The 72089-nt window shown below is 37.7% G+C and overlaps 1 long non-coding RNA gene across 2 annotated transcripts; it reads right to left on the reverse strand.

Annotated features, from left to right (window-relative positions):
• Positions 1–14440: 14440 nt before the first annotated feature.
• On the reverse strand, positions 14441–29616 carry LOC141279678 (uncharacterized). 2 transcript variants are annotated; one of them, XR_012334286.1, is made up of 3 exons: positions 29197–29616; positions 28197–28410; positions 14441–16175 (listed from the first exon to the last, which is right to left on the reverse strand). It is a non-coding gene; the product is annotated as an uncharacterized lncRNA (long non-coding RNA). The 2 variants fall into 2 exon arrangements; XR_012334285.1 differs by having other exon boundaries at positions 28197–28387; positions 29197–29613.
• Between the last annotated feature and the right edge of the window lie 42473 nt (positions 29617–72089).

Raw genomic sequence — 72089 nt, forward strand, 5'->3', positions numbered from 1 at the left:
CTGTCTCAGTTTCTTCCTGTTCTGCATAAAGCCGGGCAAACAGGCATCCCCAGGAAAGGTACTGACTCATTGCAGCAGGGGCCATCCTAAGGTCTCCAGATCTACCTAGCCTGCCAGCCCTGACCACTGGGCCAGTCCAAGCCTGTGGCCATGTGGGGAACGGTCCTCAGCACCTCGAGGCCCAGCAAGACCACTAGGGCAAGGACCATGACCAGGTGAAGAGGTTGAGGCCATGCCCTCACTTTCGTTGTGAGGGGGTGGTCCTTGCTGCCAGGTGGCTTGTGCCTGAGGTGTTGATGTCTTAACACCCCTATGACACCTCCCCAGCGGGCTGCTCAGCTCGCTAGAATCAGAATTTTTTTAAAGCGTGAAATAGAGTAGAAAATATCTGAGCGCAGCGCATGCGGCAAAATTCAACAGTTTTGTATAGTTGTGTATATTCAGGGTGTACAATGTAACACTGTGGTCATGGTCAAAAAATTTGAAAGATTCTATTCTCATTTGTTACCTACCTTCATTTTGGATCCCCTCGTGTTCATTCAAGAGCCAGAGCAATATAGGGAATCTCTAAGCACTGCATACAAAGTCAGACAAAGCTGGGTTTGAAACCAGGTCCTAGCATTTAATGGTGCTGTGATGGTGGGAGAGTTGCTTCAACATTGACCCCTCAATCTTCTCATCTTTAAAGTGGGAATGATAACATCATGAATTCAGGGGCTGCGGGGCAGCCTCATGCAGGCCTCTTTAAATCATTTACCTCTAATCTTTGCAAGAATCCCAAGTTACTTATTATTATCTTCATTTTGTTAAAGAAACTGAACCTCAGAAAAGTTAAGTAACTCCCTCAAGGTCATGTTGCTACTATGTTCCTGAACAAGGAGTTCATTTTTCAAGGTTCCCCCTGCTCTTTCCACTGAGCATAAATTTCTACCCACGTGATGTCTGACGTTTGTCATCTCATGGCAACTTATATCGACTTCTCACACATTCACATAATTCAATCAATTGAGTATTTATTAAGCACTAATTAAGTGCATGGGAAATGGAAGAGTAAAATGTGGTCTGTTCTCCTGGGGTGTGCATTTAACCTGGAAAGAAAACACCAAGAGACACAAAGCAGCAGGATGCTTATTAGTGGCGTGAGTACCTAAAGCAGGTTAGCTATTTAAAAATTGTAACAGGTGTTATCCTACAATAAATTTAAATGACAGTTAAGGAAAGAAATAAATTTATATTTCACACAATGCCTAAAGGATTTAGTCTATGGATCTAATTTATAAATGAGGAATCTACATGGATATGAATGAGTATAAGTTGCTTATTTTAAAATTTAGCAGTAGATGTCCATTTCAGAGACTATGATTATTGAATTAACATAATCTTTTGCATTTTAAAAATAAATCCCATATATTTGTGTTTTACCTAATTATCAACACTCTGTTCAAACAAATTTGTCTGCTTTCCAGTTAGGAACTGATAGGGAAGAATAGCTTTTAAAAAATCATTCTTTAAAGCTCTCTCGGGAAGCTGCCTACTTAGTCACTCATCAGAACAAGCCGTGCCCTTCCACGTTTTGTTTACTCTTTCTGCTTTCCCTGTTTATTGTTTTAAATTGATTTTCCATTCCTCTAGTGAGTACCATGGTCCAAGCAAAGCTGGGAAATTCAGTTTATATACACACTACCGACTTATCAGTTTTTCTATCAGGAGTTACTGAATATGAATAAGATGTACGGCAGGGTGGAAAAGGATTCAGTAGGAGAACTGAAGAGCGGAGCACGTGGGCTTGGAGGAGGTATTCCTAAAGGGTGCTGTTTTTCTGCCACAGCCTGTCCCTGCAGCGTGAGAGGGTGGGAAGAGCCATCAATATTCCCTCACACCTCTGCAGTGATTGACATGAAAGAAAAAGTCACACAGGACTTCTCTTTAAAGTATTGAAAAAAAAAAAAACCTAACATGAGCTTTATCATTACCTTGGTTTAACTGATACTTAAAAACTATCCTCTGTTGTTATCATGTCCAGAAACTAAGCTCTGTTGTATCTTAGTTACAACCTATGAGAAAACTCTAAGAAGAAATCCAGGAAGAATTGAGTTTTCAATTTTCTGTCTTTCAATTTCTTTGCCTGCAAAAAAAAGTTAGTATTAGAGGCTCCAGAACAAAATCAGTACTACTCGTTTCCTGTTTAGGTAAGCCAAATGACATTCATATTTATTCAGAAACCAAAAGTTCCTTTCGCTTTTATTATTTTCCACACTAGAGTTTCTAAGGATCCTAGAATATTTCTCAAATAAATGGGAATTTGCCATGTAGGTACATATAAACTCAGAGGTACCTGACAAATGAGGTTCTCTGGTTTATGAGCTGAAGGGTTAAATATTTTTTAATTCTTTGAAAAATTATCAGATCCAAGGTAAAGTATACAGAAAGCATCTTTAAAAACATTGTCACGGGGCTTCCCTGGTGGCGCAGTGGTTGAGAGTCCGCCTGATGATGCAGGGGACACGGGTTCGTGCCCGGGTCCGGGAAGATACCACATGCCACGGAGCGGCTGGGCCCGTGAGCCATGGCCGCTGAGCCTGCGCGTCCAGAGCGTGTGCTCCACAACGGGAGAGGCCACAGCAGTGAGAGGCCTGCGTACCGCAAAACAAAAACAAACAAACAAAAAACAATTGTCACGGTATGAAAACTAGACAACACATTTGACAAGAAAAAGACAACTTGTGCTGTAACACAGACAAAACTCCCAGCTGCCACAATATCCCCAGCCAGCCCAAGATAACAGGATTCCATTCTTGTAGTGTGTAGGGGTTAATACGTACAAAAGAAAACAATGGGGACTTCCCTGCTGGTGCAATGGTTAAGAATCCACCTGCCAATGCAGGGGACACGGATTCGAGCCCTGTTCCAGGAAGATCCCATCTGCCGTGGAGTAACTCAGCCCGTGCACCACAACTACTGAGCACGTGTGCCAAAACCACTGAAGCCCGCACGCCTAGAGCCCATGCTTTGCTACAAGAGAAGCCACCGCAATGAGAAGCCCACGCACCACAAAGAAGAGAAGCCCCTGCTCTCTGCAACTAGAGAAAGCCCCTGCATAGCAACAAAGACCCAATGAAGAAAGAAAGAAAGGAAGGAAGAAAGAAAGAAAGATGGCTTACGGTTAGTGGAGGCACAGTGGCAACATTTACACATCATATCATACTTCACAGGAAGATAGTATGGATGAGGTTTAATCCACTGTGATTTCTATTATGAGGTATATGGTACCAAGCTGTGTGGGACTGTGAAATAAAAACAGTTCTCCCCTAGGGTATGATAGTTAAACATGCAAAATACTAAGCCAGCAACTAAGAAATGGGAAATCATCACCCATCCCTCCTCTGAAATAATTAAAAAGATCTAGGCTATGTAGAACCACAGAAAATGATTAAAATAGAAAGGCACACACATTAAAAAAGAAAAAGATATTCATGAACTTTACAAAAATTACAATCATATTAAGCATATGTTACCTTGAAGGAAGTGAAAACATTGGCTTGTCAGGTGTGCCAAAGTGAGGTGACATGACACCAGAGAAGACACAATCACAGAGGAAAGCGCTTTGTGTCATTCACTTGAAAAATATACACTGAGTGCCTCCTATGTGTATATCATGGTGCTGTATGTGAAACTTTTTTAAAAAGTTAAAAGATGTGATTTTGTGACATTCTTGGGTTCGCAATTTTATATGCACCATTAAATAGTTCTGAGGTTGGCATATAATATTTTAAAACTATTTTTAATTTTAATCCTTTTTAGATATATAAAGAAAACTAGGGGCTTCCCTGGTGGCGCAGTGGTTGAGAGTCCGCCTGCCGATGCAGGGGACGCGGGTTCATGCCCCGGTCCGGGAAGATCCCACGTGCCGCGGAGTGGCTGGGCCCGTGAGCCATGGCTGCTGAGCCTGCGCGTCAGGAGCCTGTGCTCCGCAACGGAAGAGGCCACAACAGTGAGAGGCCCGCGTACCGCAAAAAAAAAAAAAAAAAAACTAAATGGTAACGTGGAGCAATTGCTGAACTAATGTAAATGAGTGTGTGTATGCACATACGGGCGTGTGTGTTGAGGGGGGCAGCCTCCAGTCTAACCAAGCATGTTAGAGGAATTCAGCAGATCCTGTCTCGTCTTCTTGTTCAGCACTTCAGAACAGACGCTCTTCAGCTTCGTTTTCCAGATTATTTGGCCACCAGTTTTGGTGAGAGGAGAGTCTTTTACCAAATGTCTCATTTATATTCCCTTAAATATAGGCTTGCTGGTGAACTTCACAGATCACTTGCTTTTTGTTCATAACTTCAAAGGAAAATGGTTTTGGTTATTAGCAAAGTTTTAGTCTGAGGCACAGTGAACAATTATACTTAAAAAGTTGAGCATCACTTTCACTGCTAATACTTACAATTCATGTGGTTTCATGTAGATAAATACAAGGTTTTTTATGTGTAACAAGTTTGATTACATACAAAATATGATTGAATGTTTTACATCTAGTTTTCCAAATAATTATGCTGAATGAAAGAAGTCAGACAAAAAAGAGTATATATCATATGATTACATTTGTATACAATTCTAGACAATGTCAAGTAATCTCTAGTGACAGAAAGTGGATCAGTGGTAGCCTGGGAGAGAGGGCAGGGAAGGAGCAGAGGCAGGGATTATCAAGGGACACAAAGAAAGTTTTGGGGTGCTGGAAATATTTGTTACCTTGATTGTGATGATGGTTTCACAGATGTATACATAGGTTAAAATTTATCAGAATTGTATACTTTAAATCTATGCAGCTTATTTTATGTCAATTATACCTGAATAAAGCTTTTTTAAAAAATCCATTCTTGACAAGTTATTCCTCTGTATGTGAACTGTGATAATATAACTACCATATATTACACAAATCTAAGGATTAAGGTGAAAATTCAAAATAAGAAAGAGAACCCAGGCACATGATTGGCAGGAGGACAGGTCTTTCTTGCTGTATCTGGGGGTCACGTCTCTAATGACTTATCACTTTAAGCTTTTCCAACAGCCCTGAAGTTTGCTTTCATCACCACAGAACAAATAACTATCCAAGCCCCCACATAATACTATTTCCTATGGTCTCTCAAGAAGCTAACATCAGATAATATCTCATAGGATTGTAACTGCATGAAACATGGAGCAGATTTATAGCTTTTATTGATAAAGGAAAGGAGAATGAAAAACAATGATTCAAGGATAGGAAAGACAGTTTGGTACCTTTATTTTACCATTAATATCTGAAGAAGAAAAAAAAATTTTTTGAAAGATATGAATTTGGTATTCAAAGCACCCCTGCCATCCATTGCATATTTCAAAACTATAAATTTAATCATGTCATTCCTGCTTAATATCCTATTATGGCTTCCTATTAGCTACTGCCTTGAGGAAAAATCCTTAGCATGTTTTACCAGGAGCTCAGGATCTGACCCTTATCTGCCTTTTCAGCTTCGGCTCATCTCTCTGTCTCTCTCAAACTACAGCCATTCTGAATGCCTTAATTCGTCAAAGCTTTTCATGTTGTCAGGCAGTTTGGGTGCTCCAGGAAGCAGACTCAGGCAGGGTTTAGTGTTCAGGATGTTTATTAGGGAGTGTTCTTGAGGTCAACACCCATGGAAGGGAGGGGGCAGGAGCAGGATTGGGAAGAAGGCAAAATCAGGCTGTGATGCAAGCCTGACAGCCTCAGCCAACCGCGCGGGTAGCTATGAAACAGAAATGGCCCATCAGAGTAGGCCTGCGCGTACAGGGAGGACGTGACCTTGGGCAAGGGGGCTCTCTGCAGTTGAGGCAGTACCTGAAGTGGTTACCAGCACTGCTAGAGCCTGGGGAATCAAGTCTTTCCTTAAAGGGGGATCTGGGCGAGGCATTTGTATGTCCACGTCACCCTACTATTCATGAAGCTCTTCTCCTCCAGTTCACCTAGGTAATTTCTGCTCATCCCTCAGATCTCAGTGTAATTCTTACTTCTTCAGAGAGGGATTCCCAAATTCCCAAACACGGTTGGCTTCTGTCAAACTTCCCGTATTTCTTTAGTACCATCCTTTTCATAATCCTTGCCATACTTAATTGTGATCAGTCACTTATTTCTTTTTATATATTTATTTATTTATTTATTTTTGGCTGGGTTGGGTCTTCGTTGCTGCGTATGGGCTTTCTCTAGTTGTGGAGAGTTGGGGCTACCCTTAGTTGTGGCACGTGGACTCAGCAGTTGTGGCTCGCAAGCTCTAGAGCTCAGGCTCAGTAGTGGTGCACTGGCTTAGTTGCTCTGCAGCATGTGGGATCTTCCTGGACCAGGGCTTGAACCCCTGTCCCATGCATTGGCAGGCGGATTCTTAACCACTGTGCCACCAGGGAAGTCCCAACTCACTTATTTTTGTTTTCTTCTTTACAGTGGTAACTCCATGAGGGCAGAGATAACTTCTATAGTATTCACCTCTGATCCTCAATGCTTACCACAGTTTTGGCACATAGTAGGTACTCATTAAATATTGACTGAATAAATGAATGAGTCCAAGGTTTAAAGACACCTTCAAGGTGCAAAGGTCCTCACCAGCACATCTGTTTTGACGTATACTAAGACTTGCTGCCTCATGATGTCAAGGCAGACTTCATTTAGGCTGTATAGTCAGACCGCCCAGTCCTTCAGTCCTAGCTTGACCACACCCTAGCTGTGTGATAAGTTAAGTAAACTCTCTAAGCCTCAATTTATTTATCACTAATAATAATAACAGCAGCAATAATAGTATATTCCCCAAATGGCTGTTGGGAGGGTTCCATGAAATAGTCTACGTAGAGGGTTTATCAAAGCTCCTAGAATACAGTATGTCATCAGTAAAAGTTCATTATAATTATGATTATTATTATTTGGCTTTTAGCTGTAAGTTCTTAACATACCTTAAAAAAGAGAAAAATATTAGGAAAAGTTTTTTTTGTACTTGCCATTAAACATGCACCAAAATAGTAATCCTAGAAAAATTAGAAATTTGTTGGATTTTCCTACATTTATCTTACAGTTTAGAATTGGTTTTTATTTTGTTTTTTATATATAGAAGATGGAGAACAGCATCATCTTCTCATTACTTAGGATCTTCCAAGGTTTTAAGTAAGTCCTGTTCCTGTCTTCTCGCACAACCTAGGAATTTATGACTCAGCGTAGTTTACAAGAAGTGAGCGGGGGTGGGGAAGGGGGACAGAGGTGAGAAACATGCTTTTGCCTTGTCTGAAATTCCTTTTCCTACCTTAGGAGATTTCTACTTGAGTATGAGTTGACTCATCAGCTCCAGAAACACCTCCTGCACAAAGCCTTGCCTGACTTCTTCCATGCTGCCCCTGCATTTTTACCCTAAAACCATTTACGCATCTGGACATTTGTTTTAATCCCCCTGCATTGCTCCTCCTCATTAGACTAAGCTTCTAGAAGGCAGATCTTCTTCATCTTTTGTATCTGGCATGTTCAGATGCTCAATAAATGTTTGTTGAATTTGTTTTAATTAGAAGAAAAACATCAGATCTCTTCAGAAAGATACAAATGATGAATGGGTTTAGGTAATCTGTGATATGCTCACAAACACAGAATTTAATAAGCTAGAAATCAAATACTTTCTTTTTCATTTAAATATAATCAGCAGCCATCTTTATAGACTGTTTTCTTTTATACCAGGAACCTTATCTGAGCCTTCAGAGGTTAAATTTTTCCTTTGAGAAAACAGTAATTGTCCCACCCTGCTTTCTTTATGGGCCATCATGGCAATAGACTGCCAGTCACTTAGTTCCTCCATCCTTCCACTGGCATGCATTTTCAAATTCTTTCATCTTCTTAAAGAAATACATACATTTACCACCCCACTTCTATGCCTTTATGACTCTTAATTCTGGGGCCTCCACTTCCTCTGTCTCCTTTTACTGTGTGTTCTTGGTCCCGTATTCTTCCTAATTGAAACACTTCACCCAGATACTATGAATCGTCTGATCTCTCTCTTCTTCTAACTCCTTCATTACATGCTTTAAAAACTCTCCAACAGGAATAGAAGTTTTGATGAGTACTAAAATAAGATCCAAATGTGAATTCTTTATTTAATTCTGACTGTAAATATTAAGAGAACATAATATATTAAGATGGGTCAATAACAGTAAAAATGATGACAAATGTAGAGAAAGTGATGTACTTTTCTGGGTGCCAGGTGAAAGAACACAAGAAACTGAAACCACTGGCAACCTCAAAAGTGTTAATAGTAAGAGTTGTGCTCAGGATACATATGCAACAGTGAAATAAACAACACCCTACAGAAAGTTTTAAAAGGTACAACTGACTGAAAATCCTATTTATTAGTCAGTCTAGAAGGAAGAAAATTAATAGTGAAAAGAACAAACTGATTTTCTGGAAATGTCTCATTTCTTTATGTGTCACTGTACTTTTTTTCTTTTTTCATTATTCTTGTTTTTTTAAAAAGGGAATTCCTTTATATTTATTTATTTATTTTTGGCTGTGTTGGGTCTTCGTTTCTGTGCAAGGGCTTTCTCTAGTTGCGGCTAGCGGTGGCCACTCTTCATTGCGGTGTGCAGGCCTCTCACTATCGCGGCCTGTCTTGTTGCGGAGCACAGGCTCCAGACGCGCAGGCTCAGTAGTTGTGGCTCACGGGCCTAATTGCTCCGCGGCATGTGGGATCTTCCCAGACCAGGGCTCGAACCCGTGTCCCCTGCATTGGCAGGCAGACTCTCAACCACTGCGCCACCAGGGAAGCCCCTTTTTCATTATTCTTAACAGTTCTTTCCATTTCTTGATAAACTTATGTAATTTAAAGAATTGGTATTTGCTGAGATTTGTGATAACAAGACCTTTCACGCAAGGATTCAAAGTGCTTATCTTAAATCTTAATGAGATGACTTTAATTATATTCTGAACTTTATAAAAAAGTTTAAAAAATTATATTATACATAAGGGATAAAAGACTGATCTAGGAAATGTAGTGCTGAGAATACATGGTTACTACAATTTAAAAGAATAAATTCTGAAAGCTGACAGTGCTCGCGTAATTTAACAATAGTTCAGTAAATTGTCCATAATAAATTATTCCTTCCACTTGGAAAATATATAAAAGGTGATGCTGTTACAAAAACCCCACCTAGGATATAAATCTTTATATTGTGTCCATTCATACAAGTATCTGTCTCCCTGATAGATTTTGAAAACCTCAAGGAAGAAAATATGTTTTATTCATCCACAGCACCTAGAATGGTGCTTAAAATATGGAAGATGTTTCAGGCTTCCTCAATTAAAGTCTCATTTGTCAGTTTCTCTATCTCACCGATTCCAACAGCCACAAAATGTTTACCTCAGAAGAGAAAGATCTTTTTTTTTTTTTTTTTTAATTTTTGGCTGCGTTGGGTCTTCGTTGCTGCATGTGGGCTTTCTCTAGTTGCGGTGAGCAGGGGCTACTCTTCATTGCTGTGTACGGGCTTCTCATTGCGGTGGCTTCTCTTGTTGCGGAGAACTGCCTCTAGGCGCGCAGGCTTCAGTAGTTGTGGTACATGGGTTCAGTAGTTGTGGCTGTGGGCCCTAGAGCACAGGCTCAGTAGTTGTGGCACACGGGCTTAGTTGCTCTGCGGCATGTGGGATCTTCCCAGACCAGGGCTCAAACCCGTGTCCCTTTCATTGGCAGGCGGACTCTTAGCCACTGTGCCGACAGGGAAGCCCCGAGAAAGATCTTTGAAATCTCACCTTGCTTCACCACTCCCAATTCTGTGCTAAAGGTTATATCCTCTAGGTCAATTGCATTGGCCCCCTCACTTGTCCCAATACTCCTATCTATCTATTGCAGTCTCTCTTCCTCACTGCCCTCAGAGATTCCTTTTTGCATAGAGAGGAGAGAGGAACCTTTTCAAGATAACTATATGCCAAGTACAACGTCAAGCATTTAAAACACATTATCGGGCTTTCCTGGTGGCGCAGTGGTTGAGAGTCCGCCTGCCGATGCAGGGGACGCGGGTTCGTGCCCCGGTCCCGGAGGATCCCACATGCTGCGGAGCGGCTAGGCCCGTGAGCCACGGCCACTGAGCCTGCGCATCCGGAGCCTGTGCTCCGCAACGGGAGAGGCCACAACAGTGAGAGGCCTGTGTATTGCAAAAAGGAAAAAAAAAAAAAAAACACATTATCTCTAATACAACATGCAGCAGAGTTGTATTACCTTAGTATTTCTAAGTGAGGAAATTAAGGGAGATTAAATAATTGATTCTAGAAAACATGGCTGTTACAGTACCAGAGCTGGCATTTAAACTTCCCTCTTTCTGACACTAGCTATCTCACTCACTTCCTGGTCATTTCATCTTTTTCTTAAAACAAATCACTACTGGAAAAAAGTTTTTACTACTGGCTCTCACTTACAGAATAAAATATAAACTCTTTGATCTGACATACAAAGAAAAAGAAATCCTCTCCAATATGTTTCTGCTTTTTAAGCTTCCTTTACCTCCACTCCTATGGTGTCTTGTAAGCTCCATCACGTCTGGACTTCTCACAATTCTTCAGACTTCCAGGCCATTCCACGACTCTATGCCTTTGCATGTGCTTACTTCTATCTGGAATGACCTGTCTACTTTCTTGCCTAGTAAGTTCCCATTCAGTCTTTAATACTCAACTCATGCAAAAGTCAATTGCTCAGAGGTTTCCTTGACTTTTCCAGGCTGCTAAATTGCTCTATCCTATAGAGCACATGTATATAACAACACATTCCACATCACCTTGTAATCCATTGGACTGAGATCTTGTGTTTTTGACTCTCTCACTGTGAGATCTTCAAAGCTGTAGGCTGTGTGTTTATTCACATTGGTATCTGTCCTAGTCAGTTTGGGTTGCTATAACAAAAATACCATTGACTGGATGGCTTAAACAACAGAAATTTATTTCTCGCAGTTCTGGAGGCTGGGATGCCCGAGATCCAGGTGCCAGCTGATTCAGTTCCTAGCGAGAGCCATTTTCCTGGTTTGCAGATGGATGCCTTCATGCTGTATCTTCACATGATAGAGAGAAATCATCTCTCCCATGTCTCTTCTTATGAAGTCACTAATCTCATTCATGAGAGCTCCACCCTTATATCCTAATTACTTCCCAAAGGCCTTACTTCTAAATACCATCACAATGAGGATTAGGCTTCCACATATAAATGGAATACAAACATTTAGTCCATAGCAGTATCTCTAACACACGGTTTTTAAATCTTTACTGAAGAAGGGTGGAAGGATTAAATGCTGGTATGGAAAAATGAAATTTTCCTGCCCCCTCCTCCTTTATTATCCCCAGAAAGCAGCTTAGAAACAAGCTTATTGATGAAAGCTCGCTGCTTACATGATTTTCAAAATGTGATTGCTTCAATAGGCATTTAGTAAAATCATTAAGAAGATACTATTAGCAAAGAATGAAAGCTATTAAATCTAAATAAACAATACAACAAAAACAATAGCTAACATTTACTGCTTAATTACCATGTTCTAAGAATTGTCCTATTGCTTTTATGAGCAAGCTCATTTAATCCTCACAACAACCCTATTAAGTGGTTATTACTATTGTGAGCCCCTTTTGAAATTGAGGAAACTGAGACACAGAAAAGTTCCCCATGAATACAGAGTTAGTTAGTAGTACAACTGGGATTTGAACCCAAGTAGTCTGGTTCCAGAGCCAGAACCTCCATACTACACGAATAAAGAGCCATGAAGAAACAAATGACAGAGAGAGATCTTTTCAGAAAGATGAAATGATCCCTTCTCTGTTTTAATTCTTAGGGGAAGGATTTAAATCTGAAAGACCTATGTACAAATAACCAATAATGCTATTTAAGACTAAACTAAGCCACAGGAAAGTCTGTAATGTTTCTATAGCATGTGGTTAAGGAGAGCAAGTAAGACTCAATTATAAGAATTAAACTGAAAGAATATAACAAACACTGATTTATCAAGGAAGCCTCTACAAACGTTATGTTTAACACTGCAGTACAGCATTTAGGGATTAAAAAAGAACCATAAAACATGATTCCTGCCCCAAAGAACAAACACTGTTATTGCAAAAGATGTGACTCTCACACACAAAGTAATTAGAGAATAGATAAAATCTTAAATTTTGTGATACCGAAATAAAAGCAATTATAGAACAACAAATATATGTTAAATAGTCAAGTTATTTATTTTTAAAAGTAATTTTGAAAATTAAACTAGGATTTCTTTTCCTTAAATGCTTTCAAAATCATCCCAACAGAAGTTTTATAAAATAAAATTGCTACCACTGTAAAACTCCATAGAAATTAAGCTTAAGAGACAAAGAACAAAACTGAAACACACAATTCTAGATTGAATTTTGATTAAAAAAAAGAAAAAAAAAACAACAAGCTTTGTTTTAGGGTATGAGTTAAATGGAATAGTATTAGGAAAACTGCCTCAGGAAGTCAGAACACAATATAAATCAGTCAAACTTTCCATACCTTTCTAGTTGCAGGAAATCTTAAAATATCATTCCATTCTGCCTGTGTGTGCAGCAGAGACAAAGTTTCTGAGACATTCAAATATTTTCAAACGTAGAGATTATATGTTTTATCAAATTAAAGTAACAACTTACATTGAACCTCGTTTATAAATGTCAGGAGAGTACATTATAAAAGACATAAGAAGTCTTACCAAAATTGAATGAAAGAAGAAAAAGGCAAGAAAAGAAAATTAACTAAATAAAGGAAATAAAAGAAAACAAGATCTTTCCTGGCCGCTAAGTGTTAAAAGGTTTCAAGCTTGTTCAAATGATAATTAACTACAGAATCAGAACTAAATAGTAGATTTGCCATTGTGCTGCTGGAAATGTAGAGAACAGTGGACTTTAGGGGCCGAAGGACAAGGAGAGAGACTGAGAAAAACAGAAGCAGCCATGAGAATATAAGATAGAGGATACCTTGGCCAAAAATATTCTGGAACTTAGATCTTGAACTATGTGAGAAGTTCAGAGGTGTTCTGGATTAATTATCTGGCCTCCAGATAGTTTGGCATCACGACTTGCTTGATTAGGTATCTCAAATGACATTGCAGGTATTAGGTCCTCAATCTCTTGAGAAACCTTGCTTAAAAAAATGCAGTGTCTTTGAATAGATCTCTAGGAGTTAATCTTATTTCCCACCTTAATTACTAAGGTCTTATATTTGCATATTATTTTATACTTGAACGTTCATTATAATTATTCTTAAATTTTTTCATAGGGATATGTTTATCTCCATATATGTGTGTGTTTATTTATAAATATCCCCCAAATAAATTGCTATACCTTCAATTTCTTCCTTCCCTATATCTACTCCCTTGAATCTGGGCTGGTTTATAACATCTTTGCCTAATAAAATATAGTGAAAGTGATGCTGCATGACTTCCCACACTGGTTCCCAGGATTTGAAGCTTCTGCTTTGGTCTCTTGGAATGCTTGCTCCTTAAGTCGTCATGTGGTTGAAGCCCAAGCCAGACTTGTAGAGTGGCCACATGGAGAAAAGAAAGAGAGAAATGCCCCACCAGTCCCCAGCTGTTGCAGATATCTCAGCCAAGCAACGAGATGTGAGTAAAGAAGCTTTCACTTTTTGTACTTCAACCCCAGCTGTCAACTGACTGCAACTGTTTGAAGGACCCCAACTGATAAGTGCCCAGCTCTGTCTGTTAACAACCAGAAAAGTGAAACATAATAATAAATTGTTGTTTTAACCTACCAAGTTTTGAGGTGGTTTGTTAACACAGCAATAAAATAACTGGAACATGTAATAAGCATCTAAAGGCAGATCTAATACTTCTTTATTTATCTATAGTACTTAGTATAAAATTCAGCACCATCCTGTCATTCTGAAATGTAACTAATTCTAAATATATATCTATCATATATATATATTTTTTTAATTAATTAATTAATTAATTTTATTTTTGGCTGCATTGGGTCTTCGTTGCTGTGCGCAGGCTTTCTCTAGTTGTGGCAAGAGGGGGCTACTCTTCTTTGCGGTGCGCAGGCTTCTCATTGTGGTGGCTTCTCTTGTTGTGGAGCACAGGCTGTAGGTGTGCAGCCTTCTGTAGTTGTGGCACGTGGGCCCTAGAGCGCAGGCTCAGTAGTTGTGGCACACAGGCTTAGTTGCTCTGCGGCATGTGGGATCTTCCCAGACCAGGGCTCGAACCCATGTCCCCTGCATTGGCAGGCAGATTCCTAACCACTGTGCCACCAGGGAAGTCCCTCTATCATATATTTAACTGAATAACACCACCATATTCTCTTTACTTCATTGGGCACAAAAATAAGTTGGTATATTTTGTTGAAATTTGTAAGAGCTATAAAATGGTACAATAAGAGTGATATATACATGAATAGAATCCAGAAGTTTATATTAATGAAAAATGGTTATATATTCATTTTAAAAATTAGACTTTATTTTTTAGAGCAGTTTTAGGTTCACAGGAAAATTGAGTGAAAAGTACAGAGCGTTCCCATATACCCCCTGCCCCCACATATACACAGAACTCTCCCCCATCAACATCCCACATCACAATGGTACATTTGTTACAATGGACAAGTCTACACTGACACATCATGATGACCCAAATCCATAGTTTACATTACAATCACTCTTGGAGTTGTACATTCTATGGGTTTGGGCAAATGTATAATGACATGTATTCACCATTAAAGTATCATACATTGCCCTAAAAATCCTCTGTGCTCCACCTATACGTCTCTGCCTCCCTTCTCTCCCTTGGAAACAACTGATCTTTTTACTGTCTCCATAATTTTGCCTTCTCCAGAATGTCATATAGTTAGAATCATACAATATGCAGCCTTTTCAAATTGGCTTCTCTTACTTAGTAATATGCATTTAAGGTACTTCCATGTCTTTAAATGGCTTGATTATATATTCTTTTTGAAAAAATACTCTGTCATATTTCCTTATCCCTCATTCATCCTTTTTTTTTCTTGATGTGGACCATTTTTAAAGTCTTTATTGAATTTGTTACAATATTGCTTCTGCTTTATGTTTTGGTTTTTTGGACCCAAGACATGTGAGATCTTAGCTCCCTGACCAGGGATCGAACCCACACCCCCTGCATTGGAAGGTGAAGTCTTAACCACTGGACCACCAGGGAAGTCCCAGAACCCTATACTCTGAAAGTTCACAAAACACTTCCTAGTCACAAAATCCAGAGCTATTTCTGCAACACTGAATACTGTTACCACCATCTCCTTAAACTCTTTCCTATGGCTTTGTGAGACTGTTCCTTTTCTTCTCCTCTAGCTTTCTCTGCTCGCTCCTTCCTACAGACTCTTCAAGGGTAGGTATTCCTCAAAAGGCTGTCCTTGGCCTTCTCTGTACTCTGTAATACCATCTCAGCATCTTCTTCTCACACCCATATTATCTTCTATGTAAAATGTCTAAGCATAATCTTGGATAATCTCTCTTGCTTCTTACATTCAGCCAGTTACCAAAACCTGTCAATTCTCCCCCCACAATCCCCCCCTCACCCCGCCCATTACATCTTGCAATTGTCCCATCTTTCTGTTTCTTTGGTCTCTTTCCTAGTTGAGGAACTCATTAACTCCTCTTTAAATAATGGTAATAGAGTTGTAGCTAATATATCTCTGCATTAAGCCTATTTCCTTAGTCCATTCTGTTCAGTCCTGCTACATTAATTTTCCTGGACCGCCTTGCTCATTAATGTCTACTTCAATGTCATTTGAAATAGAAATGGATATATATTATTTCAGGAGTAAAATGCTGGAATAATTACTGATGATTGTGAAAACTGTTATTTTTATACACAATTATTAATAACTTGTAAATGGATGCAAATAGTTAAGTATTTATTTTAATTAATTAATTAATTATTTGGAGGTTGGGGCTGTGTTGGTTCTTCGTTGCTGTGTGCCGGCTCTCTCCAGCTGCGGTGAGCAGGGGCTACTCTTCGTTGCAGTGCGCGGGCCTCTCATTGCCGTGGCTTCTCTTGTTGCAGAGCACAGGCTCTAGCCAAGCAGGCTTCAGTAGTTGTGGCACATGGGCTCAGTAGTTGTAGTGCACGGGCTTAGTTGCTCCATGGCATGTGGGATCTTCCAGTGTACCCTGCATTGGCAGGCAGACTCTCAACCACTGCGCCACCAGGGAAGCCCAAAAACTAGTTAAGTTTTTAAATTGACATAACATAAAATTTATCAGATGAAATAAAATGACAACATGTTCAATAAATTGAATATCAGGAGAGAGTGACTTAGATGACACAAAGAAGAATATTGTATCTTATTTGAGCCAACAAATACTTATAAAATTACAAATTAAAATGAAAGGCAGAATTATAGATGTTATATTATATCATAATTCTAATCTTTTTAATAGTGCTTGTGTACTGGCATTCTAACTTTAATAAAATTTTTGTTATTTTATTCAATTTGAGTGTTTTCTGAAAAGGCTCTGTTTCATATTATTCATATCTTGAGAGTTTCTTTGATAAAGCAGAATTTTAGTCCCTCAAAATTTCATCAAGGGACTGCCCTAGTGGAGCAGTGGAAGAAAGCCTGCGGCAGCTAGAGAAAGCCTACGTATAGCAACGAAGACCCAATGCAGCTAAAAATAAATAAATAAATGAATTAATGAATAAATAAATAAATTTATATTAAAAAACTTCCTCAAAATATAGAAAAAGCTACAGACTCATGTACAATGTACCTGTTATCTTTGAGCCAAAATAAAGCATGTATAAAGAAAAGTTGAAAGAATTAGAAAAACATCAAGTATTCAAAATACATTTAAAAAGTTTTTAAGAATATTACTAATTTGAGATTGACTACATGGAGGTTGCAAATTTAAATTAAAATCTTGCCCCCATATTGTCTTTTCTATACTTGACAATGAAGAATATTAGAGATTCTTTTCTAACTACAAATCCTGGGTAAAAAAATCCCTTCTAGAGAATATATCAATGAAAACCTTACTTTCTTATTTGTGTTTTGCCTTACACAAAAAGATTAATGTAGAGGGCAGACAGCAGAAGCAAGAAGAACTACAATCCTGCAGCCTGTGGAACAAAAACCACATTCAGAGAAAGATGGACAAGATGAAAAAGCAGAGGGCTATGCACCAGATGAAGGAACAAGACAAAACCCCAGAAAAACAACTAAATGAAGTGGAGATAGGCAACCTTCCAGAAAAAGAATTCAGAATAAGATGATCCAGGAACTCGGAAAAAGAATGGAGGCAAAGATCGACAAGATGCAAGAAACATTTAACAAAGACCTAGAAGAATTAAAGAACAAACAAACAGAGAGGAACAATACAATAACTGAAGTGAAAACTACACTAGAAGGAATCAATAGCAGACTAACTGAGGCAGAAGAACGGATAGGTGATCTGGAAGACAGAATGGGGGAATTCACTGCTGTGGAACAGAATAAAGAAAAAAGAATGAAAAGAAATGAAGACAGCCTAAGAGAACTCTGGGACAACATTAAATGCAACAACATTCACATTATAGGGGTCCCAGAAAGAGAAGAGAGAGAGAAAGGACCCAAGAAAATATTTGAAGAAATTATAGTCAAAAACTTCCCTAACATGGGAAAGGAAATAGCCACCCAAGTCCAGGAAGCGCAGAGAGTCCCATACAGGATAAACCCAAGGAGAAACATGCCGAGACACATTGTAATCAAATTGGCAAAAATTAAAGACAAAGAAAAATTATTGAGAGCACAAGGGAAAAATGACAAATAACAGTCAAGGGAACTCCCATAAGGTTAACAGCTGATTTCTCAGCAGAAACTCTACAAGCCAGAAGGGAGTGGCATGATAGACTTAAAGTGATGAAAGGGAAGAACCTACAACCAAGATTATTCTACCCAGCAAGGATCTCATTCAGATTCGATGGAGAAATCAAAAGCTTTACAGAAAGCAAAAGCTAAGAGAATTCAGCACCACCAAACCAGCTCTACAACAAACGCTAAAGGAACTTTGCTAAGTGGGAAACACAAGAGAAGAAAAGGACCTAAAAAAACAAACCCAAAACAATTAAGACAATGGTCATAGGAACATACATATTGATAATTACCTTAAATGTGAATGGATTAAATGCTCCAACCAAAGGAGACAGGCTTGCTGAATGGATACAAAAACAAGACCTATATATATGCTGTGTACAAGAGACCCACTTCAGACCTAGGGATACATTCAGACTGAAAGTGGGGGGATGGAAAAATATATTCCATGCAAATGGAAATCAAAAGAAAGCTGGAGTAGCAATACTCATATCAGGTAAAATAGACTTTAAAATAAAGAATGTTACAAGAGACAAGGAAGGACACTACATAATGATCAAGGAATCAATCCAAGAAGAAGATGTAACAATTATAAATATATATGCACCCAACATAGGAGCACCTCAATACATAAGGCAACTGCTAAGAGCTATAAAGAGGAAATCGACAGTAACACAGTAACAGTGGGGGACTTTAACACCTCACTTACACCAATGGACAGATCATCCAAAATGAAAATAAATAAGGAAACAGAAGCTTTAAATGACACAATAGACCAGATAGATTTAATTGATACTTATAGGACATTCCATCCAAAAACAGTGGATTACACTTCCTTCTCAAGTGTGCATGGAACATTCTCCAGGATAGATCACATCTTGGGTCACAAATCAAGCCTCAGTAAATTTAAGAAAATTGAAATCATATCAAGCATCTTTTCTGACCACAACACTATGAGAATAGAAATGAATTACAGGGAAAACAACATAAAAAACACAAACACATGGAGGCTAAACAATACGTTACTAAATAACCAAGAGATCATTGAAGAAATCAAGGAGGAAATCAAAAATACCTAGAGACAAATGACAATGAAAACACGACGATCCAAAGCCTATGGGATGCAACAAAAGAAGTTCTAAGAGGGAAGTTTATAGCTATACAAGCCTACCTCAAGAAACAAGAAAAATCTCAAATAAACAATCTAAACTTACACCTAAAGGAAATAGAGAAAGAAGAACAAACAAAACCCAAAGTTAGCAGAAGGAAAGAAATCATCAAGATCAGAGCAGAAATAAATGAAATAGAAATAAAGAAAACAATAGCAAAGATCAATTAAACTAAAAGCTGGTTCTTTGAGAAGATAAACAAAATTGATAAACCATTAGCCAGACTCATCAAGAAAAAAGGGAGAGGATTCAAATAAAATTAGAAATTAAAAAAGGAGAAGTTACAACAGACACCACAGAAATACAAAGGATCATGAGAGATTACTACAAGCAACTCTATGACAATAAAATGGACAACCTGGAAGAAATGGACAAATTCTTAGAAAAGTATAACCTTCCAAGGCTGAACCAGGAAGAAATAGAAAATATGAACAGACCAATCACAAGTAATGAAATTGAAACTGTGATTAAAAATCTTCCAACAAGCAAGAGTCCAGGACCAGATGGCTTCACAGGTGAATTCTATCATTTAGAGAAGAGCTAACACCCATCCTTCTCAAACTCTTCCAAAAAATTGCAGAGGAAGGAACAGTCCCAAACTCATTCTATGAGGCCACCATCACCCTGATACCAAAACCAGAAAAAGATACTACAAAAAAAGAAAATTACAGACCAATATCACTGATGGAAAATAGATGCAAAAATCCTCAACAAAATACTAGCAAACAGAATCCAACAACACATTAAAAGGATCATACACCATGATCAAGTAGGATTTACCCCAGGGATGCAAGGATTCTTCCATATACACAAATCAATCAATGTGATACACCATATTAACAAATTGAAGAATAAAAACCATACGATCATCTCAATAGATGCAGAAAAAGCTTTTGACAAAATTCAACACCCGTTTATGATAAGACTCTCCAGAAAGGGGGCATAGAGGGAACCTACCTCAACATAATAAATGCCATATACGACAAAAGAAAAAATGATTAATGGTAATCTTTGATGTGCTGCTTCAGCTTCTTGCACCTCAGCATTTTTTTTTTTTTTTTTTTTTTTTTTTTGCAGTACGTGGGCCTCTCACTATTGTGGCTTCTCCCGTTGTGGAGCACAGGCTCTGGACGCGCAGGCTCAGCGACCATGACTCACGGGCCCAGCCACTCCGAGGCATGTGGGATCTTCCCGGACCGGGGCATAAACCCATGTCCCCTGCATCGACAGGCAGACTCTCAACCACTGCGCCACCAGGGAAGCCCACACCTCAGCATTTTGAAATGAAGAAACAAGTAGCAATAATTTTTAATAGACAGCATCGTGGATCAAGGATGAATTCAATCACATATTATATTGGGAATATAGCCAATATTTTATAATAACTTTAAATGGAGTATAATCTATAAAAATTTTGAATCACTATGTTGTACACTTAAAACTAATATAATATTGTAAATCAACTATAACTCAGTTAAAAAAAAAAGGTAGAGTGACCAGACACCCCAATTTGTCCTTGACAATCCAGATTTATGCCTGTGGTCCCAGTATAATGTTGGTGGAAATTCCCTTTCAGTATTAAAAGTTTCCTAGTTTAGATAATAAATTATATATTCACCTTACCTAAGAGACATGTTAATCAAATGAACTGTATTGGCATAGTTGGGATATTGATCAAAAATTAACCAACTGTAATAATACACTTGAATGTGGAAAAAAAAAATCAAACAAAAAAGGATGAATTCAATTTTGCTTTACTTGCCTGCTGAGAGATTTCTGGGTCTCAGTCAACTAATAACAGTGAATTTGACTGAACCAATACTAATAGCATAAAAAACTAGTAAAGAAAATTATCATGCAGTTGTCATCAACATTGAAACAAACATGGCTGTTATCTATTTGGCATCATACTTTCCCATTTATGATCTGTGAATCTCAGAGGAGAAACTGAGAACTATTGTTCCCAGAATCCCCTTCCCTAGATGGTTCTGGTTAGAGTCTGCCAGCTACAGGCACTTATGTGACGTTGGAATGGGGAGGAACAGAAGCTACTACTTTCCCAGGGTAGTGACAGATAGGCTGAGAGTAGACATGAAGTTCACAGTAGCTTCTGGATGAGTTCCTGGCAAATTACCCTCTTTGATCCTGTAGACAATTGAGATGGCTAGTGGTGGCTGCTGGAGAATTATTTGATTTGGTGTTGCAAGCTTATACAGTTTGTAGGAGCTTCCTGGAGATTCTTGACAAAAACAGAGGCTTCCAAGAAAGTTCTCAGAGCCAACCACCTTGTCAATGCAAACTGAGATTATTGGACCAACTTCCCTGATCTTTAATTTCCCAACTCTTCCAATGATTGTGGAAGCCTCTCGTTCCCTTAGTAAGGCCCTTCATATTTAGTGTACATAGAATACCTCTGTTTTTCTATATGTACTTTGTTTAATACAACGTGGAGGTTACTATGTATTGTCCACACTGTTTTGATAGAGTGTTCAAAAATTACTGTGTATTGTAATATAGTAATAGAATTATTAGCCAAAGCCAGCAAAGCATATTACATATGAGAGCTTTTTAAGCTACCCTATCATGTACTTACACAATGTGTTAAGACAAGATGGAGTAGGAGCTGTAACTTTTAAAAAGAATGTTTAAACAAAGTCTTAAAAACTTTTCAGATAAAAATATTAACATAACAGGCCTTATAAAACTAAATATTGGCTGCTTTCAGAAAAAGTAACACATATGCTGAAATCTCCTAAAGAAATAAAACTGATATGCCTCAAGAACACAAATGTTTCTTAGATAATAGGTGCTAAATATTCTCCATTCTACTGTGGATGTAAACTTTTTAACCTTCTTGATTTGTATTGTAAAGTGCTTTCTAGACAGATTCTAACAACCCATACTCCTACTAGCATTGTTTGAGAATGTCCATTTCACTGTATCCTTGCCTACATTATGATCATTTTTTCAACATTTTAACTAGTAAGATTGATATAACATTTGAAAGAAAGTTGTTTCCCTTGGCCTTTGAGTCACTGGCATTCTACGTAAGAAAACACAAATCTAAAAACTAGGAAACATAATATTATTCTTGGTTCCGTTGTGGATTTTTGAATCTGGCCAAATATTTATGTTTTCTGTTAAAAAAAGAGATTTAAAAAAGGACTGTTGGCTCTCACTCTTCTTTCTCAAAATAGTAACATATAAAAAATAAGAACAGAGCACTGACAAGGTGGTACCACCGGTGCAGGTCTCTCTGCTCATCAAGCTTGGCCGCTACTCCGCCCTGCTCCTCATTGTGGCCTACAGAGAGAGCCAAGCGCGCAATTACCTGAAACCCAGGCAGAAGAGGAGAGGAGGATAGCAGCTGAGGAGGAAAAGAAGCAGGATGAGCTGAAATGCATTGCGAGAACTGGCAGGGGCTGGAGAGGACGGCATATTAAAGTGAGCCTGCATTTCTCCGGAGCAATGTGTCTGAGTAAAGCTTTCTGTGCTGTATGAAATAAATAAATAAATAAGCAAGCAGAGAAAGTCGATAAAGTTAAATATGCTAAATTGATAGTGAATACTAATTTGCTTATGCCTTGGTTCAACATTTGTTGAGACCCATTAGATGCTAGCAGGTATAAGGAATTGGGACTAACTCCAGAGACCTCACCCGCTGGTGGGGGACGCAGCCTAGCAATCAGGCGACAGTGCGGCGCCATGTGCCTTTATCCAAACCATTTGGGCCACAAGTGTTTCAGAAGCAGCACTATTTGTGGATTGTTAGAAAGGTAAGACAATACATGTTACCTGTAACATGTAACACCTCCCGATAGAGCCTGAGGCAGCCTCCTATGCGCGAATACAGCAACATTTCTGTCGTAAAACAACGTTATTAATAGCCTCATGTCCGTTCTGGTCAGATTTTGCTGCCAATAAGTTTTGGCACCCGTTATAAAATAAACTTTTGGTTTTCAGAGCTTTTTGGATTTTGGAATTGCAGATAAAGGACTGTGGACTTGAAAAATGATGTCACATTCTAGGAGAGAGGTAAGAACAGAGTACTATGGAAATGTATGGGTATGGTACCCAACCCAGACTGGCAGGGGGCAGGAAGGTGAGTGGAGAGAAAATTGAGGTTGGCTCATAGGTGCCAACAAAATGCAAATGTTTTATTGTATTATAGTTCCAGGGAGATTAGAGAGAAGTTGAGGAAGTTGAGGATTGTCTGATGATGAACTCTGACAGACTGTTTTTGAGTTTTCTTACTTTATTGTTGTGTTACAAAGTTAACAATGAAAATATTATTGTCTGGTCTATTCAATTTCCTTATTGATAGGATAAAAAGTATTGCAAACAACATGGGAAATAGCAGTACTTCATTTAAACACTCAGCTATTTCTTGCACGTCTATGCTAGAGTTCAAGGTTTTTGTACTTTCTCACACTGTTCTCTCTCTGGTCTCTGGCCTCAGACAGGCTGTATGCTACACCACCATACAGAAATGGTTATCTCACTCTCATGCCTGAAAACCTTTAAGAGCTCCCCACTGCAGGGGAAAAAAATTCTATATTGCTGTCTCTCTCTCTCAATATATGCTGTAGAGACCAGGAATGGGTCATCAACTTACAAACAAACTTGAGTAGCAGCACAAATACAAGGAAGCTTCATGAGGATGGCAGGCTTGGACAGGAGGAGCAAATAGGACAAATGCCAAGCTCAGGAGAGATGTATGAAGCAACACGAGACAGGCCAGTCAAGAACTTAACGCCGAAGATGCTTCTTGGAACTGAAGTGTATGGAAAGCAGATCTAGAACTAGAATCCCTTTAACATGAGCCTAGAATATCTCAACGTGTGAAATGTTTACAAGTGAAGAGTCACTCTAAAGTTTGTTTTGCTTAATATTGTTAAGATTCTGCTTTTCCCAGTTTACTTGCACAAATTATTTGCACTATTTTTCAAGGCAGCCTTTCCTAAGTAAATGCAAATTCAGGACCTGATCAAGTTATACGTTAGTCAATCAAAAGTATTCATTGGGAATCTATTAAAAAAGTGACCAGCACACGAGAGAAATCTTGAAGGTAGTCATTAGAAAATAGAACCAGGGGGCTTCTCTGGTGGTGCAGTGGTTGAGAGTCCGCCTGCTGATGCAGGGGACACGGGTTCGTGCCCCGATCCGGGAAGATCCCACATGCCGCGGAGCGGCTGGGCCCGTGAGCCATGGCCGCTGAGCCTGTGCATCTGGAGCCTGTGCTCCGCAATGGGAGAGGCCACAACAGTGAGAGGCCCGCGTAACGCAAAAAAAAAAAAAAAAACAGAAAATAGAATCAGGGAAATTTGAACCAATATGGTTTTACTATATTGTCTTATCATCTTATTGGATATAAAAAATATTTTTTAAAATCCTAGAAAACTATCAAATAGCTCAATAAGTAGACTACCTTTAAAATATTTAAAAGCTTAAGGGCATTCCTTAGTTTCCACATGGCAACGTATTTACAAATACAAAGTACAAAACATCAGCTATTCATTTTGCCTAGCTGGGACAAAGGGCACTGAATATCAAGCTTCAAAAATGGTCATTTGAATTGTATTATGACTATGCAAACCAGAGGAGCTTGGCTAAATATGAAAAATGAAAAATGCTTTTCATTTCTTGTTCCTTTACTCAAACTCTAAGATGAAGGCAAGGATAGAAAGAAAGGTATCTAATGTCTCTTTCCCATTTCCTTTTCATATACCCTAAAATATGGTAGACCCTAATTCTGCTAGAGTAATACCTCCCATCTCTGGATACAATATTTACCTAATTGGGAATTTATTTCAGTGACAATTAAAAAACAATCTATTCCATATGGAACCTAATTTTCCTGAAATAAGGTTGACATAAACCTTTGATTGTGAGTATACTGGGGAGGTAGGGGGTAAGGAGGAATTAAATTCCTTCTTTGTGCAAACATAGGATTGCACTCCCTGAAATAATCTTATAATATCTGAAGACTGGTATAGCCCTGCAAGATAGGTTTTAAAGATTAGGGAAATAAGCTCAGAGATGGAACTACTAGTCCACATGGAAGACACAGTTCATAGAAGGCCCAGTCAAAAACAGAATTCAGACCCTCGACTCCATGCACAGTATGCTTTTATATCATACATGGTAGGAAATGTATTTTCTCAAATGTATTCATGCATTCCCTCATGCATTCATTCAAACAAATATGTATTAAGTAGTGATTTAGTTTTTATTTAGTAGCACCTACTGAATGTCAGACACTGCACAGGAGATATAGCAGTAAACAAGTCATATGATAATCCCTGACCTTATAGATTACATTTAGGCGAAGACAGAAAATAAACAAGAGAAATAAGTAAAATATATAATAACTTCATTGGTGGAAGTACTACGAAGAAAAATAAAGCAAGAAGGGAGCCAAGGTACAAAGCAAAGTGAGACTGTAAGTTTAAATAGCTTGGTTAGAATAGCCACACTGGCAATGGCATTTGAACAAAGACTTAAAGGAGATGAGAGACTGGACATGTGGATATCCACCAGAAGAGCATTTTGGGAAGGGAAACAAGGGCAGAAGCCCTGAGTTGAGAGTGTGTTTAGCATATTCAAGGAAAAGCAAGGAGAGCCGTGGCTGGAGCAAGGGGCAAGGCAGATAGTATAGGAGGTTAGACCACATTGTGTAGGACTTGTCTGGTTTTCATTCTAGGTGAGGTTGGAAGCCAGGGGAAAGTTTTCTTGTTTTTTTGCTTTTTTTTTTTTTTAAGTTGAATCTTCTGTGGTTATACATCATTTCATAGTGGAGGGTTTTTTAAAATTGTATTTATTTATTTTTGGCTGCGTTGGGTCTTCATTGCTGAGTGCAAGCTTTCTCTAGCGGTGAGTGGGGGCTACTCTTCATTGCAGTGCGTGGGCTTCTCATTGTGGAGGCTTCTCTTGTTGAGGAGCACAGGCTCTAGGTGTGCAGGCTTCAGTAATTGCACCACGCGGGCCCTAGAGTGCACGGGCTTCTGTAGTTGCAGCACTTGGGCTCAGTAGTTGTGGCGCACGGGCTCTAGGGCGTGTGGGCTTCAGTAGTTGTGGCGTGTGGGCTCAGTAGTTGTGACACACGGACTTAGCTGCTCTGTGGCATGTGAGATCTTCCCGGACCAGGGATTGAACCTGTGTCCCCTGCATTGGCAGGCAGATTCTTAACCACTGCACCGCCAGGGAAGGGATCAGTAGCTTATATGTGATATTCAAGCTCAAAGACTGAATAAGGTCACCAGGGGAGCAATTATGAATAGAGAAGAGGCCAGAGGACTGAGCTCAGAAGAAGTCCAATGTTTAGAGATTAGAAAAATGAGACAGAGCAGTCAGTGGAATGCAAGATTAACTATTTCAAATGCTGCTGCTTGCTTAACTGAAATAAGGATTGAAAACTGGCCACTGCATTTAGCAATGTGAATATCATTGGTCGTCTGATCAAGTGCAGTGTCAGTGGAATTCTGGTTTGCCTGAGAGGAGTGGGTTCAGGAGTGAGGGGCAGGGGAAAGGAGTGGGAGATGGCCAAGTGTCAGTTCCTATGCATTTGCCTTGATATTTCTACATGGTTGTTAAGTATAAAAAGTGTTTTAGAAACTATAACAATAACTTTTTATTGAATGCCCTTTATATTATAGGCCCTGAGCTATGCACTTTATACATTTAAAAAAGAATAATTCCCTGCAACAAAATGTAGTTTACAGATGAGCAAAGTGATGATTAAAGAGGTTAAGTAACTTTCCCAAGGTCCCATGTTTGGTAAGCAGCAGAGTTGGAATTTGAATTTAGGTCTGTTTGACTCCAACCCTTCATCCTTAATCTCTGTGTTATGTTGCGTTTAAATATTACATAGCCATGTTACATAGCCAATTAACTATTAAAAAGCCACACAGAACTGATTCTTTCCTGGGGTTAAATACTAACTTGGAAGAAAGAATCCAGAAAGGTAAAGGAAACTCCTCTCTCCTTGTTGCTTAAGGTATCCTTAGTCTCTGGCAGGCATACCAGGCAGAACTGAACAGGGTTGTACATCATTTCAGCTGTCAGCCAACTCCCGGCAGGTCACTATATATGGAGCCCTCTTCAATATAACATGGCTTGATAAACCAATTTTAGCAATATGGTTAAATTCAAGTAACAACTTCCATTGGAAACAATTCAGCCCTACGGCCATTAATGAAAAAGGAGAACGTGGGATGTCTATAAGCCCAATAAGCCAAATATAAAAAAAGAAAGTAGTTTGTTTTCTTATCTGATTGTCTATTTGCATGAAAAACAATGATATGCCTCAGCAGAGGAGGGTTTCTGGTAAACCGGGAAGGACAAATCTCATAATACCCTGTAGGCCCACTCCCTGTCTACACCCTCCATTTCATTTCGACTGGTATTTTAATTTACTCTCAGACTCAGCTATTGAACCTCCTGGCTTGGGCCCAGTGGCATAAGAGGAAGTTAACATCAAACAGAATTGTCATGGAACTCCACAAGGCTATTAAGAGAAATGCCTGAGTATCATAATTGTCTCTGTTCCGAAAGCCTGAGTTTTATAATTCTGTTATATCTTGGCCCAAAATGAAAGAAAGAAAAATGTTAAAGTATCAAATAGATGTTTGTTAGAAACTAGTAAAGAAAATTATATCAGCTAGCTTTGTATTTTTTTGTGTGGTATTAGGGGAAAAAAAACCCACTGCAGTTCAACATGATAATCACGTATTAAGACAAGAAAAACAGAAGAGGGCTTCCCTGGTGGCGCAGTGGTTAAGAATATGCCTGCCAATGCAGGGGACACAGGTCGAGCCGTGGTCCGGGAAGATACCACATGCCACGGAGCAACTAAGCCCGTGAGCCACAACTACTGAAGCCCGCACACCTAGAGCCCATGCTCCACAAAAAGAAAAGCCACCGCAATGAGAAGCCCGCGCACTGCAACAAAGAGTAGCCCCTGCTCGTCGCAACTAGAGAAAGCGCGCAACTAGAGAAAGCGCGCACACAGCAGCGGAGACCCAATACAGCCAAAAATAAATAAACAAAATAAATATTTATAAAAAAAACAAAGAAAAGAAAAACAGAAGAGCTAGTGAAAACATTTGGGGAGTTCTGAAAAGTTTACAATACATTACGTTACATTTTGTTTACCTTTTAATTGCTACACTGAGTGTCATGAAAGTGTTTCCCTGACTTACCTGGATGCTCCAGCATATACAGAGCTGGGCAGGAATTTTTTCATACTTCTTTGCCAGCCAGAGGACATTTGGATGAATCAAGACCTCCCCTCTGGCTAATGGTCAGCAGTCTTCCAAAATATGTTTACATTTTAACAACAATCTGGTAGCTTTTGAGGTCTTCAGAAAGGATAAAATGCAACCTGTTAGGACTCGGGGAGGAGGGAGAGGAAACCTTGAAATATAAAGATTCATCATATTTATAAGTTACCGATTTCACAGTTTAATGTGAGAAAAGGAAAATGCAACTATTATGATTTAGTTAAAATAACAGATTACATTTACGCTTAGCTGAGGTGGTTCAGGAAAATGTGCACAGAGCCCTCTGACATAAGATTTCCTCTTACTCCAACGTCCTCGCTACCCCCCCACCCCGCTCTAAAGCAAGACACCCGCTGACCTCATTTGTTTCCAAAATGGCTATTTTTTAAAAAATTAAACTGTTTCTCATTGAAAACTTTTTACTATATAGCTACATAATAAAAACTCAACCATCAACGTACATAAAATATATACACGCAGTGAATTCAACTTAAGAAAATTTCCCAAAATATTCATATAGGTTGTTTGGGACTAGACAGACAAAACAATAGCTAATTGGATTTTTCCCTTTCACCTAATTGTTTTTGGTCTTGGAAAGACATAGGCAGAGCTTGGCTGAACACCAGTCATTTATTTTCTATAGTTACAAAGAATTCACCTTGCCCAGAGTGTACTAGAATAAAGTTCAAATTGACATTAGAAATAATGCTACTAGTAATAGCATTTTAGCTGGAGAAAAATCTTTCTGGGATTCAACAAAATTGTCTATAGAAAAAGAAGAACTGAAAAATGGGATGAAATGGAGTTTGTCAGAAACATAGCACATAGGTTGAAAAAAGATCATGGACACAAACTTATATAAAACGAGAATATGAAACTACTTATAATAACTGAAAGAGAAGAAAAGACATGGTCATACCTGAATTAAGATCTCTACTTCTTGATGTCATATATATAAAATCAAATCTCACACTTAAATATGCTAGAGGACTAAATAACTGGTTGGCTTCTGCTTTGCTCTAAACCGAAGACAGTGTACAGTAGTTGGGGAAAAACTTGTAATTACTGTTTCTTTTCTTTATAGAATACAGCGCATTTCTTTTCACTTCTCAGGAAAAAAGGTACCAGATTTTTTAGGGCTTTTTCCTCCTCACCTCATCCCTAGACCCAGTTTAAGCCTTAATACTCATCTCTTCAAAGAGTACAGCATTTCAATTCATTTCAAAGCATTGGATTGGTGCTGATGAGAGTAGAACCAAAATAAAACAGAGATTAGCTATGCTGAGAAATGTCCATTGTAAGTTCTGCAAGAACAGTGAACCAACCAGCCAGCATATATTGAAGTTGCTTACCGCTGTTTACAGGAAATTGTACAAAGCACGGTACTGGAACAGAAGGGAATGGGGCATATGTCATAGACTTTGAAGATGGAGAAAAAATTTCTGTGTAAAATAAATTAAGGATCCTCCAAAGAAAATAAAAATTAATACATTAAAATATACATGCTTCACACATACACACAAACTGAGCAAATAAAAATACTCCCTAAAAGATCCCACATGCCGCGGAGCGGCTGGGCCGGTGAACCGTGACCGCTGGGCCTGCGCGTCCGGAGCCTGTGCTCCGCAGCGGGAGGGGCCACAGCGGTGAGAGGCCAGCGTATCGCCAAAAAAAAAAAAAAAAAAAAAAAAAAAAAAAAAAACTCTCTAAAACCTAATTTGAAAATACTATAAAACCTTATTTTGGCAGTTACAGTGTTCTATTCCTCTAAAAGAGTGATAATAAGTTTTATGCTATGCCTATGACAGCAAAGACAATTAATTGTTCCAAAGATCCGACCACTAAACAGTTTTTAAAAATATGAAAATAATTACATCAGTGTATGGACTCTGGAAAATTTCTTCTCTGGTAATAAGGTCAGATAGACATTTCCTGTTTCACATTTCTAGTACACTTTGTTTTTTATACAATAATAGTATGAAACAATAGTTTGGCATGAGTTCAATGCATACTAAGAAATGCCCTGGCCCTTGAAGGCTAGGATGAGTCAGCCTCAAATGGCAAAAATCTCAATGACGACAAGAAAGGCAGACTGTCTGGGGTGTGGTGGCCCTAGAGAATAAGATTCAAGCAGCCAACCCATCTAGACTTCAATCTTTGATGTTTCTTGACCAGTGAAGAGCTCTTACGTTTAACAGCTACATGTACACAGCATTTAGGCTTGTGTCTACATAACCTGGCTTTTTTTTTTTAATTTTTTGCAAGGCAAACCTGCAATACAGAAAAAGAATGAGTTGGCATTTCCTCCTAAATTGTTAACCCAGATTGGCCATTGCTTCCACTACTCAACCTCCTGCTCTTGCTTTAAACAATCCAGGTGACAATGAGCGCTTTCCTACCCTTCACCAAACCTTGCCACTAACTGGGAATCCTTACCCTGTATCCATGGGCCTTTCTTACCACTACTTTGAACACCATGAGACAGAGCCACCCAGCACTGGGCCGCTCAGAAACTTGGGAATTCACACACCCATTTTCTCTGATGCCAAACTGGGATCCTCAGTACATGCTGGCATCAAAATGACTCATGCCAACTTGAGAATATTTAGGCCAGTCATTTCCAATGATATCTCTCATCTCTAATCTTCTGTTACTCAGTTATGGAAAGTAGATGAAGAAAGCATTCTAAAATAAAGCAGAGGATGCAGGTTAACAATGGGACAAGCATACAGAGTTAGGAGGGGCAGAATATGAGCTGAGAAGTTACAAACCAGAAGGAATGACAATGGGGGAAAAGGGTAGGCAACTGGGAGGAGGTTGCCTTTCTTCCAGTGCCAGAGAATGATAGGGATGAGAAAGCTGGAGGTCCTCCTTGACCAAGCCTTCTCCTTCACTCTCCACACAGAACTCATCATCAAGTGTTCCTTGTTTTTTTACTACAAGGGATAAAACACCTGCTGTTTTCTTTTTCCCCCAAATAATAAAGTTTTATTTACTTATAAATAATACATATCTATTTTTATATTTCAAAACAGTATAAAAAGAGAAAAAAAGTAAAAATCATCTCCAACCCTACTACCCAGAAATAAGCACTGTTTTAATGTTTAGTGGAAAAGCCTTATAGATATATTTCTATACACACACGTGCACACTCCTGAACACACATACAATTTTATAGAAAGTGAGGCATGTTATACAAGGAGTTGGGTAACATTCTGTTTTCACTTAACAGGTCACAGGTATCTTTCTATTTCAGTAAGTATAGTTATACACAATCATTTTTAATGGTTGCATAATGTTCCATTGATGGGGCTATGTCATAATTTAACAAATCTTTCATTGAAGGAAATTTTTTTTTAATTTTGACTGTTATGACAGCACTGATACTAATACCTTGTACATATATATGTGCTATTACGAGAGTTTCTTTACTAATCTGATAATGAAAAATAGCTCTTGTCCTTTTATTTCTACTTTTTGATCTTTGGTGAGGTTTTAGCCCTTTGTAGGCCAATTATATTCTTTGATACATTGCTGTGTCCATTTTTTCTGTCAGAAAGCTTTTTATCTTATTGAGGCATAAGACCTCTTTGACTATTAGGACTATCAACCCTCTTATCTTTCATAGCATCCATGTGTCACAAGTTTGTTTGTTTTTTTTCCAATTTGTCCCTTGTTTTACAAACAATTTTATTATGATTTTGCTGAAGTATTTAATTTTTACATAGTTAAATTTCTTTCTTGGTTTAGTCCTGCTGATTTAATTTCCTACTATTCCTACCAGCACTAACCTAAATCAGATGCTTTATCATCTTTCACCCAGATAGCTATAAAGATCTGAACTATTCTCCCTGATCTCTGTCTCCTGGAATCTACGCTCCGCACAGCTGTCAGACAGTTCTTTTTAAAATGAAAATCTGGCCAGGTCATTCTGTCTAAGACTGTTCTGTGGTGTGCGTCTCAAGTTGGGTATTTGTATGGCTTTTCCAAGAGTCAATAAAATAACAACTAACCATGGCAAATATTCCTGGAGCATTATTTATTTGTGAAGTTTTTTTGAAGAAAGAAAGCACATTATTCTTATTTTAAGAAAAACACAATTATGGAGCAGGATGCAAAATTCAAATGAATTTTTAAGATAAGCAAGAAGGTTTCAAAAACATATTAGTATTTAGGTGGAAATATTTAAAAAGCAATGGATATAGAGGATAACTCTTTAGTGCCTTAATATGTGTGGCAAGGAGTGCCTTGCCTTCACCAAAATCATTGCCCTTTCCCAATTCCCAACTAACAGAACTATATACCACATAGAAGATTTTATATCTGCAAAGACATATATTCAAATACAACATTTTGGAAAAATGAACTACACACTTTTATAGCCCTAAAATATGAATGCAAAAATATTCTTCCTTTTAGCCTTCCATGTTTCTTTATCTTCGCCTCATCCCGGCCCACCCCCCAGCCCTCCCCACCTTATACAGACACAGACACACACATATTCTTTGATTTCCTGGGGGAATTTTTGACTTAATTAACAATAGTAGAATAAGTTTGAAGAAAAAGAAAGACTTTAAGTTCAGATCGTAATGCTGTTCAATAATCCCTACGTGAGGTGCTTTTGCTCAGCGGGGGATTTATCTCTCCTGCTTTCCAATATGATTAAGAGTTGATGTACAATTGATGATGATGTACACTAGAGCATGTTATCAACTCAAGAAAGGGGCTTTGCCTGCGTGATTTAATTAACATTAACGGTAGTTAATCTGCACACACACAGCATAATGTCCTCTTAGCTCTAAGAAAGGAAGGGGCTTTCACCACCTAGATTATGAAATATTGATTAATTCATGTATGCTGACATCCATCTAAAAATAGAATCATTCAATCTTTCACTCCTCCCCCTATCCACATACAAAAACATAATGGCAGTCCTGAGAAGAACAAAAGGAGTGATGAGGGGGTGAAAATGAGGAAGAAGCATAAGAGCAGAGAAAGAAAAACATTGCAAATGAAATATGTCAGGCTATGACCACAGACACACAACATCCACACACAATCACACACACACACACACAAAACACCCACTCTACTAATTAATGCAGCTTTGCTTTCACACCAAATATTGGGGAAACATTAATTAGAGAGAAATTTGTTAATCCATTTCCCAGTTCATTAATTATGCATCAATGCCAAGTTTTTTTTGCCTGACATAAGACAATCCTGTTCCAACGAAGATCTGATGCTGCACATTGCACAACAGTTACGGGGCTTTCCTGACTCTGTGGGATGGTATTCAGGATCTACTCAATCCACATGTTGTATATATTTGTGCCCTCTAATAAGAATTCTGTGATTATGAATTGTTCTTCAAGCTGACTACAATTGTTTCATAGCTAATACTTCATCCACCTCTGTCACAGGCACATTAAGAATTCTATTCAGCTGGCAAAGAAGTAACACAACATTGTGAATGTACTTAATGCCACTGAATTGTACACTTAAAAATGGTTAAAGTGGTAAATTTAATGTGATATATATTTTACCACAATAAAAAAAATTTTAAGTGAAGGAATAGCTATAGATTTTTGAAAAAGTTATTCTAGGGAGTCTATAGATGTAAAACAAAACATAAATGTTTACAAGTTCTCAGACAGTCTCGAAAGACTTCAGAATGTATTTCCTTGTGTTCAGAGAAAATATTTAGAGATGAACTTCAGAACCCAGACAAACTCAAATGTGCTGTTTGCAAAGATTTGAGGAAAGCAAGGATGTTTAATGGTCTGATCAACAAATATTAATTGAGCATCCACAAAATTCTTAGCACTGTACTAGCTAGTTTGGAGCTACCTATATTTAATTACATCTAGTCTCCTAACATATTATTCCCTATATTCCTTGCTCATTTCTTTGTCAATGTCTGGATGTCACAACTCCCTCTGACCCAAGTACAAGGAAATTTACTAGACTTGGAGTAGTGAGCAGGTAAAAGTTATGGGCTGCTTCCACTGGATGGATAGCTTCACTTTTTCTACAGAGAATAAGTCTCACTTTTGAGGAGTGCTTCAGGTTCACAAAGTGCCTCATACTTAATAAACACTAGTGTCACCCTCTCAGTAGGGTGACAGTAAATGGCAACTAATACAGTAAACTTTTCTCAACCTTTGTATCAAGAGATCCAGTATTAAATGTTATCAAATCCTATCTTCAAGGTACAAGCTGACTGACCCTGGAGTGTGCAAAGGAATTTTTTAGTCACTACCACACAACTGAATTTACTACAATAGTTGTTGTGTAGTATCAATCTGAGGTAGAATTCTGGCCAATAAATCAAAGTGAATTTTGAAACAAAGCAAAAATAGAGAAAGATTCGATAAAGGCTCTAAGAATTATCTGATTCTTTGTCTAATTTTTCACCATGGAAATATTGGTAATTGACATTTTTATTTAAATAAAAGTAAGCCATTAATACCCAAAGACAGTTGCACACAACTGGTTGTTAAAATTTTCTTTAAGTCTTAATTTTATCTAGTGTATTTACTGAACAGGATAATTTACTTAAATTTTCTTCTTCATTTTATATCTGGTGGTATACATATTTATCCTATCAGCCTTCCAGGGAATGGTTGACTGGGATCAGTCCAGCCTGCAAGAGACCAAGGAAGAAGATAGGAGTGCTTCTTGCCCAACACTATATAATGTGCAGAATGTGAGGGAAAGCATCAAAGGCTATCTAAGGAGAGACCACTGAGAGAAATACCTCTTGGTGTCCAAATGTTCATGAAAGAAGGGGCCCTAAGTTGGTTAGTGAGATCCTTGCTAGGAAACCAAGTGGCTGGAGAACAAGATTCAGCAGTTGGTCCAAATGGCTGCATTTTTGTATGTTTCTTAGCATCCATGCTCTGTCAGCAGAGCCAGTTTTCCTGATAAAGAGACCGAGAGGGCTGGAACTGATGGTGTTCAAATGCCCTCCACATGGATCAACTAATGTTTATGTAGTATTTTATAAGTTTCCTAAGAAGGTTCTTGGGAAGAAGTTTCACATGTGTCTTCTCAACTGAAACTTGAATCAGGTAGATATTAACATATCCACAATTTACAGATGAAGAAAGGACATGAAGAATGTGCCTCCACACTAGAAACAATATCTGGGGCTTGATCTCCACTCACCAAGTCACCTGGAAGCAAGGTCGTTTCTCCAGTTGGAGGAGCCAGGCTAAGAGTATATTGTCTGCTGACCACCTACTGACTGGCTGGTCAGAGAAGCAGCAGTAACAGGAGCTGCACTCAGGCTGATGGGATGATGGGATCCCAGAGGTCTTGGTGAACCTTTTGAGATCTCGTTTCTCACCTAAGTGGTCCTAGAAGAAAGGCAGTGGGAAGTAATGGTCAAGCATGAAACTTCATTAAGTTGTTCTCTGATAAATCTCCAAATTATTTTTCAGTGAAAGATTAGAGAGCAAATTGGGCATATAACTCAGAAGCAATGAAAAGAGTTCAAGTAAATTTTCATTTAAAAAAACACAAAATGTCCTCCTTACAGAGCTATCTACTTAAGTATATGCCTAAGACTTAGGAAATGCATCTATAAAAATTAAAACTAGAGATTTTATTGATATTGAGCCTGTCTCATTCCAGCAAAAAGCAATAACTATTCATCAATAGATACACAAACTAATTGTAAAACAAAACAAAAACCCCAAAACAAAAGCAAAAATAAGCAGAATTTTAAAAAGATTTTAAAGCCTAATTCACTTCACATTATCTCATTGAGATGCATTTCTAATAAAATTATATTTACTCCCAAGAATGCAAGGATTCTTCAATATATGCAAACCAATCAATGTGATACACCATATTAACAAACTGAAGGATAAAAACCATATGATCAACTCAATAGATGCAGAAAAAGCTTTGACAAAATTCAACACCCATTTATGATAAAAACTCTCCATAAAGTAGGCATAGAGGGAACCTACCTCAACATAATAAAGGCCATATATGACAAACCCTCAGCCAACATCATTCTCAATGGTGAAAAGCTGAAACTATTTCCTCTAAGATCAGGAAAAAGACAAGGGTGCCCACTCTCACCACTATTATTCAGTATAGTTTTGGAAGTCCTAGCCACAGCAATCAGAGAAGAAAAAGAAATAAAAGGAATCAAAATCAGAAAAGAAGAAGTAAAGCTGTCACTATTTGCAGGTGACATGATACTATACATAGAGAATCCTAAAGATGTGACCAGAAAACTACTACAGCTAATCAATGAACTTGGTAAAGTAGCAGGATACAAAATTAATGCACAGAAATCTCTTGCATTCCTATACACTAACAATGAAAAATCTGAAAGAAAAATTAAGGAACCACTCTCATTTACCATTGCAACAAAAAGAATAAAATACCTAGGAATAAACCTACCTAAGGAGACAGAAGGTCTGCATGCAGAAAACTACAAGACACTGATGAAAGAAATCAAAGACCATACAAACAGATGCTCTAGGATCGGAAGAATCAGCAATGTGAAAATGACTATATTACCCAAAGCAATCTACAGATTCAATGCAATTCCTATCAAACTACCAATGGCATTTTACACAGAACTAGAACAAAAAACTTTACAATTTGTATGGAAACACAAAAGAGCCCGAATAGCCAAAGCAACATTGAGACAGAAAAACGGAGCAGGAGGAATCAGGCTCCCTGACTTCAGACTATACTACAAAGCTACAGTAATCAAGACAGTATGGTACTGGCACCAAAACAGAAATATAGATCAATGGAACAAGATAGAAAGCCCAGAGATAATCCACACACATATGGTCACCTTATCTTTGACAAAGGAGGCAACAGTATACAATGGAGAAAAGACAGCCACTTCAATAAGTGGTGCTGGGAAAACTGGACAGCTACATGTAAAAGAATGAAATTAGAACACTCCCTAACACCATACACAAAAATAAACTCAAAATGGATTAAAGACCTAAATTTAAGGCCAGACACTATCAAACTCTTAGAGGAAAACATAGGCAGAACCCTCTATGACGTAAATGACAGCAAGAGACTTTTTGACCCACCACCTAAAGAAATGGAAATAAAAGCAAAAATAAACAAATGGAACCTAATGAAACTTCAAAGCTTTTGCACAGCAAAAGAAACCATAAACAAGACCAAAAGACAACCCTCAGAATGGGAGAAAATATTTGCAAATGAAGCAACTGACAAAGGATTAATCTCCAAAATATACAAGCAGCTCATGCAGCTCAATATCAAAAAAACAAACAATCCGATCCAAAAATGGGTGGAAGACCTAAATAAATATTTCTCCAAAGAAGATACACAGATTGCCAACAAACACATGAAAGGATATCAACATCACTAATCATTAGAGAAATGTAAATCAAAACCACAATGAGGTATCACCTCACACCGGTCAGAATGGTCAACATCAAAAAAATCTACAAACAATAAATGCTGGAAAGGGTGTGGAGAAAAAGGAACCCTCTTGCACTGTTGGTGGGAATGCAAATTGATATAGCCACTATGGAGAACAGTATGGTGATTCCTTAAGAAACTAAAAATAGAACTACCATATGACCTAACAATCCCACTACTGGGCATATACACTGAGGAAATCATAATTCAAAAAGAGACATGTACCCCAATGTTCATTGCAGCACTATTTACAGTAACCAGGATATGGAAACAACCTAAATATCCATTGACAGATGAATGGATAAAGAAGATGTGGCACATATATACAATGGAATATTACTCAGCCATATAAAGAAATGAAACTGAGTTATTTGTAGTGAGGTGGATGGACCTAGAGTCTGTCATACAGAGTGAAGTAAGTCAAAAAGAGAAAAACAAATACTGTAGGCTAACACATATACATGGAATCTAAAAAAAAAAATGGTTCTGATGAGCCTAGTGGCAGGACAGGAGTAAAGATGAGGACTCAGGGTGGGCGGGGAGGGGAAACTGGGATGAAGTGAGAGAGTGGCATGAACATATATACATTGCCAAATGTAAAATAGATAGCTAGTGGGAAGCAGCCGCATAGCACAGGGAGATAAGCTCGTGCTTTGTGACCACTTAGAGGGGTGGGATAGGGAGGGTGGAAGGGAGGCATACGAGGTAGGGGATATGGGGATATATGTATACATATAGCTGATTCACTTTGTTATACAGCAAAAACTAACATGACATTGTAAAGCAATTATACTCCAATAAAGACTTTTTAAAAAAATTATGTTTACTGTTAAGTCAAATCGTGGAATTTTTTTTTAAACATCTTTATTGGAGTATAATTGCTTTACAATGGTGTGTTAGTTTCTGCTGTATAACAAAGTGAATCAGCTATACATATACATATATGCCCATATCTCCTCCCTCTTGCATCTCCCTCCCACACTTGCTATCCCACCCCTCTAGGTGGACACAGAGCAGCGAGCTGATATCCCTGTGCTATGCTGCTGCTTCCCACTAGCTATTTTACATTTGGTAGTATATATAAGTCCATTCTCACTTTTTCCCAGCTTAACATTCCCCCTCCCTGTGTCCTCAAGTCCATTCTCTATGTCTGCATCTTTATTTCTGTCCTGCCCCTAGGTTTTTCAGAACCATTTTTTTTTTTTTTTAGATTCCATATATATGTGTTAGCCTACAGTATTTGTTTTTCTCTTTCTGACTTACTTCAGTCTGTATGACAGACTCTAGGTCCATCCACCTCACTACAAATAACTCAATTTCATTTCTTTATATTGCTGAGTAATATTCAATTGTATATATGTACTACATCTTCTTTATCCATTCAAATCGTGTAATTTTTTTAACCAACTTTTAAAAATCAACTTATAATAATAGTAACTGTAATGGTGACTTATTCCAGAGAAGTTTGGACCTCATTTTTACAGGAAATTTTTTAAAATTCAATTTATATAAATATTTTTGTTGAAGTGAAATACGAGAAGGTCATTAATAAACGATGTTAGAGAATAGACATATATTTTATTAGAATAAAATTACATGGATGAAGTGGAATGGGAACATAAGTTTAAGGGGAAAAATGATGTAAATATTTGTAAAGAAAGCTTAATGATTTATTTTTAAATGGATGGTAGGAGTGTTAAATTGCTATGGTATTTAGATCACATTAGTTACTATTAGAAAAGTAACACAACATTTTAATTTTGAAGTAAATTATTTACATGAGAGAAATTATATCCTCTGCAACTATTTGCACTTACAGTAAAAATTTTCAGCTGTAACAATGTGCTAGAGGGACACATACTTTTTCAATATTCTATTAGGCTGTATGTGAATAGGAAAGTTTAAAGACCACTATGCTACAGGAACATATTGTTTGTCTAACATTTGTATAGGAAATGCAGATATTTCTAAAATCTGAAGAAGGCAGAAGATCGTATCCCGAGAGTACGAAATCATAGCAAGTTTTACTAAAGCAAACATAACCTTCTGAAATATTTGTGTCTCAGTCAACACCTCCTACAGTTGTCTGCCTGGTTCTTCTACAACTACATCTTAAAACCTATTCGCCTGCTCATAAGGCATATCAGGGAAGAAGTAAGAATTTGGGAAGCTGATGTCATATAATACTATTAAGCCACACTGTGATAAATGATAATTCTCTTATATAATAATGGCACACACATACACATGATCACATAATCCTCGACCCCTCCAGCATAACACACGTGGCTGACATGTAGGATTATATTAGTTTTCCAGGAGTTGCTCCTAATGACTAATCAGGAAGTTACTTACCTTCATGGAATGGCATATACCTAAATAAAATAGGCTGACGTTGTACACAGGAACAAAAACACATAACACAGGATATGACCATCTCTTTGTATGTTTTAATTTATCTTTGGGGCAAAGTGACAATAAACCATCAAAGTTAAAATGGAGTCAAATTTTAATGAAAATTCAGGGATAAAAGTATTTAAAACAACTTTGCTGGGGCTATTAGAACATGGAGTTCTGCTCCAAAAGTGTTCGGAAAAAGCTTTACAATCTAAAAACACATTGAAACTCCCGAGTGTAAAACACTCTAAGCTAAATTATGGGAAAAGCCAATGTCGTATCAGCACCAAACAATCACCCAGCATCAGAATGAAAAGAAGGAAATGTTCTGAATAGCTTGCCAAGGCTAAAGAAAAGTAGAACAGTTGCCGAAGACAGATTGGTTGTAACAGACCAAAAGGATGCATTCTAATTTGTTACCACTTAAATTTTGAAATAGGTCATTATCTTCAAACGGGTAAACATAGCTGCATTAGAGAAAAACAGAGAGAGGGAGGGAGGAAGGAAAAAGGGCTTAACAAGTAACAGTGAGAAATGCACTTTAAGTTTTAGGCTTCTTCTGATCAATACATCCTATAATGCATTACAGGTGTATGAATGCTATGTTTTCCCTGTTTAATTTTTGCTGTGAGATAAAGATAGGTTAAGTGTAAAAACAGTAGATCTGGGCACCCCCATATTAAATAAGTGATTGACAATGTATCTTTTATATAGTCTTTAGTAATCCATTTTAATCGCTTTTAACAACTTGACTGTTTGAGTATCTAATGGAAGAATTTTTAAGCAAAATTACTTGACAATTTAATATAAAGCAGTGGTTCCTAACCTTTTTGATTAGGATAATTTTTAAGCTTATCATATGGGAAAATTTCAAAAAACATAAAGTTAAAAGGAAAGCTAGTCTAAATCTCCATGTATAACAATGATCAACTCATGACCAATCTTATTTCATCTATAACCCACCTACTTATTCCACCCCACATTATTTTTGAAGCAGATACAAATTATGAGATGATTTACTTTTGTTTCTAATGTAAAATGTTTGAGGGCCCTCCCCTATCACACTTCAGTGGTTACATTTGTAATAATACTTGATTAAGAAAATCTACATGTACACATGGATTATTGCCCACCCCACTCCTGCTTCTTTGCTATGACTCTGTGCCACCCTCCCCACCACAAAATTCTGTGGCCCACGGGGGGGAAACTCCTGGCATAATGAAAATAGCTGGTAACATCACTTAGCAATGTGCTTATTTATTAGCTCCGTTACATATACTCACAACACAAATACAGCTTCTGCAATTTTATTTCTCAGGAATATATTTGTCACTACGGGTTTATAAGCAGATTGGGAAAGATAGTATTAGAATTAACAACACTTTTTTTCCTCTTTATCCACCAAACTGATCATTTCTCTGCTAACATAGAAACAAAGAACTAACATGGGCCGCTGCTTTTTAAAAGCTGTTATGCCCTAACAGCTCTTTAGGGCCTTTTATGACCTTGACATTACCTATGAAAAAACGTCCAGATTTTTGTGGGCTGCAAATCCTTGCGCAATACAGCTTGAGAACTGGCATACTTGTTGGCAGTCTCCCGGAGAAGCTAAGGAATAAATGAGCGAAGACTGCGTTCACACATTTGGAAATGACAATAGCACACTGGAGGCCTTGATATACCCGTACATTTATTTTCTTTATATAAAAGACCAATATCCAATGCTATTAGCCAGAACTTCTCTTACATATGAAATTCACTTTTGTAGGAAGAAAGAAAAAGAAAAAAAAAAAAAGCTTCTTTTTTCTCTGTATAAGAGAGATCATTTCTTTAGTTTCTTTGGTAAGGGGCTCTAAAAAAAATCTTTCCTGATTTCTGCTCAGTGCATACATGTAATACTGATTAATGCTAATGAGGTTCACATATTTAAAAGAGTGCACTCAATCTCATGATTATAAATACCATTCAGATAGTGTGTGACTGGATTTTATTGGTATGAATTTAATCCAGGTCAATTTTCAACTCCTAAAGTTTTATGTTTAAATGAACCAAATTATCTCCATTAAATCATACTTGACATTGATCGTGGCTATATAAAGAGAAAAGTTATAGTAGTGTTCATTTATACTTTATTAGAGAAAAGCAATCGTTTCCACTTGAATTCTCTTCCTAGTTTCATGGAATATCCTGTTTTGTAATTATAAATTTCTGAAAAATATGTCATCACTTGAAGATTCCAATTTTGGCTTTATTTTTCTAAACATGTCCATTATGGAGCTGAGCAAATAGAATATATTAGATAACAAAATCTTGCTTACATAGTAAAATGTTTTTCTAAAACATAGTTCAAACATGAAATAAGACAATATAGTTTTCAACCAGGGAAATTATTATCTGCTGCATATGTACCGTACTAATTAGATTACGCCTAAATCCTGGTAGTTTGCATAATTGTACTTAATTTCTCAGGGGGGTCAAATTATAGCATTGGACCTCTACGAAGAGATAATGCTTCTTAGTCAGCAAAGCATATCACATTCTAAAGAAACTGAAATATATTTGTAACTTTAGAGTAATAAAATGTAGTCTTTTCAGAGGTCCAATTTGAATAGAAATCCCTCCAGAAATGCACCTGGTTAAATATACATAATCATGAAATATGGTTAAACATTGGTTAGAAGCTCATTTATTTCATCCCTTCCAGTTTAGTGTCAATTTGTTAAATGTATTTTCTGGTAGTTTCACTAAACTATCATTAAAATGTAAAATTTCAGACCTTGAACTTCTGCCTATCACTTCTTCCTTATTATATTTCCTTCTTCTGGATTTAACATGTTTTCTCCATATTAAATAATTGTTTTCTCTCCTCACCACCACCCCTCAGAAATAGGGCACTCTTATTAACAAACTTGCTATGTTAGAAAAAGGAAAAGGCAACTGAGGAAGAATGCTTGCAATTTATTTATAAGGGAGAAAAGGAGATCACCAAAATAGTGTAAGAAGTAAAAAATTTGCTGTACAAGAATCTGAAGATGTTCTGAAAAAACAGTATTCTTTCAGATTTCTTTGGAAGTTACTTTACTCTTAGACAAAAGGTATCCAGGCAAATTTTTTGGTATTTGGTATTTTCAGTGGCTTTGGCCTACTCTGAGCTACTTGGTATTCCACCAGGTTTGTTCTTGGCTGGTGTAACCCTTATCAAAAGCACTGAAGTATTCAAACATAGATTATCACCAGGAATCACTCAAGACACCTTTGACAAAATACAGGTTTCCAGAGAACCAGCCTAGATTTATTGAATGGGAATCTTAGAGGTGGGGTTCTGGAGGTAGGGTGAGGCAGAACATAAGAATCAGAATTTTTTAAAAAGTTCCCCAGAGGATTTTTTTAAAGCAGCTTCATTGAGATGTAATTTACCTACCATTTACCTATTTAAGAATACATTTCAATGTTTTTTTAGTGTATTCACAGATATGTGTGATCATCATCACTGTCAATCTTAGACCATTTTTATCACCTCTAAGAAAACTCTTCAGCTATTCTCCTACTATCCTCCCATCCCCATCATTCCTGACTCTATAGATTTCCCTATACTGGACTTTCATACAAATGGATTCATACAATCTGTGATCTTGTATGACTGGCTTCTTTCCCTTAGCAAAATGTTTTCAAGGTCCAACCAAATTGTTGTATGTGTTAGTACGTCATTCCTTTTTCTAGCCAAACAATATTTCATTGTATGGGTATATCGCATTTTGTTTATGGACATTTGGGTTCTTAGAAGATTTAATCATTAGCCATATTTGGTAACTAATGATCAAGTGTGGATCTCAGAGCAGTTTCAAGCTCTCCTCACAAAGCAACACTGGGTCCTAAACTGCAAGGAGGGAAGAGAAGCATGGCTGGAAAGGCAAGGCTTCAGATGGAATTGGCTCTGTGCTTCTTAGTCATATGACCTGGGCAGTGTCTTTAATTCTCTCCACTTCCTTTTCCTCATCTGTAAAACAGGAAAAATGATTTCTCCTTCATAGAATTGTTATGAGGATACATGAGACAATTGAGTAAAGTGCTTAAAATTGCCTGGCACAGAGGTATTTTACACATGACAGCTATTATTCTTATTTTCTTTGTTGAATTAATACAAAACAGCCATTTATATACAGAGTTATAGAAGCTGGATAGGTTATTTCTGTCTAGAAAATGAATTATTATGAGTAAAATAAGCAAGGCTTCCTTAGTGGCCCAGTGGTTAAGAATCCGCCTGCCAATACAGGGGACTCGGGTTCGATCCCTGGTCCGGGAAGATCCCACATGCTGCGGAGCAACTAAGCCCGTTAGCCACAACTACTGAGCCTGTACTCTACAGCCCACGAGCCACAACTACTGAGCACGTGTGCCACAGCTACTGAAGCCCACTGCGCCTAGAGCCAGTGCTCCACAACAAGAGAAGCCACTGCAATGAGAAGCCCGCGCACCACAACAAAGAGTAGCCCCCACTCACCACAGCTAGAGAGAAAGCCAGTGTGCAGCAACGAAGACCCAACGCAGCCAAAAATAAATATATAAATTTTAAAAAAATAAATTAGTAAAATAAATAAATAAAATAAGCCTCTCCAAGTTATAAGAGAGTAAAAGGACAGATTGGATGATGCAATTTCTTCACTTTTTTAAACTAAAGTAAAAGTAATAATAAAAGTCCACATTTAATTTGGAAAAAAAATAGTTGCTTCTATTTAAGAGTACAAATCAGATTTTTATTGTTTCATTGCATTTTCAAAATCCATATATTTTGTATACTCTGCAAATCTTCTGAAAGTTCTACCCATGTAAGTGCATGTATGTATATGTGTACACACACACACATACACATGTGAACATACATATAATCATAGTTAACACTTACTGAACTCTTTATATATGCCAGGCAATGTACTTTATGTGCATTAATATACTTAACCCTGCCCACAACTTTACATGATCAGCTAAGGAAATTGAAGCATAGGATAGTCAATAATCTTGCTCTGGATCATAAGGTAGGTAAGTAGCAGAGCCCAAGCTGTTAACCATGACATTTGTAATAGTTTTTCCTCCACGTGTTTGTATATAAGATAATGGAATAGCTATTGTTCATGAACTACAGAACGATGTTTATTACAGCCTGAAGCAGTCTTTAGCAGGTACTAGTGAAATCCACCCTATACTGTTGTACTTCGAACACCGTTTAAAGATCAAACCAAAGATAAGTAGCATTGTGAAGATTACTGGTTTTCAAATTGAGTTCTGTGCTGCCCCTTCCCAGAGACCCAGGGATTCAGGAAGGAAGGGGCTCTAGGCTTCACACTCTGATTCATCAGAGCAGTTCTTTTTTTATCTATTTGGTTTATTTTCATGTCAACTTTGATCTATTTGTCTTATTTTCATTTCAATAATAAGTTACTTGACAGGAAATAAAAGTTTTGAAAATCACTGGTATAGTTGAAAAACCTTGAGTTTTGGAGGCAGACGGTCCTGATGCTGAATCTCAGTTATACTACTGCCATCCCAGCTGTAGAATCTTGGTTTAAATATGTAACCATTCTGGACTTCAGTTGCTACATCTGTCAAACAAGGGCTATCTACGCCACGTGCTAGGCAAAGGGTAAATAAAATGTGAGTAAAATAGTGCCTGACACATAAAGGTTCTATAAATTAATTCCCTCCCCATTTATTATAATTATTTCTTTATTCCCCGTTACTCTGCAGGGTCTTTATATTCTTTTTACCTAATAAGGGACTATCTCAAAACCGACACTCGTTGAATGGAAGCAAATGTGATAGGATACTAGAATGAAATAGTTAGGGTCAATATTGAGGTTAGAAGTGGATTATAAAGAGTTTTGAATGCTATGGTAAAATTTTAAACTGAAAGTTTTGAAAGGTAGAGATGTGATAGTATCTATTTTTTAGCAAAACAGATAATTTTAGTGCAGTGATTCTTAACAGAAGGTGCTGGGTATAGTTCAGCTTAATAGAAGTGTGGAATCTGAGTTCAAATAACAGCTCTCTCACTATCCGTGTTTGGCTGATAAAATGTAACAAATACAATTTTAACTAAATGGACTATGATTCCAAGAGTAAGTTTAGATTTTCTTCTATAAAGAATTTTTTTGGGCTTCCCTGGTGGCGCAGGGGTTGAGAGTCCGCCTGCCGATTCAGGGGACACGGGTTCGTGCCCCAGTCCGGGAAGATCCCACTGGCCGCTGAGCCTGCGCATCTGGAGCCTGTGCTCCGCAACGGGAAAGGCCACAACAGTGAGAGGCCCGCATACCGCCAAAAAAAAAAGAATTTTCTTGAAATAACATTTGCTGCAACAAAATCTGAACTATAGCATTCATTCAGTTCCATAATATCCAGTATCAGATTAGAATTGCCTTGTTTAATACAGTTAGAATTCCATATGGAATTCTTTCCATTTTTTATAAATATTCCATCAGGGATTAGATCTCTGCTTAAGCTTATTATCTGATCATAGCTTCCATTATAATTTGTCTGTGTGTGACCCCACAGGACTGCTATGCCCAGCGTTTCTTGGCTTGTTATCAGATGAAGATGAACAGTGCAGAACTGTGAATAAATGGTATAATTGGAGAAGGTCATCTTTCCTGCCTCTAGTCTGCTCTGTCCCCTTCCAGGGCCCCACACTGCCTTTTTGCCCTCTAACTCTCCTCATCCATCAAAACAGGAAAGAGTGTGATATCCTATTTTACAGCTAAAACTGATTCAGATATTTGTATTTTTAAGCTCTTTATCTCTAACTGTGGAATGAAATGATTTATCAACAGTTTAAAGTGATGTGTTTTCTTTTAGGCGAAACAGACTTAGTAGAAGGAAAATGCTAGATTAAGTGCTAAATCCTGAAGGCAAAACAATTGAGTTATATTAGGGTGCTGTGTGTGTTAGGGGAGGGGACGTTGTGGTGAGAGAGTTCTGTGTGGAGAAAAATGATCAGAAAGACTACCAGGTACATAAGAATCTCCGCTTATTCCATGTCTTCTCTTCGTTTAAGCCTAACGTTTCTCCTTTTTTTTTTTTTTTTTTTTTTTTTTTTTTGCGGTACGCGGGCCTCTCACTGTTGTAGCCTCTCCCATTGCGGAGCACAGCCTCCGGACGCGCAGGCTCAGCGGCCATGGCTCATGGGCCCAGCCGCTCCGTGGCATGTGGGATCTTCCCGGACCGGGGCACGAGGGGCACAAACCCGTGTGCCCTGCATTGGCAGGCGGACTCTCAACCACTGCGCCACCAGGGAAGCCCACATTTCTCCTTTTATTCTTTGGCCAAGGGTCTCAAATTTTGAAGCTCTGGAGTTCATCCATCACTAAAAAGCAGAACCTGAGGCATGAATTAAGTTTTTAAGCCTTATAAAGGAGGCACAATCCCAGGACAGTAAGGGTGAGGGAAAGGGAAGGCGAGGGTAGGAAGGATGAGAAGTAACACAAAGTTACCATGCTGGCCGCTGCTTCATAATACGCCATGGAGAGACTAAAGCAATCACTTTCATCTGCTCAGCAACCCTAGGAAACTGTGCCTGAGGATGAATGGGAGGAAGAGAGGAGAGAGAATCTATCTGCCTGGCACCCTCTGGTCTCTTGGTTTCCATTAGTTCAGGTTGACCCCACAGGGAGTTCATTCTCCTGTACTTTTGTATATAACGTCTGACTGAGCAGGAAGCCAAATCCCATGCCCTGTGGTGAGGTGTTTCATCTGAGCCCATAAATGGCAGAAGCAGCCAGAGACCCTGGGCATGTGGCTGGTTACCTGGCTGCAAGGTGATAACAAAAGTGGAGGGTCAGTATTCTTAGTTATGCAATAAGTTAGCTCCAGACAGCAGAACCATGTGAGGCACAGAGTAGGTACACCGTAGTTTTCGAGAAATATCTGATGGCCTAGAATGCAGGGCAGGAAAGGCCAGTGGAATCCAAAGGGATATATAACCTATGTCTTGTGTTTTTGTTTCTTTTTTTCTATTTTATAAAGATTATAAGTTCATTAAGGGCAGGACTATGTATTTTCAGCTTTGTGTGCTGTATGACTATAATACTACATGCTGTATCTTGGGTGAGTTTCACCTTAAGGTGTACTACGATTTCAAAGCCAGCTTGCAGGGAAGGGCAAGAAGCAGGATTGAGCAAAACAGGCAAACTAGTCAGCAGTTCAAACTGGAGTTTACAAAGGAGCATGTAGAACTGGAGCTTGGGCAAAGACAAAGCTAAGGGGGGTCTAATTTGCCTGGGATATGGTAACCATGGGGACGTTAAAAATCAAGTAGCATCCCAGCCAGAGGCTGATGACAAAATCCAGGAATAGAGAACAAGGTGCCAGAGATCCAGCCAGCTGGATTGGGGTTCAAAATAGGTTTCAGTTCCAGGCAGAGAACTGGAATAAAAAATATGGGGAACCAAGGCAAAAGGACCTCATATCTGGGCTGTATGAACATGGCAGGAATTTTTTGAAATTATTAGCAGTATTTGTATGAATAATAATGATTTGTAGTCAATATTTATTAGGTACATTAGCTACTTCTCTAACTTATATTACTTAATTTCCCCAACAACTCTCCTAGATAGATACTTTTATTATTTCTGTTTTACAGATAAGGAAATCAAGAGTCAGGAAAGATAAATAACTTGCCCGTGGTCACACAGCTAGTGAATAGGGGACTAGGATCTAAACAGAGGAGTCTGATCCAGAGCATATACATTCAGCCACCATTGAAAGTATTAAATGAAAGAAGGCTGACAAAGCTCTTAGCAGAGTTCCAGTCATATAGTAAGTTTTCAGTGAATATTACCAATTATCATTGTTATTGTTAGTGTTTTGTAATAGAAGCGGTACTATTAACTGTATCAGTGGTAGTCACCGTAGCAGCAGTAGCACGTCCACGGAATTTGGGGTCAGCTGATAAGACCTATTGACTGTTTTGGTCCACAGGAGAGGACTGATGAGATGGGAACTGTCCTAGGGCACAGGGGCTGAGAATCAGGTGTGAAGGAGTAAGAAAATATAGGGACATACAGTGCAGAACCTTGCCCTTTTAACAAAAGTAATTGAGAAGTAACATAGAATAGGAGTTAAAAGCTTGGACTTTAGAATTACAAAGACATGTGTTCTGTTATTTATTAGCAGTGAATCCTTAGGGAAGTAACTCAACAGATGTGAGTTTCAAACAATTTGCACCTGTACCCAGCGGAGTGCCTGGCATAGAGTAATCATTCAGTAAATGCTTGTAGAATTAACTCACTGCTTCATTTCCATTCCTTTCCACTCAAAAAAGCTCAAAACAAACCAAACCAAAAACTATCCCAGTGCACAGCTGCTATTAAACTTCTGAAATACCAAGGCAAAGCCATTCCACTGAGAGTAGCTACTTTTATAACTGATATAATTTGTCACCCACATCCGCCTAACATTTCAAGAGCCTCCCCATCTGTGCTCAAAAACTGTAGCACAACCAGGGAAAACTGTGTGATGTGCTATTCCTGTCATCTTGATGCTGTGTTGCTACAGCAGGTATTCCTCTGTTATTCACTTACCTGAAGCTATTTTGATTTGACAAGTAAGAGGCAATTTTGAAGAAAGTGCCTATTTTTCCCCCCAAAGCCTGTCATTTTTAAAGAAAACATTTCTCATTTTAACTATGGTGTAATCAAACATGAAAATAAATGTATATTCAAAGGAACAGGTCATCTCTTTCCTTGGTACCTTTCACTGTAAATTTGAATTTCAGTTCCTGGGGCTCAAAAGAAAATAATGCTGTAATTCATGGGGCGGGGATGGGGGGGTGACCAGGGGGTGGTGGGACTGGAGGAGAGAGGGAGAGAAAAAGAACATTACTGCCACCTCTCGCTCACTTCTCTAGAACTGAGAAAATGTGGAGGAAACCTGGAATTTTCTTGCCGAAGTTTCACACAGACAGTCTGACTTTTGTTTTTACTTCCATGACCTTTAATGGCTCTCAGTGAAGCCAGACCAACGGTGCATATATGTTGACACTATGGAAACCACACAAATAAGTAGTTTGGGGTTTGCATGCTGTATTTACTTTGGCACTTAACAATGATATGCATATTTTCCTGTTAGAGCTCCCAAAGGCTTTGGGAGTTCAGTTGCCTTTCTCTTTTATTCAGCGTTCAGATTGCTTCATCATTACTGCAAATGTGCAAGTATTTTTAAACTTTTTTTTTGCTAAGTGTAGTTCTATTTTGTTTTGGAGGGCACTGTTTGCTTTAACAGAAGTAGGACAGGTCCTGTTCAAGCTGTGAAACACACACTCTGGAGGGATAGGGGAGGGAGGAAGGCATCTTTGCAGTCACTGGAGGAACAGAGCCTACAGAAGGATCACCCTCAGGTCTGTAGATGTTTTCTATTTCTTTTCACCCAGGAATTTCAAAGTGACTTTTGACATCTCTGATTGTCCCTCAGAACCACTGCCTTGTACCCTTCTTCAAGAAATCACTTGCTTCACTTAGTTCATACCCCTTCTATCATTAAGAACAAAGTATATACTCCTAGAACTCTAAAGAAAGACATATCAAGAATGAAAATTTTAAAAATTCTGATAAATATATTCTAATTTTAAATGGTTGCCATGGACTGAATGTTTGTGTCCCCCCAAATTCATATGTTGAAACCTAAATTCCCACTGTGATAGTATTTAGAGGTGGGGCTTTGGGGAGATAATTAGGTCATGAGGCTGGAGTCCTCGTGAATGGGATTAGTGTCTTTTATAAGAAGAGAGAGAGATGATCTTTCAGCCATGTGACCATACAGCAAGAAGGCAACTGTCTACTAGCCAGAAAGTAGGACTTCACCAGACACCATATCTGCTGGCACCTTGATCTTGGACATCCTAGCTTCCAGAACTGTGAGAAATAAATATTTATTGTTTAAGCCAACCATTCTATGGTATTTTTGTTATAGCAGGCTGAGTTGAATATAACAGTAGTAAAATATGTACAACAAAATTTAACCATTTTAACTGTTTTTAAATGTATAGTTCAGTAGCATTAAGTACATTCATATTATTATGCAACCATCACCATTATACATCTTCAGAACCTTTTCATTATCTGAAATTGAAAATCAATACCCATTAAATAGTAACTTCCGTACTATCCATCTTCCCAGCCCCTGACAACCACCATTCTATTTTCTGTCTCTCTGAATTGGACTATTCCAGATACCTCATACAAGTGGAATCATACAATTTACCCTTTTGTATCCGGTTTATTTCACTTATCATCATGCCTTCAAAGTTTATGCATGTCATACCATGTGTCAGAATTTCATTCACTTTTAAGTCTGAGTAATATTCCATTGAGAGTGTATCCATTCACCTGTCAATGGACATTTAGGTTGTTTCCACTTTTTGGCTACTGTGAATAATACTGCTATGAATATGGATGTACAAATATTTGTTCTAGTCCCTGCTTTCAATTCTTTTGTATATACACTTAGAAATGGAATCGCTGGGTCATATGGTAATTCTATGTTTAATTTTTTGAGGAACTGCTGTGAAGTTTTCCACAGCAGTTGTACCATTTTATGTGTCCACCGATATTGCACAAGGAGTTCCAGTTTCTCTTCATCTTTGCCAACACTTATTTTTTCTGTTTTTTTGATAATAGATAGCTATTATCAAAAAACCAGAAAATAACAAGTGTTATTGTGTGAGGTGGTATCATATTGTCATATTTTAATTTTTCATAAAATAAAGTTTTGGCCTAAATTTCTAGATGTTTTTACAAAAGATCTGAAACTCACTACAACAGTTTTATAACACAAAGGAGTATGTTATAGGACTGTTAATATGGTGCCATGTAGCTAAAGAACCATTAGTTAAACAGCTAAAGAACCAGGCAGGATAGATGAATAAGAGAACTAGGCGTATAGACATACTTTAGTAAAATACACAGGACTTCGTGCCTAATTGGATTAGGTATATAGAAAGGCAAGAAAAGAATCTTTTCCACATTTCTGACATGGACAATTGATAGACGGTAGTACTATTTACCAAGATATGGAAAACAGGAAATTATAATAAAATATGCTGCACATCCAAGTGGACATGTTCAGTATACAGCTGGGTCTAGCAAACAGGAAAAAGCTGAGGAAAAGGGAGAATTTTGGAGTTTTCAGCTTACGGTGATGCCATCAGCCTGCAGACTTCATCAACGTGTAGGCTGAGAAGGGACCACAAAGGACAGATCAGTGGGACACACCAGTAGCTGAGGGTGGACAGAGGAAGAGTAAGAAGGAATGATTTTAGAGTTACAAGAATGATTCCACTGAAACCAGGTAAAAAAAGATTTTGGCCCAAACTGTCAAAGCTGAAGACAGATAGGGTAAATAAATAATGAAAACTGCCTATTGGATTTAGTACCTAAACAACCACAGGTAACATTCATAGAGCAGTTTCATAGAGACGGGTTGGGGAAAGAAGTGGACAAAGTGAATAGAGCACAGGTTTTCAAGAAGCTCGGGAGTGAGGAGGAGAAATTCAGGGTGGCAGCTTGAGAAATGCACTTTGTTTTTTTTTTTTATGCTGAGATAGAGCTGAGCCTGTTTATAGGCTAAAGGTAAGGAGCTAAAGGAAAGGAAGAGGTTAAAGACACGGGACAGAAAAGAGGCAGCTGATGGATCCAGGTCCCAGAGGAGGTGGGAGAGAATGAGATCCAGAGCACAAGCGGCTGGATTAGGATCAGGGTTCGTAACCTCTCCTTTTAGAACAGAGAAAAGAGGCAAGGTTACAGCATTTGCAGTTGTGTTTGTAGAAGTGGGGGGAAGGGCAGGAACTTAAGAGCATTCATGCTTGATATAATCTTTGTGAAATAGGAAGTAAAGTCACCTACTAAGAAAAGGTGTTATTTTAGAAAATCAATATGGTAGAATAGTACAGTATACACTGAATGAGATGAGTTAAAAGTATAGAAAGGAAACTAACGTTAATAGTTTAGGTGTGAGTTTATATGGGACTTACTTAAGTGGAGTGATGGCAATATGGTTGGAAAAGAGAGGTGGACATCATGCTTTTTTTCTCATATTCTTCTGAAAGTGAGAAGCATTATTTTTTCTCTGAGGAACAAATCCTGATAGACAATGTCTATGCCATGGGAATTGCCACATGACACCAATATTTAAAAACATAGGCAGTAAGAACCTTGACATCAACCTTGGTGATGATTTTTTTGAACCTGATTCCAAAAGCAAGGCAACAAAAGCTAAAATAAATAAGTGGGACTATATCAAACTAAAAAGCTTCTGCACAGCAAAAAAACTATCAACAAAATGAAAAGGCAATCTACTGAATGGGAGAAAATATTTGCAAATCAAATTTCTGATGAGTTAATATCTAAAATATATAAAGAACTCATACAGCTCAATAGCAAAGAAACAACTCGATTTTAAAAAATGGACAGAGGATCTGAATAGACATTGTTCCAAGGAAGACATACAGATGGTCAACAGGTACATGAAAAAATGCTCAATATCAGTAATCAGCAGGGTAATGCAAATCAAAACCACAATGAGATATCACCTCACATTTGTTAGAATGGCTATTATCAAAAAGATAAGAAGTAAGAAGTGTTGGAGAGAATGTGGAGAAAAAGAAACACTTGTGCACTGTTGGTAAGAATGTAAATTGGTGCAGCCACTTTGGAAAACGGTACGAAGGTTCCTCAAAAAATTTAAAACATAACTACCGTAAGGTCCAGCAATTCCACTTTTGGTTATTGATCTGAAGAAAACAAAGAAAATGAAAATACTAACTCAAAAAGACATGCACCCCCATGTTCACTGCAGCATTATTTATAATAGACAAGATATGATAATCTAAGTTTCCATCAATGGATAAGTGGATAAAGAAAATGTGGGATAAAGTATATATATTTTATATATATATATATATATATATATATATATATATATATACACACACACACAATGGAATATAATTCAGCCATAATAGGCAGGAAATCTTCCCATTTGTGACAACATAAATGGACCTTGAGGGTATTATGCTAAGTCAAATAAGTCATCAAAGAGAAATTCCGTGTTATATCACTTATATGTAGAATCTAAAACACCAAAACAAACAAACAAAAAAACCCCCCAAGCTCATAGATTCAGAGAACAGATGATTGGTGGTTGCCACAGGCAGTGGGCGATGGTGGGCAAAATACATGAAGGGGGTCAAAGGTACAAATTTCCAGTTATATAATAAATAAGTCATGGGGATGTAATGTGCAGCATGGGGACTATAGTTAATAATGCTGTATTGCATATTTGAAAGTTGCTAAGAGAGTAGATCATAAAAGTCCTCATCACAAGATTTAAAAATATTGTATGGTGATGGATGTTGACTAGACTTATTGTGGTGGTCATTTCACAATATATGCATGATATGCACAATATATGCATTAAATATATTTCATCATACTGTACACCTGAAACTAATATAATGTTATATGTCAACTATAGCTCAATAAAAACAAAAATTTAAAAAAGAACAAATGCAACTGGCCAATAAACATAAGAAAAGTGCTCAGTATCATTTAAAAATACATATATAAATAAAAATAAAACATCTAGTGCTAGAACTAAGCATCCTTGGAGCAACAAGACTCTCTAAAGACAAGCTTTTAGATTGCAGAGATGAATATCAGTATTAACTTGCCCTACCCACTTCAATTTTGAGCTATTTATTGTTAACACCTTCTCTGTCACACACACACACACACACACACACACACACACACACACATACATTCTTATGTGTGTACGTATATGTGGAGAGTAGAATGCTTGATTTAGGAGGAACTAGGGTAAACACACAAAGGAGCCTGACCAAAACCCCTACGTAGACCAGAAATAAAGATCACAATTATGAATAATTTGCTTTTTTAAAAATTGTGGTAAAATATACATAACATAAAATTTACCATTTTAACCATTTTAAGATGTACAGTTCAGTGGTAGTAAGTACATTCACATTAATTGTGTAACCATCACCACTGTACATCTCCAGAACTTTTTCAACATCCCAAATTGAAACTCTATACCCATTAAACAATAACTTCCTACTCTCCACTCCCCTAATACCTGGTAATCTTCATTCTACTTTTGGTCTCTATGAATTGGATTTTTCTAAATTCCTCAGATAATTAGAATTATACAATATTTGTCCTTTTGTGTCTGGCTTATTTCACTTAACATAATGTCTTCAAGGTCCATATTGTAGCATGTATCAGAATTTCTTTCCCTTTTAAGGCTGAAGTAATATTCATATATATATATATATATATATATATATATATATATATATAGTGTATTGTGAACAATGCTGCTAAGAACTGAGTGTACAAATATTTGTTCTAATTCTTGCTGTCAATTCTTTTGGATATATCTCTATAATTAGAATTACTGCACCATGATAATTCTATGCTTAATTTTTTGAGGAACCACCATACTGTTCTCTATAGCAGTTGTACAATATTATAGTCCCACCAGCAATGCACAGGGTTTCAACTTCATTACATCTTTGACAACACCCGTTATTTTCTATTTGTTTATTTTAATAATAATCATCCTAATGGGTGTGAAGTGGTATCTTCTGATTTTAATTTGTTTCGCTAATGATTAGTGATGCTGAGCATCTTTTCATGTGCTTATTGGCCATTTATACATTATCTTTGGGGAAATTATTCAAGTCCTTTGCCCATTTTAAAATCAGCTTGTTTGTTTTTTTTGTTGGTTGTGGTAGGAGTTGTAGGAGTCCTTTATGTATTCTGGATATTAATCCCTTATCAGATATATGATTTGCAAATACTTTCCCTCATTCTGTGGGTTACCTTTTCAATCTCTCTCTCTCTCTCTCTTTTTATTTATTTTTATTTTTATTTTATTTGTTTGTGGGCACGCTGGGTGGCATGCAGAATGGAACCCGTGCCCCGTGCAGTGGAAGCGGGGAGTCTTAACCACTGGACTGCAGGGGAGTCCCTACCTTTTCAATCTCTTGATAGTGTCCTTTGAAGCACGAAAATTATGAATAGTTCACTTTTAACTTCAGCTGATAAAAAGTGATGTATAAAAACATTTCTCTGGGGCTTCTCTTGTGGCGCAGTGGTTGAGAGTCCGCCTGCCGATGCAGGGGACACAGGTTCGTGCCCCGGTCCAGGAAGATCCCACATGCCGTGGAGCGTCTGGGCCTGTGAGCCATGGCCGCTAGGCCTGCGCGTCCAGAGCCTGTGCTCCACGGCGGGAGAGGCCACAGTGGTGAGAGGCCCGAGTACCGCAAAAAAAAAAAAAGTTATCTGAAGTAATTTGAAATAAAACTTCTCGTCACAATACATTTATTGAACATCTTCATGATACCGAATTAAAGAAAATATGCATTGAAAAGACACTGAAGCTTCTTCTAAAATTTTTCATAGATATATGAATTTGCTCATTCATTCATTAATGTATTCAGCAAATATTTCCTGAGCCCATATTTTTCCAGGTCTTTCTTCTCATAAGCCATTAGTAAAAGACTAAAGGAATCACTCTAGTGATCTCCTTATTTAGACACAGTTTTTCTGCAGTCGACATGATCCAAATTATTTGTCCCAGACTACTAATTTGTCCAGGCTCTGGTTTCCTGGATCTTCTTATTCTGGCAGTGGTGTTAATTATGATAGGCTGAAGAGAAAAATGGCCAAGAATGAAAAGAACCTAGCAGGTTTCTATCATGATAACTCCTGTACAGGAACCTCTGCGGTTGCCAGAAATCCTGACACTCAACTAACACTGAAAATCAGAGAGAGAGAAAATTAGCCTATGTTTTTCACCCTTTGCTAATATCTGACTTAACTACATGAAAGTCTGTTTTATGCCTCACAGGCATACCACACTGGGCATGAACCATGATCCTTCTTGCTGCAATACCAAAAAGTTACCATAGAAATCTGGGTTTCCAGCTGCTCTTGAAAAAGTAAGAGATCTAGTAAACCTGGGTCCATGTTCTCATGTGTCCAGAGTCAGAACGCTTGCTTTAAGGCAGTACTTCCAAACTTTTTAAGTAGAAGCTCAAATAAAAAATGGTAATATTTGAATAGTACACTGGAGTCACCAGAAGAAGCTGCTTGAGGTGGAGGCAATGAGCTGAGGTTCTGGCTACTTCCTCCCACCTAGATACCCCAAAGGTTGTTGTTATCAATATCTGGTCACACCACTAAACCACTGGTGAGCTATGAACCATTGAATGTTTCTAAGCAGAAAAGTGAAATTATCTGTGCTGCATTTAAAAAGATAACTCTAGCAGGAGTGTAGAGAGCAGACAGGAGGTGATCAGATCAGTTAGAAGTTTTCCTAGATGAGTATAAGGAAATGGCTATAAAGGCTTGTCATATGGCATTGGTGAGGACGGAAAAGAGGGTATACCCTAGAGACTATTTTTTTAAAGATACAAACATTTTAATATATGTAAACTGCATACCAGCAATCAGATGAAAATATACAGATCATATGGGGCTTGTTTATAAGTTGAGCTTTATTTTGAGTTCACATGACCCCCAAGGCAGCTTTTATTTTATTTTATTTTACATTTATTTTACATTTTTTCAAATATAATAATCCTGTTGTATCATTTTTTTAACATCTTTATTGGAGTATAATTGCTTTACAATGGTGTGTTAGTTTCTGCTTTATAACAAAGTGAACCAGCTATACATATACATATATCCCCATATCTCCTCCCTCTTGCATCTCCCTCTCTCCCTCCCTAGCCCACCCCTCTGGGTGGTCACAAAGCATGAGCTGATCTCCCTGTGCTATGCGGCTGCTTCCCACAACTATCTGTTTTACATTTGGTAGTATATATAAATCCATGCCACTCTCTCACTTCGTCCCAGCTTACCCTTCCCCCTCCCCGTGTCTTGAAGTCCATTCTCTATGTCTGACTCTAGAGACTTTTAAAGGTAGAACCAAAAGACCTGCTGCCAGTGATAGCTTCAGACTTTCCTTACAGCAGGAACTTAACGATAGAAGTAAAGTCTTGTTGGTGAGTGCGGAATGACAGACAAAAACATTTACCTGAAGCTCATGTTGTCTTAAAAACTCAAATGTAAGCATGAGAAAAATCAATTAAGTCTTCTATTAACGTAAGTGCTTCAGAAGATTTTAGCCCCATGAGAGGCAACTTGATAAGCAATAGTATTGCTTAAAATATTGTGGCAAACTTATTAAAGACTCTGACTCTGATAAATAGATTTTCATTTTAGATGTCATATATCTTTATAAGCACTGGATTATAAATATAAGGGGTTTTCCCCCTCCCTTCATCATCACATTTTAGCCTTCTCTGATCTAAAAGGGTGGGGTTCATGATCTACAGTAACCACTAAGCCACCTGAGGAGAAGCAGCATGGTCTATGAAAGTCATTTAAGTGCACAGTAGTGATTATAAGTCAAGCAGGTTATGTCTAGTGCTCTTGTACTTGATGCTGTGAACATTAATAATCTAATTAAAGTATGTTCACCAAGTTCTTCTCCTGCATTATGATTTTTACTTCTCACCATAGAGGTAGCATAGGTATGATTTTTTTTTTTTTCTAAATAAAACCGTTTAGGGGATTTCCTACCTCTTTACTGCTTTACTTTCTAGAACAGAAGTTTAGAGATTTTTTTTTTCTATAAATGATTACATGGGTACTTTGAATTTCAAACCAAATTTGTTTTTCTACTGAAATCAAAAGATGGTCAGATTTCCTTGAACTCTAGCAGTTAAGAACTCAGGGGTACCTCAAAGGAGAAGACTGCAGCTTAGGAAGGGAAGGACTGACCACACCATTCTATTACCCTGCCCTTTGCTGTTATCTGCTACAGGCAGCTGCTGTGAGTTTTGTGCACAATTCACTTGAAGACTACAAAAAAACACACTGAAGTCAGACACAGAACACGTCAACTAAGAGAATGAGTTTGATCTACTGCTGCGTATCTCACTAGGAGTGAAAAAAAAAAAAAGGCAGGAAAATAGAGTGGTTTCAGAGAGATTCCCACCCCCACTTTACTGCAGGAAGGAAGCCTGACCCTCAGAGACCCAGAGAGGAAAGCAGCCCTAGATGGATTCTTCCACACAGAGTGCCACCACACACAGAGAAGCAAATTTGCATAGATATACAGCACTTCCTCCTCTTAAAAACTGCTGTGAAGATGTGCTTCTACACCAGGCTAATTGTGGTTGATCTGCCTGTGATTCAAGAATCAGAGAAGACAGGGATCCTCCAAACAGAACAAAGTATGACATTGTGCTTCCCCAGTCAAGGCCAATGTCCAGAACAGATGTAATCACAGTCCCCAGAAGTATGTGTCCTGTCAAAAAGGGTCTGAAAACTCTACAGCCTTTAAAAAAAAACCTAATATTGATCTAATCATCACCTCCACCCCTAGATTTTCCAAATTTGCCAATATTATGCTTTTTATTAAAGTATCCAAACTCCGTCCTAAAATAATTTCACCAGGCCTCAGAATGGGATTAATTTCCATCAAAAACTTGGTATTGGTGATACAATAAATTTCCCACACAGATTCTCTCAGAAGCAGTGACATATTAGATATATGTTCATAAACAGGGAATATATAACTAGTAATGCTACAAACTGTCAATGTATCATAACCAAATTATAATTTCACTACAATGGGAACTCAAGCTCAGTTTCCCCCTAATTTTCTGGCCTATTTACAGCTTGACCTGAAATCAGATCAGACATCACAACCAGTAATACAAAAAAAAATCTGATTTTTTTTTTAAGAGATAAGATTTAATTTCTTTAAGTTGTACCTCTTAAAATTCTTCATATTAGACCTTTATGTGTTAAAATATTGAAGACAATGTTATAAGTGTAATTTTTCATTATTAAAAAAAGACCTAAAATTGTAGTATGTGATATGAGCAAATTGAGTGATATCTTTTTCCTAAAAAATCAAGAATTATCTATTATACATTTCACCCAGAAAATCAGGATATTTTACTTTTGTTTTGATATGACAACTATAACCTTAAGTTAACTTTGGTTAAAATTACCATGCGTTAGGTAACTCAACAGTGTAAAAGTGTGGAGGGAATTAGGGAAAAGATGACCAAAAGGGAATCTGAAATATTAATGTAGATTGGGATAACTCTGATATTTTAAATCTGCAAATAAATCCCAAACTTTCATTTCAACCAATTATGCCAATCTTCTTCCTCAATATAGCTGAATTCATAGTTTAAAAAATATAAATAGAAATATATATATTAAGCGTTGGTAGAAAGTTTAAAAACTTGAATCACATGTGTTTTCTACCAGTATATTTGGGAAATAAATTGTTCCGATTGAATGAATCTTCTAGTTTAATGAGAAAAAAGAAAACTTTTTGTTTTGATCTCTGTAGTGGAAAACTTGGCTGAAAAATACGAGTTTACTATCTTCCCTTAGTAGGAAGAATATGACAACCATAAGTAAATGATTCAGGATCGTAGAATGCTGAGGGTTTTACCTTTTTCCTTTATTAATTCATTCATTTAACAAATATTTATTGAACATCAACTATGTGCCGGGTACTGTTCTGGGTAAAAGCTTTATTTGATGGTCTTTCTACAGGCTATAGAAGAAGTATAGATAACAGGGTTCAGTGTGTAAAGATTCCAAGTTATACCGTGGAATGTGCTCTTAAAAAATCCTATCAATCAGCTTGTTTTTGGTAATATGGCAATTTTGCCTAAAAGTTTACAATGTCTTTCCTCTGCATGCTCTTAAAATAAAATCTACTTAATTGAAGTTCTGGTTAATCATACTTTTACTGAAGTACAAGATAATCTGTAAAGTAATTACTACAATGTCATGGGAATCAGAGATTATTTACTTGTGTATGACTGTCAGAATTACACTATGTAACCAGCAGTCTTCACTGTCTACATGAAAAGAAAGCATAGGCAGTGTGACCTAGAAACAGTACAGCCTCAGGATCCAGACAAACCTATAGCCATTTGACTAGGGGGTGAGCTCCTCCCTTTAGCCTTAGTGTACTTAACTGAAAAATAAAAATAATGTCCCACCTAATGTTATTCTGAAGATTAGAGAAGATAATTCATTCAACAAATATTCATCATGTGCTTTATCCTGAGTGCTCTGAAGAATCACTATAGGGTCTTAAACAGAAGAATATCCCTCTGGCTGCAATATGGAGAATGAATGAGGATGAAGTAAGATTGGAGGGAGTGAAATCCGTTAGGGACATGTTATTATTCAGAAACAAGTGTAACTTTCATTGAAGTAGAGGCAGTGAGGAGAAAGAGAATTAAACAGATTTCAGCATTAATAAGAAATTAAGAAAGTAATATTGACAGGAGAGGGTGACAGGCTGCATGTGGATGGTAAGAGTGTAAGGTATAAAGGAACATCTGGATCTCTCACTTGGGTATCTGAGTGGATGGTGTTGCTGTTAACTGGGAGATAGAACATTGGAAAAGCAGCAGATTTTGTGGGAAAGATGACAAATTCTGTTCTAGATAGGTAGAGTTTTCTGAGGTTCCTATTTGGCACCCAACTAGTGATTTACAATATGTGGTTAGAAATACAGGTCTGGAGATAATGCAGGGGAACATGACACAGGATAGAAGCTCAATAATCAGTGGCTGCTACTGAACAGACTTCCCAGCTGGTTGTGCACATCTCTGCTTCCCTCATTGGTCTAGAAACATCCATAGTTCAGGGACCATGAGCTATCTTATAGTGCAGTATAAGCAATTCGTCACGTGGAAATTTTTCACAACTACTAGCACTACCTGAAGAACCTGTCTAGATTCTGTCTCAGCCTCTCAGCTGTTGGAACGCTGTTCAAGAAGAGTCACTCCATTGATTCCTTTTTAGTGTTCTATATATTAGTTTTCCACAGTGGTTTCTTAGAATTTCAAACTCCTGAATCTGTATTTCAAGATTTGATTAAAGTATGTATGTACTCTCTCTCATTTTTTTTTTCCATACAGCTATTGAGTGTAACAGGTTGAAGTCATACAGATATACCTGATAGCTGGGGAGGAGTATTCAAGCCAGAGAAAACACAAACAGCTGTAAGTTAGAACAGGTTTGGTGCCTTCAAGACCAATGTGGAGTGATGGGACAGAGGTATGAGATGACCCTGGGGAGACAAGCAGGAGTCAGATCATGCAGGGAATGTGCAAAGATCCAGAGGTAAGAACATCACTTGTTCAGAGAATTGAAATTTCAGAATTCATAAAGAGGTGAAGCTGCAGAAGTATTTGGGGGGAAAGGTTCAGATCAGGAAGGGCCTTTTGGCCACATGAGGAAGTCCTAACTTCATCCTGATACCAATGGGAAATTAGTGAAAGATTATTAGAAAGATCATTTTAGTTGTCACATGGAGAATGGACTGGAGGAGGCAAAAGGAGTGCCAGCCAGGAAGGAGGCTGTTACAAAATGCCAGGTGAGTTATAATGGTGGCCTAATTGATGCCAGGGAAGCAGGGAAAGAAAAGAGTGGTTACATTCAGGAAATACTGACTAGGAATAATTTGCGGACTGGTGACCATCTGGATGTGAGGAGTCAGGAGAGGAAGGAACTAAGCATGACTGTCGCCCAGGTTTCTGGTGGGGACAACAATGGTGGCACCAGTCTACTCTGTCCTGTTTTCTTCTATAGAGCTTTTCTTTTTTTTTTTTTTTAATTTTATTTATTTATTTTTGGCTGTATTGAGTCTTCGTTTCTGTGCGAGGGCTTTCTCTAGTTGCAGCAAGCGGGGGCCACTCTTTATCGCAGTGCGCGGGCCTCTCACTGTCACGCCCTCTCTTGTTGCGGAACACAGGCTCCAGACGCACAGGCTCAGTGGCCATGGCTCACGGGCCCAGCCGCTCCGTGGCATGTGGGATCTTCCCAGACCAGGGCTCGAACCCATCTCCCCTACATTGGCAGGCAGACTCTCAACCACTGCACCAGCAGGAAAGCCCAAGAGAGCTTTTCTTAACCTGTGGTTGCCATTGCTCTATTTTTCTCTGCAGTGGTAATCATAAAAATACTTATTTGTCACTGGTTGGTTGATAAGTAAGTTAATACCAAAAAATAAAACGCAGTTCTGCTATTGCTGCTACTTCTTCCACTGATGGAAAAAGTTCTACCTTAACAAGCCAGTGACAACTTGAGGCCTGGAAGGAAGTGAGGGAACAGCAGCTGCTCCATCCTGCAGGGAGGGAAACAGCTCTGGGCCTTCTCGATAGTGATGGTTGTCTCATTTTCAGAGAACTAGCACCAAGGGGACTAAACCTTATGCAATTTAAGTTCCCTACTCCAAAGTATATAGATTCACAATTTCTTTAAAGTGACTATTAAAGTATATTTCTTTCACCATACAACTCTGAAATTCTACAAACTGAGTTGCCGTGTAGAAATACCGGTTCTCGCCAATTCTATGATTTGATTATTTGAAACTCTAAGCATTTCTAATTTCTCACACACTGACCACTAGCCTGAGCCACAACTTTCTGTTTAACAGGTATTTTAAAAGCTATTGTGGCTTACCACAGCACCTTGAAGGGGTTTTTCTATTATACTGAAGCCTGTCGTCTGTTACGTTCAGAACTACCGTTTTTTTTTTTAATGTAAAATAGTTTTAAATTCAGTCAACCTGAAGCTCTTGCTTTTAGTTGGTTAGTATTTCTGCTTCAGACAGGATGTATTTCATTTGAAAACAAAAAGGCAGTTAAGAAACTTCCAGGAGTTTATTTCTCTGAGAGCTTTTTAAGAAATGATAAAGATTCATTGCTTTTTTCCTAAGAACACAGAATAGTTTTTAGTAAATGCTATAAAGAAAATGTGCATAATTTTAAGAAAACACAGTATTTTAGGCTCTATTTGCTAATAACTGATGGTATTTGATAACTTTTAGTGAGGAAGGGAAATACTAGGGGAAGTACTTCATGTGAGCCAAGAGATAGGAACAAGTATATTAAATTAGGCGTCTTCCCTGCACAAAAGCATTTTAAGGAATACAAAATAAATGTTTTTAAAGACACAACCTAGTTGGAATGCAGTCCTTTGTTTGTTTATTCAGTTGTAGGATAAAAACTATGAAAAACTCATTTAAGTCCAAGAGGCTGTGTATTTTATTTATTTAACTCTATGAAGGATGAGAGTGATGCTGAAACCAGAAAAACAAGTTTTTCTTCTGTGCATCTCATGTCTCCCATTTTTTATTAAGTAGTTTCCATGATGGAAATAGCACATGTTCCATGCTCTCATTTCACTGACACACAGAGTCGATATGTAACAGGTTAGCCTTGCCATTATTAATACTTTTTGCACTTTAAGCATTTTCTCTACGTGATAGTACTTTGAATGTTTGGTGTTTTGTTTTGTTTTGTTTTCAATTTGGGAATATAAAGCAAAACCCTGATGTACTTTACTTCCACTGACAGCAAATATTTTGCTTTTAGAATCCTTTTACTTTTTTTTAAATTAATTAATTTATTTTTTGGCGGCGTTGGGTCTTTGTTGCTGCGCCTGGGCTTTTCTCTCAAGTTGCGGCGAGCAGGGGCTACTCTTCGTTGCGGTGCACGGGCTTCTCATTGCTGTGGCTTCTCTTGTTGCAGAGCACGGGCTCTAGGTGTGTGAGCTTCAGTAGTTGTAGCATGCGGACTCAGTAGTTGTGGCTCATGGGCTCTAGAGCGCAGGCTCAGTAGTTGTGGCGCACGGGCTTAGTTGCTCCACAGCATATGGGATCTTCCCGGACCAGGGCTCGAACACGTGTCCCCTGCCTTGGCAGGTGGATTCTTAACCACTGTGCCACCAGGGAAGTCCCTATAATCATTTTACTTTTTATCTCTGCTGAGTTGCATTGGAATAGAAAATTTTACATTTGCTAAAGTAACAGAGTTATTTTAAATATCAAAAATGTTGAGTTCTTTATTTGGCAAAGAAATCCTTCAAAGTGTGCAGTAACTAGGACTCAGTTTAAATATATTATGTTATTTATATCTTCCATATCATTTGGCTTTGTCTCCAGAGGATCCGACATTAGGAAATTTCATGTGCCCTTAAAGTATCTCATCATAAAGAAATAACTGATAGTCAAGATGATTTCCTCCATTTTAGTTTTTATCATTAAAGTATATGTTAAAGTGCCGTATATTAATAATTACCCTTCTTACTTTCTTTATAACCTTTGATTTTGGTAATACACAGCAGAGACTAGATATCTATCTCCCTGTTAGAAGCACTGCATATGGGATCCCCTGTACTGAAAAGTAGGTTGTACTAGGTGACCTTTCCTAACATTCTGCAATAACAACGAGATTATAAGGTTTTCATATATTATTTTATCTTCCTAACATTCCTCTGAAGTAGAGGAGCAAGTACACTTTCTCTCATCTTATAGCTGAAGAAAAGAGCTATAACTTCCCCCAAATCATATTCCTTGTAGATCTGGAACCTAAGCCTTGCTCTTCTTTCTCTCCTTACAGAATAACCAAAGTAGCTTATAAACAACTAGTCTTTCTATTATCTGAATCTTCTTAGATGAACTCTCACTTCCTAAACTCTTGGGGTTTTTTTTTTTCCTACTAGCAATGCTATTTCTATAATAATGCTCATAGAGTTATGAAGTTGAGCTAATCATCTGACTATAGATGAACCATCGAAGCAAGTCAGTGGAAAAATATAAAAGATGATAGAATTTAATCTTCAACTTAAAATCTGCATGGTTAATCATGTGAGTAAATGATTTATCACATTTATTTGTGAGCACTGAATTAAATCCTCATGACAGTTAACATCATACATCCTTTTGATAGAACAGCATTACATTTTAGAGTTCTTTACCAAAAATTTGAAATTGAAACATGTAAAAAGGGATTTCTAGGATCAAATGAGCAGTGAGGGCATCAAAACGCATTGTAGGACGCTGGTTAAATGAGGTTTGGGCATAATTTTACAAATATAAACTATTTGGGAAACTGTAAGTTCTTTGTAATAAAATCCATTATCTTTCAAAACTTAAACATTATAATAACAAAACAGCAGTGCTGTTCTAAGTAGAACTTGCCTTCTTAGGAATTAGTTGTTTTACTATCCCAGAGATATATCTGGAACAGGGTCTAGTTCACAATAACTATTCAATAAATATTTTTTGAGTGAATAAATAAATGAGTCTCAAGTTCTGGAGAGAAGCAGGGAATGCAGACACAGATTTGAGGATTGCAGCTAAAATGGAGGGAACTGAATTCATGCCAGATGCATGAAAGAAGAGTGTGTAGATGGAGTTCTCAAGAAGGCACATAGATAAGAAATTTGTATTTCCATAGGAAGAGATTAAATTATTCTTATGATTATACCATGTCATCTATGATTGGAGTTCAGTAAGGTAGTCAGAAGAAAATAAATATATAAAAATCAATAACTGTCAGACACAAATTATTCCAAAATAATTTAGAAAATGTAAATGAAATTGTGTTATTGATAATAGCATACATATATAAATTAGTTTCACAAAAATTTGCAGGATTTACATGAAAAAATTATAAATCTCCATTAAAAGACACAAAAGAAAATTTAAGTAATGGAGAGCTAACCTCAAATTAAATAATAAACCTTGCAATCAACATTCTAACAGCCCACTATGCACGTATTAGAATAGCCAAAATCCAAAACATCAACACCACCAAATGCTGGCAAGGATACAGAATGCCAAGAACTCTCATTTATTGCTGGTGGAAATGCAAGATGGAATAGCCCCTTTGGAAGAGAGTTTGGCAGTTTCTTACAAAACTAAATAATTTCTTACCATATGATCCAGCAATTGAACTCCTTGGTACTTACCCAAAGGAGTTGAAAACTAATGTCCACACAAAAACCTGTACACAGATGTTTATGACAGCTTTATCCATAATTGTTAAAACTTGGAAATAACCAAGATGTCCTTCAGGAGGTGAATGGATAAATAAACTGCTGTACATCAGACAACTGAATACTATTCAGCGATAAAAGGAAATGAGCTATTAAACCATGAAAAGACTTGGAGGAAACTTAAATGTACAACACCAAGTGAAAGAAGCCAATCTGTAAGGGCTACAGACTATATTATTTCAATAGTATGATATTCTGGAAAAAGTAAAACTGCAGAGACAGTGAAAAGATCAGTGGTTGTTCAGGGGTTGTGGGGAAGGGGATGAACAGGCAGAGCACAAAAGATTTTTAGGTCAGTGAACTATTCTGTATGATACTGTAGTGGTGAATATATGTCATATATATACATATATATATGATCTCATTTGGGTCAAAAATACGTATGCACAGGTGTGACTTGAAAAGAGACAGAATTGATTCTCTCTGAGCAGTGAGATTACAGATGAGCAGGAAAGGGTACTTATACTCTCTGCTTCACATACTTCCACACTCTACACTGCATAAACTGTATAACTTAAAAGATAACTAGGGAATTCCCTGGTGGCGCAGTGGTTAAGAATCCACCTGCCAATGCAGGGGACATGGGTTCGAGCCCTGGTCCAGGAGGATCCCACATGCCACAGAGCAACTAAGCCCGTGCTCTGCAACTACTGAGGCCGTGAGCCACAACTACTGAAGCCCACGTGCCACAATTACTGAAGCCCATGCATCTAGAAGCCCGAGCTCCACAGTGAGAGGCCCCCGCTCGCCACAACTAGAGAAGGCCCACGCGCAGCAGAGAAGACCCGACGCAGCCAAAAATCAATCAATCAATAAATTTATTTTAAAAAAATAACTAAAATGACCTTGGGAACGTTATCTACATAATCATGACAATCTGATATGAGATAGATAGGTGCTAGACGGAATAACAAAGTATAAAGTACTAAAAGGTTGATAACGCAGGCAAAGCCAGACATAAAAATTCAGATTATGAGCTCAGGTTTTGCCATTCCCCAGTTCACAATAACAAAAATGGTAAAGTCTAAGGAACACAGTCCAATGCTGATGATGACAACTATACCAGTGATCTCCACTTAGTTGTGGCCTGTGATATGCCAAGTGTTGTGCCAGATGCTTTACGTATTTTACCTAATTTAATTGTCACAATCCTTTCAGGCTTTATAAATGAGGAAACTGAAGTTAAGATAATATAAGTATTTTGCTCAAAGCCACAATGTTCGTAAGTGCCAGAGCCAGAATTAAAGTTGAAGGTAATCAGACTCTAAAGTCCATGTTCTTTTCCTTACAACAGCTGTACTGCCTCTCAGTAAAACAGAAATAGAAGGATACATCAATTAAAAAAACACATCTTGAAAGAAAATTTGATTTCTAATAGTAAGAAATTTAGTGTATCTGAATGAGTGGTATTTAAGTTTAACTGTAACAAGCATAGCAAACTCATCTCTATCATGTAATTCAGCCATGGAATAGAATTCTCCATGTTTCTACTTGAGCTTCACAGCGACTCTTTTCAGTAATGTGGCCTCCAGCCCAATGTATCATTTTGCATCAGTAAAGGGCTCTGGACTGGAAAAAAAAAGAATTATCCTTCCCTGCATGCATGTGAGAAGATTACATATTTGCACTCCTCATTTCTCCATAAGAACTAATCCAAACTTAATTTCTGCCAAGCTTCTGAACATCTACATAAACGATAGGTTTGTTACCACTTACTACTGGATTCAGCGGATTACATGCAAAATGTGCAAAGACATGATTAAAAATCTTTGATCTTTTAATCAAAAGAGTAAGCAATATTAATTCATTTTGGCAAGTGTGATACATATACTTTATTGTAATGCTATTTTGCATTTGAGATTACCACGCTAAAATAATTATTCTTCATTAATGAAGGTTTGTTGCTATGTAATTTCATTGTGGCTCTAGGCAATAATACCCTTTCTAGAGCATTGGATAAATTTGGTGTGAACTTATTTTATAAAATAATCATATTCTTTATAAAATATAAATTTTACCATCATGATATTTGATTCTGTAAAGCTTGTAGACAGAAATATCACTGAGAACTATGTAAATGGGAAGAGTGAAAAATCTTCAAATTGAATAAGAAATAATCTTCAAAAGACCACTGTATTTCTGTTAGTATTAACTTTGTGAAGCAAGAACAAAAAAGCCTCCCAAATCTTATTGCTGTCCCACTTTAATAATGAAGATAGATTTATATATAAATAATTATAACACAAAGAAGGATGCACATTAATGCTGCAACAAAAGAAGAAGCGGCATGCTAATTATTCCTAGAAGGATTCTGGAAGACTTCATGGAAAAGATATAATTTCAATTAATCTTTAACAAATGGGCAAGATCAGGAAGTGGAGAGGAAAGGAGAGGGCTGGAGTAGTATATAAAAGGCATAGAGTCTTGATTGCTCGTCTAAATGCTGAATCTTTATTCTGTGATAAATAAAAAGCTACCGGATTTTTGAGCTCAAAAGTAATATGATCAGAGCTATGAGGAGTACTCGGGGGAACTGTGAATGGGACATAAAATTAAAAGAAAATTATGGTGGCAAAACCAGTGGTGAAGTACTTTAGTGATTGGTCTGTCTGTCTGTCCCCCCAGAGAGTTGTCATGAGCATCTCCAGGCCAGACACCATGTTTTCCACAACGCTATACTCCCCAAGCCACACATATATAACAAGTGCTGCTGAATGCATGGATGAAAGGTAATTGGTTCTTGTACTATGCAAACAGCCGTGGGAATGAAAAGAAATGCAACAGAGACAGTATAACTGAGGTGGTGACATTGTAAAGAGATGTTATCTGGCTGGATGTAGATACTGAGGGAGACAAAGAAATAAAATCGTTACTCAATTTACCCTGATAAAAATTTACTGAGCACTTACTCTGTGCCAGGGTGCTGTAGATATTAAATATATAAATATGAATTAATATCTGGTCCCTACTATCAAAAAACTAGGGGTGACATTAAGTGAACAGATAAATAATAATACAGAAAAATAAATAATACAGAATAATTTTGTGTATATACATATATGTAATAATGTGTGTACAAAGTTCACAAGTAACAAAGAAAAGTAATTTATTTTTCTCTGCAGAGAATGAGGGAAGACTCCATTGAGCAAATGGTGGTTGAGTAGGACTTTGGAGAATAAATAGGAGTTTTCAAAGTAAGGAAGCGCAGGAGCCCATCTCACACAGAGGAATTAACATTTTTAAGTATGTGGAGGTCTCAAAAAACTTCTCTCGTGTGTGTGTATATTTGTATGTGTGCGTATGTGTATAAGTATTTTGGTATTGCAAAAACATAAATTGCAACATGGAACTGAGAACTAACGGGAAATGAGATTGGAGAGCTGGGTAGGGGATAAAAAGTCTCTGCATTGCAAGCTAAAGGAATGAACTTTATTCTGTGCATAGATAATAGTCAGTGAAGGTTACTAAGCTCTGTAGCAGCTGGTAGATCTACCCATCAGTAAAGGGCAAATGGGGAGCACATTGAAGAAAGCTTGGTGAATGGATAGGGAGGGAGGAGGAGGGCAATGTGGGTGTGAGGATAGAATGGTAATGGCAAAGATTCTATTGCAACAGGTCGATTGAAAGACCGTGAAGTCCTACTAAGACAGTGGTAATAGAGAAAGGAGAGAGAGAATAATAAAGAGATATTTAGTTGATAAAATTGGACAAATTCAGTGACACGGGATGTGAAACAACCAACTCCAAGGTTTTCTGATTGAACTACTAGGTTGAGAGTTGTGCCACCAAATGAAGATTCGGTTTGGTATAAGCAGAGTCTGAAGCATCTGTGGCATACCCAAGGGAATGTTTCTGTAGACAGTGAAATTTATGTCTATGACTTAGGGGAAATGTTAGTGCTAGTGCTCAAGTTACACCCTTGGAAGCAAGGTGACATTATTATTTTTTTTGTTGTTGCTGTTCTTTTAACATCTTTATTGGAGTATAATTGCTTTACAATGGTGTGTTAGTTTCTGCTGTATAACAAAGTGAATCAGTTTTACATATACATATGTCCCCATATCTCTTCCCTCTTGCATCTCCCTCCCTCCCACCCTCCCAATTCCACCCCTCTAGGTGGTCACAAAGCACCGAGCTGATCTTCCTGTGCTATGTGGCTGCTTCCCACAAGCTATTTTATGTTTCATAGTGTATATATGTCCATGCCACTCTCTCACTTTGTCCCAGCTTACCCTTCCCCCCCCCCATATCCTCAAGTCCATTCTCTAGTAGGTCTTTGTCTTTATTCACGTCTTGCCCCTAGGTTGCTCATGACCTTTTTTTTTTTTTTTTAGATTCCATATATATGTGTTAGCATATGGTATTTGTTTTCCTCTTTTTGACTTACTTCACTTTGTATGACACACGCTAGGTCCATCCACCTCCTTACAAATAACTCAATTTCGTTTCTTTTTATGACTGACTAATATTTCATTGTTTATATGTGCAACATTTTCTTTATTGATTCATCTGTTGATGGACACTTAGGTTGCTTCCATGTCCTGGCTATTGTAAATAGAGCTGCAATGAACATTGTGGTACATGACTCTTTTTGAATTATGGTTTTCTCAGGGTATATGCCCAGTAGTGGGACTGCTGGGTTGTACGGTAGTTCTATTATTAGTTTTTTAAGGAACCTCCATACTGTTCTCCAAGTGGCTGTATCAATTTAAACTGCCACCAACAGTGCAAGAGGGTTCCCTTTTCTCTACACCTTTTCCAGCATTTATTGTTTGTAGATTTTTTGATGATGGTCATTCTGACTGGTGTGAGATGATATCTCATTGTAGTTTTGATTTGCATTTCTCTAATGATTAGTGATGTTGAGCATTCTTTCATGTGTTTGTTGGCAATCTGTATATCTTCTTTGGAGAAATGTCTATTTAGGTCTTCTGCCCATTTTTGGATTGGGTTGTTTGTTTTTTTAATATTGAGCTACATGAGCTGCTTGTAAATTTTGGAGATTAATCCT

The sequence above is a fragment of the Tursiops truncatus genome, chromosome 1, assembly GCF_011762595.2.
Source record: "Tursiops truncatus isolate mTurTru1 chromosome 1, mTurTru1.mat.Y, whole genome shotgun sequence".
Taxonomy (NCBI): Eukaryota; Metazoa; Chordata; class Mammalia; order Artiodactyla; family Delphinidae; genus Tursiops; species Tursiops truncatus.